This window comes from Leucoraja erinacea, chromosome 21 (assembly GCF_028641065.1).
Source record: "Leucoraja erinacea ecotype New England chromosome 21, Leri_hhj_1, whole genome shotgun sequence".
NCBI lineage: Eukaryota > Metazoa > Chordata > Chondrichthyes > Rajiformes > Rajidae > Leucoraja > Leucoraja erinaceus.
The window spans coordinates 19,778,481-19,841,697 of NC_073397.1; the positions used below are offsets into that span (position 1 = coordinate 19,778,481).

The following is a 63,217-nucleotide window of genomic DNA, read 5'->3' on the forward strand; positions in this document are numbered from 1 at the left end:
AAGTAATATACACTCGGTGAGAGAGTTACACCCGCCGAGAACACACATATACACACAGCTCCCTACCGCCGGTAGCGTGCCGCCAGGACTCTGCCCTTTACTGAGCGGGCAGAGCTTTCATTGAGTTGTGTCCCCCGCCCCAGCCGGCCCATCCCCACTCCCCCCTCCCCTCTCGCCCGGCCACCGATTGGCGGCTGCGACGTCAGGTGCCGGCGGATCCCACCCCCGGCTGCCCGCTGCCCGTCAATGCCAGAGTGAGCGGAGGGAGGGAGGTGTGCGTGAAGGCGGCAGGCGGGACGGGGCAGGACAGTGACAGTGACAGGGACGGGGCATCGGGGCAGGTAGAGGCGGCTCCGGCTCCGGCTCCGGCAGCGCAGCGCGACCCCCGGCTCCGGCAGCCCGTGGATTCCCGGCGCGGCCGCCAACCCCTCGCCCCGCTGCCAAGACGCCTCGAGCGGTGCTCCGAGTGAAGAATGCCGCCTCTAGGGTGGCGAAGCCGGCTGCCACCACCGACCTGGCGCCCTCCGCCTTCCCCATCCAGCGCTCACAGAGCCGCATCAGCCTGTCCGCCTCGTTCGAAGCGCTCGCCATCTACTTCCCCTGTATGAACTCGTTCGACGAGGACGATGCCGGTGAGTGGGTGAGGGGAGGGAGAGGGGAGGGGATGGGAGAGGGGGGAACGTGAACGGGGGGGGGAGTATAGGGGGCGAGTGGAAGGGTGGGAGATGGGGGGGGGGGGGGGGGGGGGGGGGGGGGGCAAGGTTAAGAGGGGGGAGAGAGACTGCGTGGAGGTAGGGGACACAGTGTGTGTGTGAGGGGGTCATTGAGGAGAGGAATCAGACATCTGAGAGCGAGAGATGGAGGGAAAGTAACAGGGTGGAGAGGGAGGGAGTGTTCGATTGGAGAGAGAGAGGGAGAGGAATAGAGGGAAGGAGAGAAAGAATCAGAGAAAGGGAAGGAAAGACAACTGTCAGAGGAGGGAGTGAGGGTTACAGAGGAGAGGGAAAGAGAGAGAGAGAGAGCGTCAGAGGGGATGAGGGAGGGAGGTAGAATGAGTCGGTCGGGAGATGGAGAGAGAGTGTGTGTGGCAGAGGGGAGGGGAGTCTGGGGATAAGGAGGGAAGGAGGTCGTGTGGCTGAGGAGGGAGGAGAGAGGAAGGGAATGTGTGTGTGAGCGAGAGTTTCAGAAGGACGGTGAGAGGAGAGAGTCAAGGGGAGAGGGAGATGGGGTCCATGAGGAGAGAGCGGGAGAGGTTCTGTCCGTGGGTGAAGGAGAGGGGAGGGGTGTGTCTGTGGGGAGAGGGGAGGGGGTCTCTGTGGGGTACGGGAGGGAGGGAGGGAGGGCGTATTGGTGAAGCGCTAGGGCGAGTGATTGGGGGGGGGGAGAGATTGAGTCAAAGTGAACGGTGACCGGTGGCAGCGGAGTCTCCAAGTTAAAAGGACAGAGAGAGGGGGCGAGAGAGAGAGGGGGGCGGGGGGAGGGAGGGGGGGGGGGGGGGGGGGGGGGGGGGGGGGACAGAATGGGGAAGCAGATGGTGACTGTGGAAATGTCAAGGAGCGAGCAGGAGGAAGGATTGCGAGCAACTGAGACCCGGCGAGGGAGGGAGAGAAAAGGAGTGCAATGGAGAACTGCAGGTGCTGGAATCTTGAGCAAAATACAAAGTGCTGGAGTAACTCAGCGGGTCAGGCAGCATCTGTGGAGGAATAGGCAGGCGGGCGTCTGAAGAAGGGTCCGGACCCGAAAGGTCGCTGGACTATTCCCTCCACAGAGGCTGCCTGACCCGCTGTAACTCAGCAATTCAGGTTTGAAGTGAATTGTAGAGTTGGTTTACAGGCCAAATCTGACCGAGTGACGGGTTACTGGGGGTGGGATGGGGTGGGGGTCTGTGTGGTTTTCGGAGACTGCTCTCCCCGTCCCTGCATTTCACTCTCTTTGCCTCCCTCCCTCGGTCTGTCTGTCGGTCGGTCGGTCTGTCTGTCTGTCTGTCTGTCTGTCTGTCTGTCTGTCTGTCTGTCTGTCTGTCTGTCTGTCTGTCTGTCTCTCATTCACTCTCCGTCTCTATGTCTACCTCTCTCTGGCTGACTCTCTCTCTCTCTCTCTCCCCCCCCCCCTCTCTCACACACACTTTCTCTCTCTTTCTCTCTCTCTCACACACACACACCTGTCCTGGAAACTGAAGGTACACAAAAATGCTGGAGAAACTCAGCGGGGGCAGCAGCATCTATGGAGCGAAGGAAATATGCAACGTTTCGGGCCGAAACCCTTCTTCAGACCCTGGAAACTGAACAGGATTGTGAAAGTTATCCCGGGGGGGTCAAGTCCAGTGAAATGTTGCGCGCGTCCCGGGGTCTATGGATGTCTCCCCTCTCCCTCCTCCTCTCCCTCCTTCAGTCCCACGCTGTCCACTGTGTCACCCCTCTCCCTGTCAACGCCCATCTGTCCTCTCCTCCCTCCGTCACCTTCCTCTCGACCACAACCCCTCTCTCCGTCAGCCCCACCCCCCCTCTCTCTCTCACCCGCACTGTCACCACCCCCCCCCCCCCCCCCCCTCTCTATCTATCACCCCTTGTCATCCCGCCCATGTCGATCATTCCCTCTCGGTCTCCTTCTCCTGACCCACTCGAAGCTGAGTCCTGGGGATCGGCGGCGGCGAGTGTCTCCCCCCGCCCGCCCGCTGCCTCTCCACCCCCACCCGCTGCCCTCCACCCCCACCCCTCCCGCTCACCAGCCCATGTACCCACACCTCCGCCCTTGTCGTGGTGCAGGGCGAGTCCGGAGTAAAGTTACTGGGCTTCAGTAAAGCGAGTCCGGGATGGGGGGGGGGGGGGGGGGGGGGGGCGAGCGACTTAGGACATTCAAGGCAGGACTAGGATGTGGAGGGGATCAAAACACAAAGTGCTGGAGTTACTCAGCGGGTCGGGCAGCATCTGTGGAAGTGATGGACATTGGATGATTTAGGTCGGGACCCGTCTTCAGACTGACTGGGGGAGGGGGGGGGGAAAGCTGAAAAAGAGAGGTGGGCAGGACAAAGCGTGGCAAGTGATAGGTGGATACAGGTGAAGGGGGCACATGGGTGGAATAGGTGACAAAAGCTGGAGGTGAGAAGAAGATAAAAGTGTGTCAGACAAGGAGAGAAGATGAGGTGTGAAGTGTAAAGAGGAGGGAGGGATGTGGCTGGAAGGGGAGAGTGAGGATAAAAGGGAAATTGAGTTATTGGGGATGGGAATTGAGTATTCAAAGAGTGGGAAGGAGCAGGGTGATGGTGAGATCGCACGTTCTCCCTGTGACCGCGTGGTTTTTCTCCGGGTGCTCCAGTTTCCTCTCACACTCCAAAGACAAGCATCTTGTTTCCACGTTGTATGTCGGAACTAAAGTTATTTTCTGCACAGTGGTATTTTCCTCATTGCACTACCTGCTGTATTTGTATGTGGCTTGATTCTACCCGTGTGGAATGGTTTGATTTGATTTGACAGGATCGCACACAAACAAAAATGTTTCACTGTACCTTGGTACACGTGACTATAATAAACCAACACCAATTCTGGATTGGAGGATGGCAAATATAATCCTGTTGTTTAAGACCCGAGGGAGAGAGAAAATAGACAGCCATTGATCTGTCATCCTTACTTTAGTTGTTGGTAAATGCTGGCTTTTCAAGACATGCATTGAAAATGTAATACTTAATACCTTGAATAAAAATAGGATTCAGCAGAGTCAGCGTAGATTTATGAAGATTTATTCATGTTTGACTAATCTACTGGAGTTCTTCTAGTGGTGATGAATCTAGAATTCATTGCCAGAGACGGCTGTGGAGGCCAAGTCACTGGATATTTGTAAGGTGGAAATTGACAGGTGCTTGATTGGTAAAAAGGTGTTATGGGGAGAAGGCAGGAGAATGGGGTAAAGAGGGAAAGATAGATCAGCCATGATTGAATGGCGGTGTAGATTCGATGGGCCGAATGACCAAATTCTGCTCCTATGACATGAAATTATAGATTTAGTGGGATAGATACGGACGGACCAAGAGACTGTGAAGACACAAGGAAGTGCCGATGCTGGAATCTTTAGCAAAACACAAAGTTTTGGATGATCTTACCATGCCTGGGGAGGGCATCACAAAGAAGTGCAGATGTGGGTTTACAAAATGACAAAAAGTGCTGGAATGGGTCAATTGCCCCTCAGCAGGTCAAGCGGCATCAGTGGAGAACATGGATAGGCAACGTTTATTTTTGGGACCGTTTTTTTCAGGGATTGTGGTGTATTTGGATTTTCTAAAAGCTTTCTGTAAGGTCCAACGCAGGAGGTTGATCAGCAGAGTTGGAGCACGTGGAGCTGGGTATTATCCACTGATGTGGATTGAGAGTTGGTTACTGTACAGAAAGCAGAGTGGAGGTAACTTGATCCAACTCAGGTCGTGACTAGTGGGGTCCATGGGATCGATGCTTGGACATGGGAACTGGTGAGTGGGTCCAGTAGGAGAGCTGGCACGGCAATGATGGGCTGAACAGCCACCTCCTGTGCGGTGAGTCAGCAGACGCTTTGGTAACACATGCGTGTGTTGTACAAGGTTTGAGAAATTGGTGAGAATTTCATTTCATCCTGTGTGATGCATTCATTGGAGAAACGATTTTAGCTGGAATGCCATCGTGAGGTAGTTATTGTTCCGAATGTAATCTGCAGCAGAATCGTGAATATACCCTCTGAAATAACAAGACAATGAAATGCTGGAGTAACTCAGCGGGCCAGGCAGTATAGAAACATAGAAACATAGAAAATAGGTGCAGGAGTAGGCCATTCGGCCCGTCGAGCCTGCACCGCCATTCAATATGATCATGGCTGATCATCCAACTCAGTATCCTGTACCTGCCTTCTCTCCATACCCCCTGATACCTTTAGCCACAAGGGCCACATCTAACTACCTCTTAAAAATAGCCAATGAACTGGCCTCAACTACCTTCTGTGGCAGAGAATTCCACAGATTCACCACTCTCTGTGTGAAAGAACCTATTCTATCTCTGGATAGAAGGAATGGGTGATGTTTCGGGTTGAGACCCTTCTTCAGAAGAAGGTTTTAGTCCCAAAACATCACCCATTTCTTCTATCCAGAGATGCTGCCTGTCCCGCTGAGTTACTACAGTATTTTCGTGTCTATCTTTGGTGTAAACCAGCATCTGCAATTCCTTCCTACACAGGAAACTTTGATTGATTGAATTGAATAATTGAAAGATACAGCATGGAGACAGAACCTTCAGCCCACCGAGTCCACTTCGACCATCGATCACTAGTTCACCTTTATCCCACTTTCTCCTCCTTTCCCCCCACACACTAGGGGCAACTTACATTAAACAACAAACCCGTACGTCTTTTGTATGTGGGAGGAAACCAGAGAAGCCGGAGGAAACCCATGCTCAAAGGGAGAACGTGCATACTCCACACAGACAGCTTCCGTGGTCAGAATCGAATCTGGGTCTCTGACGTTGTGAGGCAGCAGCTCCACCTGCTGTGCCACTGTGAAACTTTAATGAACGGTTTTACAGTGTTGCTATTCATAAGCAGAATACATAATTCCTGATCTACTCACCAACCACATTGTGACCCTTGCACTTTCTCTGTGGCTAGAACGCAATATTCTGCGCTCTGTTCAGTTTTCCTTCTGCACTTCCTGCTGTAGTGATGTAAGGCATGTTTTGCCTGTGTAGCACACAAAACAAATATTTTTCACTGTATCTCGGTCCATCTATTGGCTGCTTTGTACTCAACAGTCCTTTCATAAGCTAGGGTACACTCCAATTCACCTCTACTCCATTGTGGACATTGGACTTTGTCTCTGGAACTGAGGCTCCACACCACTGAGAACTATATTCTGCACTGGATCTTCCCCTTTGCTCTACCTATCGTACTGCAGTTTGTCTTCATTGTATTTATGAAAAGTATTATGTGATCTGTTTGGACAGCATGCAAAACAAAGCTTTTTACTGTACCTCAGTTCACCTTGACAATAATAAAGCTACACCTATACCGAGCTACACCAATCTTCCACAGGGTGTGTTCATTCATAATTTCATTTTATTTGTGAAATCTCCCAGATTGGAAATATCAAAGCAGGTTAAATGGTTAAATTTATTTTCTCATTATGGTAGTCATAAATTATCTAGTTAATGTCTTCCAATTTCTGATCAATATCCTTTTAGATTTAGGTTATGTCGGTAGTGTAAGAGGTCCATGGCGTTCTGTTGCTTAGGGCTGTGTGGGTCGGTTCAAGAACCTGGTGGTGTGGGACTTCCTGCTTCTGTAGCTCCTCCTCCCACCAAGTCCAGGCCGACCAGCGATCACCCCATATACTAACCTACATGCACTATTTAACGATTTACCAAAGCCAATTAACCTACAAACCTGTATGTCTTTGGTGTGTGGGTGGAACCCAGAGCACCCGTAAAAAAACAACGAGGTCACAGGGATGACATACAAACTCCACACAGATTGCACCCGTGGTCATGATCGAAGTTAGGTCTCTGCCGCCGTGAGACAGCAACTGTACCGTTGTACCACTCACCACCCTCTGTGTGGAAAATATCCTCGAACATCTCCTTTGAGCTTTGCTGAAGAATCCATGGCTAATCCCACGGACACGTTCACCTGTGATATCCCTTCCGTCTGTAATCAGAAACCAGGGAGAAAGTGAATTATCGGAAGAGGCGTTTGATCGGACAGCTGCTAAACTTGGAGCTGTGTGAAGAAGCAATGTGGAGCATGGTAGCTAAGCCTGCAAGTCTCCTGTGGCCAGGCAGGGACTGGCCCAGTAAGGATATATTTGTGGTTCTTGTCAAGGTGACAGATGACAGCTCAGGAAGGCAAACGTTCTCGCCCATTCTGTGCAGACTTGGTGCATCGTACACCTGTGCTTTGGCAGCTCAGTCTGCACGCCGGAGGTTGCAGGAAGACCTGGTAGACGAGTATAAAATTACGAGAGGGATAGAGAGGGTAGAAACGTTTACCCTGGATGCAAAAAAAATGTATTTGAGGGCATAACTTTAAGGTGAGAGAGGCAAAGTTTAAAGGAGATGTGCAGGGCAAGCTTTTTTACACAGAGAGTGTGAGTGCCTGGTACGTGCTGCCAGGATTGGTGGTGGAGGCTGATACGATAGTGGTGTTTAAGAGAGTTGTGAATAGGCATATGGGTACGCAGGAATAGAGGAATATGGATTATGTGCAGGAAGATAAGAGTTGGTCTTGGCATCATGTTCGCTATAGACATCGTGGGCTGAAGGGCCTGTCCCTGCTGGTCTGTTCTATGTTCTATGGCATCTGGGGTTCAGTGGGTTCACACTTGCTACTGGATTGAAGCCCCCTGCAGAGGCATGAGCACATAGTCTAAGGCTGACGGGTCTACCAGAGGCATTGTCTTTCACAGTGGCACAGCGGGTAGAGCTGCTGCCTCCCAGCATCAGGAACCCAGGTTCGATCGACTGCTGTCTGTATGGAGTTTGTATGTTCTCCCAGTGACTGCGTGGGTTTCCTCCAGATGCTCCAATTTCCTCTCACATCCCAAAGACGTGTGGGTTTGTAGATGAATGTATCTCTGTAATTTGCCCCGAGGGCTTTGTTTAGTTTAGTTTAGTGATACAGCATAGAAACAGACCCTTCGGCCACAGAGTCCATGCCAACCATTGATTACTATGTTGTTGCACATTAGTTATCCCACTGCACACTAGGTCCAAATTACAGAGTATGTAGGGAGTGGATGAGAAAATGGGATCTTAGAACTAGTGTGAACTGGTGATTGATGGTCGAGTGGACGCGTGGGTTGCGGGGCCTATTTCCGTGCTGTATCTCTAAAATAAGCTAAATTGCAGAGACCCTGAGGCACTGTGCTGAATTAGGGATCCTTACCAGTCGATAGCCATCTCTCGTCCAACTCAATAAACCTGATGGTCACATTGCTGTTTGTGTACAGATCATCCGTTGTGTTGCTCACTCCTCCCAGGTGGTCTGTCAGGGTCCACACTGACTTAATTCCACTGGAGCTACAGTGGTGCCTGGGATGGCGGTGGTTGAGGCAGAAACGATAGCGGTGTTTCAGAGACTTTTAGATAGGCACATGGATATGCAGGGAATGGAGGGGTATGGATCGCATGCAGGCAGGGAAGATTCATTTAACCATCAGTCAACTATCAGTCTGAAGAAGGGTTTAGGCTCGAAACGTTGCCTATTTCCTTCGCTCCATAGATGCTGCTGCACCCGCTGAGTTTCTCCAGCATTTTTGTCTACCTTAGTTTAACTATATTCGGCACAGTAATTGTAGGAAGATGGGCCTGTTCCTGCACTGTATTGCTCTTTAGAGAGATATAACATGGAAACAGGCACTTCAGCCCGTGCCGTCCAGCGATCATCCCACACAATAGCACTATCCTATAGTACGTCTTTGGAGTGTGTGTTGAAACCAGAACACTCAAAGAAAAATCCATGTAGAATGTACAAACTCCGCATAGACAATCCCCTTAGTAAGGATTGAATCTGGGTCTCTGGCGCTGTAAGACCGCAACTCTACCGCTGCACCACTGTGCCGCCACAATATACTAATGTTCTAAAATGAACATCTACGCTAATCCCATTTCCCTGCATTTGACCCACATCCCTCTAAATCAATTCTATCCATGTATCTGAACAAATGTATTTTAAATGTTGTTATAGTACCTGCCTCAACTAACTCATCTGGCAGGCAGCTCATTCCCTCTGATACTCCAATACTCACCACCCTCTGTGTGGACAAGGTTGCCCCTCGTGCATTAAATCTTTCAGCTCTCACCTCATACTCCAGTTCTCAAAAACTATCGGCATTCATGCTATCTATGGCCCTCATGATGTATGCACCCCTCAGTCTCAAGAGCTCCAGGGAATAAAGTCCTAGGCTTCTCAATCTCCTCCTACACCTCCACTCCTTGAGTCCTGGCAACGTCCTCACAAATCTTTTCTGCACCCTTTCCAGCTTAATTGTGGTGAGGATGTTGCAATTTTTCAAGGAATCTTTGAGGACATATTTGAATCTTCCTTCTGGACATCTGGTAATCTCCTTGTGTGTCTGAGGTTGGGATAGTGAGCCTGGTTTAGGTACCTGGCATTGGCATTGGAGTTGCCAGTGGGAGCTAACTGTGCATCATCTGAACTCGGGTCCTGTAGATGTCGGTCAGCAAGAGGACATTGTTGTTGGTTTGTTTAGGCTTCCAGTGAATTTAGTTTGATTTAGTTTAGAGATACAGCGTGGAAACTGGCTCTTTGGCTCATTGAGTCCATGCCGACCAGCGACCCCCTTTACACTAGCACACACTGCACACGAGGGACAATTTACAATTGATACCGAAGCAAATTTTCGTACAAACTTACATCTTTGGTGTGTGGGAGGAAACCGGAGAACCCAGGGAAAACCTACACAGGCACAGGGAGAACGTGCAAACTCCACACAGACAGCATCCATAGCCAGGATCGAACCTGGGTCTCTGATACTCTAAGATGGCAACCCTACTACTGCACCACTGTGCCACCCCATTTGGAGGGATTTGCAGAGACAGCACTGGTGGTTCCTCTCCAGTGCTCTATAGGTAGTCACTGCTGCCTGCTAGACCATGGGGTTTGGGCCAGATGTGATGTCTTGACCTTCAAACATCTATTTCCTCAATTGACCAAATGCTACACTGGTGTATTGAAGGTGGAGGAGACTTTCATCTTTGCTGACTGCCCTTGGGTGGAGATGAATCTCAACATATCATCTCCAGGTGAGGGTAGTTAGGAGGGGATAGTGTTCCCCATTTTCCATTGGAATATGTGTGTTTCCTACATCAGAGCAGTTACACCCGTTCAGATGCCCACGGCAACCCTTGGGGACATCCTGTAATGGGGGAGACGTTACCAACGCATGTCTCTCTTCCCCCGTTGTGTTACGCTGACCAAGGATGGAGGCAGGACCGGAAGGTCTTTCTTTCGAGTCTCACATCATACCGTTGCCTCACCGAGCGATCGCTACAGTTTCTCTGCCAGTGTGAGGCTGTAAGGGCAAATTATTGAGTGGGACTGGATATTGGCAGCACGGTGTGTTTTAACTGGGTCTGATCCACTGGGGCTTCTGATGTGTTTTAAAGGCAGCCACTTTCCAGCACTGAATGTGAGGACACTCTAGTGCAGCTAAAGCCCACTGACGTCGCAAGTGCTGGAGCTGTGCCAGCTGTACATTCAGGACAGTTTGCTCTCCATCGCTGAAGTGGATTGATTGGGGTTGGGGGAGAAAGCTGCAGTAGTTTAGACTTTAAGGGCCTAACCCACTTGGGCGTCATTTGCACGTCACGCAGGTGGGGCTCGAAGAATTTGTGAATCCCAAAATCCTGGGGCGCTGTGCGCGACCACACGTCACTGCCTGCGCCACCACGTCTCACCACTGCCATGCGCGTGTGTAATGCATGCCATGCGCGCAGCACATGCACGTCACGTCACGACACGTGCATCGTGATGCGTTAATGATGTCGCGCAAATGACGCGCAAATTAAGCCCAAGTGGGACAGGCCCTTTAGACTTTAGAGATACAGCTCGGAAACAGGCCCTTCATCCCACCGAGTCCACAACGACCAACTATCAACCCCTACACCAGCACCATCCTACACACTAGAGACAATTCACAACTTTTTTTTTTTACCAAAGACCTACAAACCTGCATGTGTTTGGAGTGTTGGAAGAAACGGGAGCACCCGGAGAAAATCCATGTGGTCACAGGGAGAACGTATAATCTCTGGAGACAGAGCCTGTAGTCAGGATAGAACCCAGGTCTCTGGTGCTGTATGGCAGCAAGTGTACCGCTGCGCCACTGTGCTGCCCCTTTACTACTTCTTCTTGCATATGGCGTGCAAGTTATAGATCAAGGGTAGACATCCAGGCTAGGACAGCATCAGTTACTGGGTGGATGGATTTGATGCCACCAGGGAAAAGCCTCAGTGAGCAGTCATTCACCATATGTGGGATGGTCTGGTCTGGATGTCTGCATTCGCAGCCTGCGGACATCCAGAGGGATGGGAAGGGAGATTGCAACCTTCACGTGGTCCACCCTGTTTTGACTAATGCCATCAACCCGACGTGCACAAATATATAGATGCCCCTTTACTGATGCTGGGTTTGAAAGGCTGGTTACCGAGTAGCCACATATCCAAGACCTTTAGCCACAACCTAAGGTCAGTGCCCACTGCTTCGCTGTTTAAGGTACTAGAGAATTCTGACAAAAGGTCCGGACTTGAAATGTCGCCTATCCATCTTCTCCAGATACTGCCCGACCCGCTGAATTACTCCAGCATTTTGTGTCTATCTTCGGTATAAACCAGCATCTGCAGTTTCCTCTTACGCATGCGTGTAATCAAGCCATGCACAAGTACAACCTGTAGTGTAAAGAGAAGTGCAAGTACAACATGTAGTGTGAACTCTCCTGACTCTCCAAGAGATGCAGTGACGTGCACTCTCACAGTTCAGTGTGGCAGTGAGGTGTAATCATATGATTCAGTGCTGCTCTCCATAGGATTCTGCCTTTGACTGCATAATTCAGCGCACTGTTATGTTATTTTTAACACAGTATTCAATGTGGAATTCTATATATATATTTCAAACCCACGTATCTCTTTGCTGCCTTCACAGTCATAGCATACACCACCTAGTGTGTATACATGAAATACATCTGGTGCTGATATATAACAACGTAGTCTAAACGACAATGATAATTAATATAAATATGCAGACTTCAATGATAAAGCTTGACAGAGAGCCATAGAGCTACAGAGCTGCACAACACAGAAACAGGCCATTCGGCCCATCTTAACCCTGCCGACCAAATTGGTGTTCTGGGCTTGTACCTCCAGTTTCACCTCCAGTTTAAATTCCATTTGGAATATTTTGCTGGACCAAGAAACCAAGAACCAAGAACATTTGCCTGCATTTGACTCATATCCCTCTAAACCCATTCTATCTCTATATTTGTCCGAATGTCCTTTAAAAGTCGTATTGTGTCCACTTCTATAGCCTCCTCTGGCAGCTCACTCCAGATATAGACTACTCTCTGAGTAAAAATGTTTCCCCTGAGATCTCTCTTAAATCTTACCCCTCTCACCTTAACCCTGCGCCCTCAAGTTTTAGAATCCTCTACCCCGGGGAAAAAGACTGTGAGCGTTCACTTTACCCATGCCCCTCATGATCTTGTACACCTCAATAAGATCACCCCACAGCCTCCTACAGAAAAATGTCCCAGCCTATCCAACCTCTCCCTATAACTGAAGCCCGCAAGCCCAGGTATCATCCTGGTGAATCTCTTCTGCACCCTTTCCAACTCACTCCCACAACACTACTTATTGTCACTATTTATTGCGACTGTGCGTACGTGCAGGTGAATATCAGGACTATTTATTTGTTGATGAAAGGATAATATATAGTAATTGTATTGTATGAAGGGAATACACTGCAGTGCTGTCTAGGACAGGCATATAACAATCTGGGGCTGCCGTGGTGAAACCAGGCTGGCTCAGTGTTACTTAACGTTGCAGGACAGAAGAATACCGTGCCATTATTTATCCCGCCCTCTCAAAGGAAAAGGTTAGACAGATGCTGAAAACCTAGCATAAAAAAAAAGAAAATACTTCAAACACTCAGCAGGCCAGGCAGCATCTGTGTTGTGTTGTGTTGTGTTCACCCCGTGTGTGGTGTTCCGTCTGTTCCATCGTCAGCTGCACGCGACACTAGTTAACACATCAGTTGTGTGGGGAGAGGGGCAGGGACACCATGTACGGGGTGGGCACAACATTATTGTGGGGGCTCCCCCCCATCTACCCTCTCCCCTGGGAGAGGTATAAACACAACCATGGGGAGGGAGTGAGTGGCTCAGGGGGTTTGTCAGGGGGAAGGGGGAGAGAGGTGGGGGGAGTGAGGGGGGGGGGGGGGGGGGGGGAGTGAGGGGAGTGAGGAGAGGGGAGAGAGGTAAGGAATGAGGGGAGAGGAGTGAGGGGGGAGGTGAGAGTTGGGGTGGGCAAGGGGATAGCAGGGCAGAGGGTCAGGAGTGCAGGAGGATGAGGGGTGATCTTATAGAGGTGTATAAAATCATGAAGGAAATAGATCGGATGTTGCAGTGGGTAGAGCCGCTGCCGCACAGCGCCAGTGACCCGGGTTTGATCCTAACCACAGGTGCTGTCTGTACGGAGCTTGCACGTTCTCCTCGTGTCCTGTGTGGGGCCTCTCTGGGTGCTCCGGCCTCCTCCCACACTCCAAAGGCGCGCAGGTTTGTAGGTTAATTGGTTGTAGGTTAATTGGCTTTGGTTAAAATTGTAAATTGTCTCTAGTGTGTGCAAGACAGTGCCAGTGTGCGGGGATCGCTGCTTGGCACAGACCCGGCACAGACCCGGCACAGACTCAGCACAGACCCGGCACAGACCCGGCACAGACTCAGCACAGACCCGGCACAGACCCGGCACAGACTCAGCACAGACCCGGCACAGACTCAGCACAGACTCGGCACAGGCTCGGCACAGACTCGGCACAGACCCAGCACAGACCACGGCACAGACCCGGCACAGACCCGGCACAGACCCGGCACAGACTCGGCACAGATTCGGCACAGACTCGGAGGCCGAAGGGCCCGTTTCCGCGCCGTATCGCTAAACCAAACTAAAGGAACCTAAGGGGCAACATTTTCACTCAATGGGTGATGGGTGAATGGAACGAGCTGCTGGAGGAGGCAGTTGAGGCTGGGACTTTAACATTTAAGAGACATCTGGACAGGTACATGGATAGTAAACTGAAGCACAGATAAAAGCAGCTGTCCCCTACACGGGAATGGTCTCTCTCCAGGAGATGGTGAGGGTGGGGGGGGGGGGGGGGGGGGGGGGTGCGGTGATTCCAAGCGGGGGAGTGGGAGGGGGGTGGGATGGAGAGATGGAGGGGGAGATGGAGAGGGAGAAAGGGAGGAGGGAAGGGGGAGGGAGAGTGGGGGGATGGGACAAGTGGGACCAGGATAATCAAGAACCAGTCGCACCCCCGGCCACTCCCTCTTCTCCCCTCCCCCATCGGGCAAAAGGTACAGAGGTGTGAAAATGCACACCTCCAGATTCAGGGAAAGTTTCTTCCCAGCAGTTATCAGGCAACTGAATCATCTTATCACAACCAGAGAGCAGTCCTGAACTACTATCTACCTCATTGGTGACCCTGGAACTATCCTTGATCGGACTTCACTGGCTTTACCTTGCACTAAACGTCATTCCCTTTATCATGTACCTGTACACAATAAATGGCTCGATAGTTTAGTTTAGTTTAGTTTAGAGATACAGTGTGCAAACAGGCCCTTCAGCCCACCAGGTCCGCGCCGACCAGCGATCCCCGCACACCAACCACTCCACACCCACTAGGAACAAGTTTTTTTTTAACATTTACCAAGCCAATTCTGTGAATAGTATGCTGTGGACAAACGTTCAGCATTAATGCCCTGTCCATTGTGCAACCTAGACTGTGTCTGAATGTGTGTGTCTGAGTGTGCGTGCGTGCGTGTGAGTGAGTGTATGAGTGAGTATGCGAGTGAGTGTATAAGAGTGTGTGTGAGTGTGTATGTGAGTGCGTGTAAGAGTGTGTGTGTGTGTGTGTGTGAGAGTATGTGAGTGTGTGCGAGTGTAAGTGTGTGTGACTGTGTGTATGTGAGTGTATATGTGTGTGTACGAGTGAGTATGTGTGAGTATGTGTGAGTGAGGGTGTAAGTGTGTGTGAGTGCGTGCGTAAGCGAGTGTGTAAATGAGTGCGTACATGAGTGAGTGTAAGAGTGTGTGTGTGAGTGAGTGTGGATTGTCTCCGTGGATTGTCACCATGTCGTGGTGGAGGAGCTTGCGAGGTCCTGAGAGTGATGCCGTCTGGAGCTATGCTATGGTAGGGCCACCGATGGCGGTAAGGTCGAGGGTGAGGACTCTGACAAAGAGCAATCCAACGATGACCTCAATGGTGGAACAGGCGGAGGACGATGGCTGACAGTGGAGCGTCACAACGGCTGGGAAGGCGGATGAAGGCTGCAGCAGAAAAGGGTCTCCGGTCGTCTTGGACTCCATGCCACCGGATCCTGACCCAGATCTGTCAAGGACCGTGTGGTGGCTGTCTGTGCACCAGTCTCCCCACGTTAAACAAAGTCATGCACTAGCGCGCTCCATGAGAGGACAGTCGTACTCGTTTCGAGTAACCGCCAATGATGATGATGAGGCAGCATCTGTGGTGAGGGAAACAGTTAATGTTTGAGGTGGGAGACCCTCCATCATTTCTGTGCATCACTGTGCAGCCCTGTGTTATATATCAGCAGTGTACATCAGCATTCTCAATGTAGTCTGAGATTGCACAAATTATCACTGAGCAGTTTACACCAGTAGTGCTTTACACTGCAGTTTGTTGGGTAGCTGATTAAAATGCCTCTGTTCAAGCCTCCAGTTTGCATGGTATCTGTTTATTACAGAGTAATCCCACAATGAACTGCAAGGACAAAGTTTGCTGATGCGACGGTAAATGTGGTAATTTTTTTAAATTAATATCTGAAATTAAGAAGCAAATACAGAGACTAGAGAAAGCAGAATGTAACTTCTTAGGCAATATCACCTCTTGGGCAGGACAAAGTCTGGCAAGTGCAGAAGGGTTTTGTGAGTCTGAAGGAGGGTCCCGACCCAAAACGTCACCTGCTTCTTTTCTCCATAGATGCTGCCTGAGCCGCTGAGTCACTCCAACACATTGTATCTATCTTGGGCGAGTGAGAGGTGGATACAAGGGGGGGGTAATTGACAGATGGGTGGAGAAGGTGACACACGCTAGAAATAAAAGGGAGACAAAAGGGTGTGTGAGAGATAAAGAGAGGAGAGAAGTGAGATGGAAAGCTAGAGGGAGGAACATGGGTGGATGAGGGCAGGGAGAGTGGAAAGAGGAGAGGGATGGACTGGGCTACATCTACAACTCTACTATTTCTTTGGATCTTGGGCGGACTTGGGCTAATCAAGCGGAATCTGGTTCTTCACTTTTGGAGCAGCATGTTGAGTGGTGGCAACACACAGGGTGCAGAAGGATTTTCCCCCTGCCTCCCTCCCGCCATGACTTTACTCTGAGGATCCCACAGTAGGACTCACCGCAGTAACCGAGAAGGAAGGCAGGAAGTATTGTCAAGGCAGTCACGGTGGTGCAGCGGTAGAGTTGCTGCCTTGCAACAAAATGCAGCACCGGAGACCTGGGCTTGATCCCGAATACAGACGCTGTCTTTACGGAGTTTGTACCTTCTCCCTGTGAGGCTTTTTCTTTGGTTTCCTCCCACATTCCAAAGACGTACAGGTTTGTAGGTTAATTGGCTTGGTTAATGTAAAAATTGTCCAGTATAAAATTGTCCAACTACCCGTATAGTCCCTGGTGGACTCTTCGGAAGGTACAAGGTACAAGGTACAAGGATACCTGCCATCCTGGCTATACACTCTTCTCTCTTCGACCTTCTGGGAGGAAGCACAGGAGCTTGAAAGCTTGGATGTCCAGATTTAAGAACCACTACTTAAGTTTCAGCCTAACCGTCACAGACCCAGGTTTAATCCTGACTATGGGTGCTGTCTGTGTGGAGTTTGTACGTTCACCCTGTGACCATGTGGGGTTTCTCCGGGTGCTCCTGTTTCCACCTACATCCCAGATGTACAGGTTTGTAGGTTAATTGGCTTTGGTAAAATTGTAAATTGTACCTAGTGTGTAGGAGTGTGTAAGTGTACATGGTGGCTGCTGATTGTCATGGACTCAGGGTTTAGTAGGGCCTGTTTCTGCACGGTATTTCTAAAGCCTTTAAGGCTACTTCCCCGCTGCTATTGCAGACTCACCTCTTTCCCATCCTCAACCCAGAGGTACTGTCACGCAACTCTTAACTCTTAACTGTCACTCTAAAAGGCCCTGTCCCACAAAGCGAGTTTACCCAAGAACTCTCCCGAGTTTAAAAAAAAATCAAACTTATGGTAAGTACGTAGAATGTACGTAATGGGTGCGTCAGAGCTCGTGGATGTCTCGTAGCGGCTCATAATGCTAGCGGCAGGTATTCGGGAAACGCGGAAACTCGTAACGTTTTTTAAGCAGTGTGAAAAATTTCCAAGAGTAAAAAAATACTCGTGATGAAGTACCACGAGTTTGATTTTTTTTAAACTCGGGAGAGCTCTTGGGTAAACTCGCATCGTGGGACAGGGGCTCATTTGCTTCTTATTGTATTTTAGTATTTATTTCACTACTTCAGATTCCACTGCAATCTTTGCCCCATTCTGCTGTTCTGCATTATTTATTTATTGTTGTATTTATCATCACTTTATGTACACTGTTTACTCTGTAGCATATGCAAACAGGAATTTCATTGCACCCTGGTGTATATGATCCTAAACTAACACGATCATAAACTAATCTGAATACGAATCTAAAATTCCAAAGAAAAAACTCCACCAAATATATGGAAAGGTTTTCATTTCAGAGGCTCTCTCTTGTAGTCAAAGAGTTGTACAGCATAAAAACAGGCCCTTCAGCTCACTGCATCTGTTTTGACCTCTTGTCCATCTATACTGTCCCACTTGCCAGCATTAACTCCATCTCGCTCTTTCACCTGCTCATTTAGGCAGCTGTCGATATGTCTCTTACACATTGTTACTGTTCCTGCCTCCACCACCTCCTCTGACAGCTCATTCCAAAAACCAACTACTCTTTGTTCGTGAAATTTACCCCTCAGATAGACACAATGTGCTGGAGTAACACATCAAGTCGGGCAGCATCTGTGAGAGAAAAATAATAGTTTTGGGTTGGAACCCTTCTTCAGATGGCTGGAGAAGGGTTCCGACATGTGACACCTATTCTTTATCCCCAGAGATGCTGCCTGACCCACCGAGTTGCTCCAGCATTTTGTGTCCTCTTTGGTGTAAACCAGCATCTGTAGTTCCTTCCTGCACATTTTGTCTACCTTTCGGGTCCATTTAAATCTCTTTCCTCTCACCTTAATAATAATAATTATAAATTTTATTTGTGGGCGCCTTTCAAAAATCTCAAGGACACCTTACAGAGATTAACAAGAATAATAAAATATATAATCGGAATAAAATAAATAATAAAGACATCACCAAAACACAAATTAAAAACAGAATTCAATCCAAAGACAAAAATTCACAATGTAAAACACAACCTTAAACCTGTACCCTCTAATTTTGGACACTCCTGCCACGGGATCTGGGATGTGATGGGAATCGGGTCTATATCTTTACATACAGTATCTACTGATTAGACGGGGACCCATAGCTCAGCATTGCAGAGGAAGTTGATGAAGTACATGAGAAAGGAAGGATAGTGACTAAAAAGACCCAAAGTGCTGGAGTAACTCAGCGAGTCAGGCAACATCCCTGGAGACCATAGATGGGTAATGTCTCGGATCGGAACCCTACTCTGAGATTGATGGAGTAAGGGGGAGGAGGCAGGAAAATTTAGGTGGGAGGGGGAGAAAAGCTTAACAAGTGATGGGTGGATACAAGTGAGGGAAGGGGTTTGATTAGCAGATGGATGGACAAAGGCTAGAAATGCAGAGGAGACAAAAGGGTGTAAGATGAAGAGAGAAGATGAGTGAAATGTGGTCAGAGGGAGGATGAAAGGTGGTTGGATAGGGTAGGATAATGGGATAAATGGACATGCACAGGATAGACTACAGGGAAGAGTGGAGAAACAGTGGGACATATCAAACATTGGAGAATTCAATGCCCATAACATTGTGTTGTAAACTACCCAAGCGGGATATGAGGTGCTGTTCCCCCTGTTTGCGTGTGGCCTCACTCTGGGAATGCAGGAGGCCCAGGACAGAAAGGTCAGTGTGGGAATGGGAAGGGGAGTTAAAATAGTTGGCAACCGGGAGATCTAGCAGGCCTTGGCGGACAGAGCACAAGTATTCAGTGAAGCGGGCGCCTAGTCTGTCCTTGGACTTGTCGAGATAAAGGAGGCCACATCGGGAGCACCAGATGCAGGGGATGAGGTTAGAGGAGGTGCATTATTGACAAGGTGAATCTTGGGGAGAGGCTTGTTTGGAGCTCGTCTGTTGACTCCATATTCTGGGCTGCATCTGAGGTGCCAGTCCATGTGCTGTGCACTACTGATTCTCAGCACTGAGGTTGGGCAAGATGCATAGTGAGCCTCAACTGCACCTGTGCAGAAATGTTCCTATTAGAATCCTTTTATTAATAGAAACACTACAGATGGCGGGGATAAATGGAGTGCGTTTCTGACTGCGATGATTTATCTCAGTAGAAAACCAAGACTTGCGTTTCTGCAGCGTTTTTTTCAATGTCAGCTAATGAGGCGCCTTGAGATGTAACTACTCTTTGTAGCACACGCTCAGCAAGATCCCAGAGAGAGCAATGAGATAACGGTCTGATAATCTCTTTAATGATGGACAAATGTTGGTCAGAAAGTTCCAGTTTATAGGGTGATAATAATGATATAAAGGTCAAGTCAGTTTGAGTTTATTGTCATGTGCATAAGCAAGGTGCGGTTGTCCTTAGAGATACAGTGTGGAAACAGGCCCTTTGGCCCACTGAGTCCACACCGATCAGCAATCACACTGTACACTAGCACTATCCTACACACGAGGGACAATTTACAATTCTTATCGAAGCCAATTAACTTACAAACCTCTAGGTCTGGAGTGTGGGAGGAAACCAGAGCACCCGTATAAAACCCATGCGGTCACAGGGCGAACGTACAAACTCCACACAGAGAGCACCCGTTGTCAGGATCGAACCCGAGGCTGTGAGGCAGCAACTCTGCCGCTGCGCCTCTGTGTCATCCTGTTTCCGTGCTGTATCTCTAAACTAAACTAAAAACTAAAGTAAAAAATGGAACTGTGGCCTGATAGCTGTTCTTGTCGATCAATGTTGTCACCTAGGGGAAGAGAACAAATGTAATGAGGCCTGCTGTGATTGACCTGACTGAGTTGCCCAGGAGCTGGTTGGGTGAGAGGAGACTGGATCACACAATGCTCCGGGCATCAGCTAGCAGGCTGGCATTAGCCTCAGCACCTCCACACTCGGAGGGAAGTGATTAACCAGAGCGTCTGCAGTCGGTCAGAATGTAATGAATTGCATTGGAAGCAGGTTTGAGGGGATGGACAGTGTGATAAATTGGCCTAGTGTTCACTTGTCCAGATGCTCACTGGTCCGAGACCTACAGGAGGTGTCAGATGTCACGGTTGGAGCTGGAGTCAGAACGTTAAAGGATCTCGGCCTCAGGATGGGCCTGATTGGTTAGGAGTGGGTCAGGTTCGATTGGTTGGGAATGGATAGCGGTTGCATTTGATTAGTTGGTTTGATTTGATTTGATTGGTTGTGATTGCATTGGGGGTGGGACACATTTGATTGCCCTTGATTGGTTGGGAACAGTATGGTTTGCATTTGATTGCAACCAATCAATTGCAATTGCATTTGCATTTGATTGGTTGTGGTTGCATTGGGGAGGGGGGGTGGGTCAGGTTTGGTTGGCAATGATTGGTCAAGAACGAGTAGTATTTGGTTGGTCAGATGTGGGTTAGGCTCGATTAGATCATAAGACAGAGGGGCAGCATTAGGCCATTTGGCCCATCATGTTTACTCCGCCATTCAATCATGGCAGATCTATCTTTCCCTCTCAACCCCATTCTCCTGCCTTCTCCCCGCATGGCAACCCTACTAATCAAGAGTCTGTCAATCTCCTTTTTAAAAATACTCAATGACTTGGCCTCCACACTGCTGTGTGTGGCTATGAATTCCACAGACTCACCACCTTCTGGCTAAAGAAATTCCTCCATATCTCCAATTTAAAGGTATGTCCTTCTATTCTGTGGCTGTGCCTTCTGGTCGTAGACTCTCCCACTAGTGGGAACATCCTCTCCACATCCACTCTATCCAGGCTGTTCGCTATTCGGGAGGCAATGAAATCCCTCCTTGACCAATCATTGGCTAAGATTGGTCAGGTGCAGGTCGGGTGTTAGGGTTCCTTCCTCCTACCTTTCTCCTCTCCCCCCTCCCCACTTCTTCCCCTTTCCTACCCACCTTCTTGCTCTCCCCTTCCACCCTCCACCCTTCCTCTCCTTCTCACCCATCCTCCGCCTGCCTCTCCTGCCCTCCTACCTCTGCACCATGCCACCCTTCCAGTCTTCACCCTCCTAGCCATCCTGCCCCCTCCTCCCCTCTGTGCATCCCCTATCACCACCTCCTAAATGTTTCTGCCCGTGTATGCACCTACTCACACTTTAAAGTCTTTTTACAATTTGCCGGCACTCCAATAATCTCCGCTCCCACGTCAGACACCTTTCCAATAACCCCAATCTCTCACCGCTGGCAGTCCGTGCCATACGAGCCATTAAAAAGCTGGACTGTTCTGTTCCTGTAACTTCTGCATCTCCTTTGCCTCCTGTTATGAGCTGAAATTTCATAAATCAGTTGCGCGGTGTAATGCGTCAGCTACAAATGGCGAGGCTGAGCAGTAATAGCTTGTGTCCCTCCAGCCGATGTTAGTACTGGGAATTTTAATATGGTAGATGGAGTCAAAATTTATGGAAACAAAAATCAAATAAATTCCTGGGTGACTCAGGTTGGAATAATATGCCGCGTCTCAGTCTGATATTTTTTAGTTTAGTTTATTGTACTGAGGTACAATGAAAAGCTTTATTGTTGCGTGCTATCCAGTCAGCTGAAAGATGATACGTTACAATCGAGTGTACAGATATAGGATATAGGGAATAAAGTTTAGTGCAAGATAAAGTCCAGTAAAGTCCGATTAAATATAGCCCAATGAGGTAGATGGGAGGTCAGGACCGCTTTCTAGTTGGTGTAAGGATGGTTCAGTTGCCTGATATCAGCTGGGAAGAAGCTGTCCCTGAATCTGGAAGTGTGCGTTTTCACGCATCTGTACCTCTTGCCTGATGAGAGAGGGGAGACGAGGGAGTGATCGGGATAAGACTTGTCCTTGATTATGCTGGTGGCTTGACCGAGGCAGCATGATATGTAGATGGAGTAAATGGAAGGGAGGTTTGAATTGCGCGATGGTCTGGGATATGTCCACAACTCTCTGCAATTTCTTGTTGTCGGAGATGGAGCTGTTCCCAAACCATGCTGGGATGTATCCCCGATAAAATGCTGTCTGTAGAAGTTAGTGAGGGTTGTTGGGTTATGCCGAACTTCCTAAGTATACCTAGACAGGAACTAGGACAGCCGCTATTAATTTACTTGGTAGTTATTTACTCACCTAATAATTCAGCATGGTTGGGTCAGAGTGGGGAACAGGTAGAGGTGCCTGGTGCCCCTGAATGGTCCTGCATTAGATGATGGAATTTCTCATCCTCTCGTAGATGGAGATGGTCGAAAGCTACGAGGTGCGATTCAGCGCAGCACGGAGACGGGACTCGCTGTTGAGATGCCAAGGAGAACCATTCGTCAAGCCAGCCACGAGTCCATCGAGGAAAGCATGAACAGCTATGGATCAGAGGGCAAGTAAGTGTTGGAATGGGCAAGACAGTAAATTGTTGTTGTTGCCCCCCCGAACCAACTCACTCTCAACTGCCAACATAAAATATGCACGAGCACAACATAGGAATAGGCCCTTCAGCCCACAATGGCTATTCCCAGCTGTTATCAGGCAACTGAATCATCCCCTCACCAACTAGAGAGCAGTCCTGACCAATAACAATGGTCTAAACTCCCCATGAAGGGCTCATAAGCCCAGTTAAGGTAGGTCAGGACCTCTCTCCTACTGGAGACCTCTGACCTACCATCTACCTCATTGAAGACCCTCAGACTATCTTTAATTGGACGTTACTGGACTTTAACTTGCACTATATGTCAGTCTCTTTATCCTATACCTGTACACAGTGGACGGCTAGATTGTAATCATGTATAGTCTTTTCACTGGAGGGCACACAACAACAAAGCTTTTCACTGTACCTCAGTATACGTGACGACAATAAACAAAACTAAATGATATTAAACTAAACTGTGCCAAACGATGCAAAGTTAATGTCCTCTGCCTGCACATCAGCCATATCCCTCCGTTCCCTGCATATGCACTATCCTATCTGCCTCTACCACCACCCCTGGCAGCACGTTCCAGGCACCCACCACCCTCTGTATAAAAAAAGTTCCCCATCTCACCTTAAATCTATGCTCTTCAGGCCTTGACATTTCCACTCTGGGGAGAAAGGTTTTGACTGTCCACCATATCTATGTCACTCAGAGCTACACATAATAATTCAAAAGCAGTCTTAACTGTAGGAAGTCAAGAGAATCAAGAGTGTTTTATTGTCATCCTGAAACAAAGCAATGAAATTCTTACTTGAAGCAGCACAACAGATATGTAAACATATTACTCTATAAAACCCATAATAGACAAAAAAAAGTTCAATATCTATATATTAAAAACCTATAATAAATAACATTAAAATGTTCAGCACATATAAAAATACAGACAAATAAATAAGTAATCGTAGTGCAAAGTCAAAAATAATATCCCCAAGTCTATGTAGTTCAGAGCTTATTTGGAGGTTGTAGTGTTTAATAACCTGATAGTTGTAGGGATGCAAAGGGAAGAAAGTGTTCCTGAACCTGGACGTTACTGTTTTCAGGGTCATATATCTTCTTCCCGATGGCAGGGGTGAAATGAGAGCATGGCCAGGGTGGTGTGAGTCTCTGATCATGCTGGCTGCCTTTTATCAGGCAGTGAATCCTGTAGATCCCTTCGATGGTGGGGAGGTCAGTTCCCTGCGATGGACCGGGCAGTGTTCACCACTTTTTTCAATCTTCTTTTTTCCTATAAAGCTGCAACGTGATTTCCTGACTCTTATACTCAGTGCCTCGATTGATGAAGGCCAGCATATACCACGCACCTACTTTACTCCTCTATCTACTTGTACAATGTAATTGCTAATCTGGATGCACCCAGGCAGCCTTGCGATCCGAATGGATGGCGGAGGTAACTATCCCAGTCATACAATCCCAACAGCGGAATGCTTGCAATCGGTTTGACTTCACCCTGACTGGACCTTTCTCCTCTGATTCATAGAGGCATTTATGATTGACATGAACATCCAAATTTGTTCATATTCATAAGTGATAATAATCATCATCATCATAATCATACTTTATTAGCCAGGTATGTTTTGCAACATATGAGGAATTTGATTTGCCATACAGTCATACCAATAAAAAGCACCAAGGCACACAAAATGCATTTTAACATAAACATCCACCACAGTGACTCCCCCACATTCCTCACTGTGATGGAAGGCGAAAAAAAAGTTCAATCTCTTCCCTGCTTTGTTCTCCCGCGGTCGGGGGTCTCGAGCCTTCCATTGTCGGGGTGATCTTGGCTTCCGTAGCCGGCGGTCAGGCCCTGCACGTCGGGGCGATCAAGCTCCCGAATCAGGTAGGATCTCAGCTTCCCATGCCGGGGATCGGACTTCAGGTCGGGGTTGGTCGAACCTTCTGCGACTTTGGAGCTTCCTGACATCATTCTCTACACAAGACTGCGAGCTCCTCGATGTTGGAATCCGCAGGCCATGGTTGGAGCGTCTATCCTAGGCAAGGGATCGCAGGCTCCGGTGGTAAGTCCGTGGCCCCGCGGTGGGGCTCAAAGTCAGCCTCGAGCAAGGCTTCTAGCTCTATGATGTTAGGCCGCAGAGTGACCGGAGATACGATCCGGAAAACAATCGCATCTCCGGCAAGGTACGCGATTGAAAAAAATGTTTCCCCCGACCCCCACCCCCACCCCCCACATAAAACAAACTAGAGAACATTAACACAAATTTTTAAAACACACTAAAAATAACAAAAAAGACGAAAAGACATTGGCGAAGCTGTCATTGCTGACGGCGCCTCCAAGAAATATATATATACGTATATATATATATATATATATATATATATATTATATTTTTTTTTTGTGGGTATGTGTATATATACACATTGAACTTTTTTCTCTCTCGTTTATTATATTGGTTACAATGTACTATGTTTACATATTCTGTTGTGCTGTTCATTGTTCTATCTGAGACATATGACAATAAAACACTTGACTTCTCCCCATAACCCCTGACACCTGTACTAACCAAGAATCTATCTTTCCTTACCTTAAAAATATCCATCGACTTGGCCTCCGCAGTCTTCTGTCCACAGATTCTCCAGCTTCGGACTAAAGAAATGCCTCCTCATCTCTTTCGTAAAGTTGTCAGGAAACACAAGGAGAAGCTGGGGTAGGCCATTTGGCCCATCAAGCCCACTGCGTCATTTGGGCCAGATCATGGTAGACCCTGATTACTCTAAGCTATATTCCCAATCCATACTTAGCAGGTCAGGGAGCGTTTGTGGAGTTCATGTTTCGGGGTGAAGATTCTTCACTCTCTCCACGGGTGCTGCCGGACCTGCCAAGTGTTTCAGCATTTTTTATTTTGATTTCCAACTATCAGCACCTACAGTTTTTGATTTTCATCCAAGAATCTGTCGGGTCTCTGTCCAAGAATCTGTCTGAAAATACGCAACATCTGAGCAAAACAGCTACTCAAGGAGAGAATTCTAAAGATTAATTGAAAGGGAAAGACTTAATACAAACCTGAGGCAATTGTTTTCCACAAAGGGTGGTCTATACATGGAGCAAGCTGTCGGAGAAGGTAGTTGAGGCTGTTACTATCATAACATTAAGAAACATTGGCCAGGTATCTGGATAGGATAGTTTTAGAGAGATATGAGCCAAGCGTGGGCAGGTGGGACTGGTGTAGATGGGGCTTGTTGGTCGGCATTGGCAAGTTGGGCCGATGGGCCTGTTTCCGTGCTGTATGACTATGACTCTCTGTATGACTGTTTACAAGCCTCAGTGTGAAGTAAGTTTCCATTTATTTAGTCCAGGTCTCTGGCCCTCATCCTGAGAATGTATCTCCTGCTGCCAGACTAGGCAGTGTGAAGAACGACTCTCCGCAGCCACCCTGCATTACAATTATATCACCTCACATTCTGTTGCAGCTCTGAACGACGTTGGTTAGGTTGCATTTGGGGTTTTGAGTGCAGTTCTGATCGCACCATTACAGGAAAGGTGTGGAGGCTTGGGAGAGGGTGCAGAGGGGTTTTACCGGCATGTTGCTTGGATTAAAGGGTTTCAGCTACAGTACAGTGTACAGATATAGGATAAAGGGAATAACATTTAGTGTGAGTCAGTACAGTCCGATTAAAGATAGTTCGAGGGTAGATGGAAGGGTCGGGGCTGCTCACAGGGAGACTACAGCTAACTTACATTTACTCTCCGGCTGGAGAGAGGTCGGTTCTCTAAGCTGGTTGAGATGACTTTATTCCACATTATTTGTTCTTTGTGGCAGGGCAGTGGCTGGAACTTGTTGTGGATAAACCTCCATTGTAAACCTCCGTCATTACAATAGCTGGGCTTGGAAACTTGGCAGCCCTGGATTGACGGTAGAGAGCTGGTGGTGGAACAGGCCTGGACACAAGGCCATGAAGGGCACTGTGTAACTTGCTGCGCAGCCGTCCCTAGAGGGGGAGGTGAGGCGCGAGCTTTGTGACCCAGAGGCCAGCGATCACAGCATGAGGCACAGCTGAAAGACTGCTGTGCTGTCAATCTCTCGCCCGAAACAAAAAAGCTGTCAATCACAGCTTGGATGCTTTAACCTCTGACCTCACCTCTAAGATCTCTTTAGATGGACACAAAATTCTGGAGTAACTCAGCGGGTCAGGCAGCATTTCTGGAGAAAAGGAATGGGTGACGTTTTTGGTCGAGACCCTACAGACTGCGAGTCAGGGGACAGGGAGACTATAGAGGTATGAAAAGGTGCAGAGAACAAAAGAATGAAAGATATGAAAAGCCGATCTCTTTTATATGACGATCTTCTTACACTGAAGTCTGAGGTGAAGCTTCTTGCACTGAGCTCCCCCGCCAGAGAGAAAAATCATTGTCCTCTCGACTACTGCCAGCATTACATAAACCCTAATTGGATCATCCCTTAATCTTCTGTTCTTAGACGAATTACAAGCTTGGTCGCTGCAATCTCAAAATTTGACGACTTCACTTTTAGCTTATTTGCACTGAACCCAGAATGCTGCCTGGATTACAGGGTGTTAGCTACAGGAAATGGTTGGACAGACGTGGAGTGTTTTCTCTGTAATGCCGGAGGCTGAGGGGAGACCTAATAGAAGTACATCAAATGATGAGAGACATAGATAGCGTAGACAGTCAGGAACTTTTTCTCAGTGTGGAAATGTCAAAGACTAGAGGGCACAGCCTTGAGGTGAGAGGGGGCAAAGTTTAAAGGGGACGTGTGGGACAAGTTTTTTTTTACACAGAGGGTGGTGAGTACCTGGAATGCGTTGGTGGAGGTGGTGGTAGAGGTAGATACAATAGTGGCGTTTAAGAAGCATTTAGATAGGCACATGGATATCCAGGGAATGGAGGGACCATGGATCACATGCAGGATGAGATGAGTTTAACTTGGCAGATATTATGGGCCGAGGTGCCTGTTCATGTGCTGCACTGTTCCATGTTCCATATTCTATGCAACTATGAAACTAACTAACACAGTAAAAGCAAATGTACCTGTCATAGAAATAACAGCAGACAGAATTTTAATGGGGAAATAAAAATATGGTTGATATTAAACAAATAGCAGGGGGTGGGGGTGCATGAAACCCGCTGCCAGGGGTGATGGTGGAGGCAGATAGTACAGTGATGTTTAAGAGGCATTTAGATAGGCACATGAATGTGCAGGGAATGAAGGAATATGTATTATGCGCGGATAGATAATTGGTCTTGGCATCATGTTCGGCATGGACACTGTAGGATTAAGGGCCTGTTCCTGTGCTGTACTGTTCTATGTTCTATATACCACATCTAAGTAGTTTTCCCCGATCTATCCTATCAACTCTTCTACACAATTTAAAACATCCCAATTGGATGATCCGCTAATCTCCACACGAGGGGTTTACAAATCCATCCTGTGTAATGTGTCCTTGTAATTTAACCCTGTCAGTTTCGGGGTATATGCCCAGTGAATCTGTGCACAACCAACCACAAATACCAAACGTACCACCACTTATGTAAGAGGCAGTGCCCCAAAATCACTCCGGATGTCAAGTAGAATTACCAGACTGTACACCAGAGAAGCAGGCCATTCAGCCCAACCGATCCGTCCACCTTTTGACCTCGTACTTGGCCTGATTGTGTTCATGTGTTGTATTATCTGAAAATGACCAAATGCTGGAGTAAGGTTTTTACTGTTCACTGTATACAAGATAGGGTGGCACAGTGGCGTAGCTGGTAGAGCTGCACACAAGTCCACACCGACCATCCATCACCCGTTCACACTAATTCCACGTTATGCCACTTTCACATCCACTCCCTACACACTAGGGAGCAATTTACAGAGGGCCGATCAACCTACAAACTTGCATGTCTTTGGGATGTGGGAGGAAGCCGGATCACCCAGAGGAAACCCACGTGATCACAGAGAGATTGTGCAAACTCCTCACAGATAGTACCCAATGTCAGGATTGAACCTGCCCCTCTGGCACTGAGGCAGCAGCTCTACCTGCTGTGCCACCGTGCTGCCCATGTTAGGATAAGCCCATGGCTCCCCATTTATCTTTCTGAATCTTTTTGTTTTCCTTTCTCTATTTTCATTACAATCTGCTGATGGAACTCAACTTGGGCTGTAAGGTTCGATACAAGTTTGGCAGAGCCTTTACATTCCAATTCCTTCTCTTGAGATAAAGCCCGGCTGTGTAGTTACTTTGATTTTTTTTTTCTGCAACATTTGATTTATGTACTTGTAGTCCAAGATCCAGTCCAGACTTATTTCCCAAGTAATGTGTGATGTGTTCTTGTTTCATTACCAAAATGTAATGCTGACTTTGAAAATGCTTTGCCGTAATTTGTCCATTCTGCAGGTTTGTAACTGATGTAATACAACTGTTGCAGCTCCTTTCCCCAATAGCTGGCGTCTGCATTTTTGCATTTGTGTTTTTGACCGCAGAACGTAATTTGTTAATTTAAGTGCTGCAGCTTTTGGCTTTATGGGATTCATCGCCCCTTGCTCTGTAACTCTTCATAGTACAGCACAGGAACAGGCCCTTCGGCCCACATTGTCTGTGCCGAACATTAAACCAAGACCAACTATATCCTGCCAGCACATAATCCATTTCCCTCCATTCCCTGTATATCCATGTGCCTATCCAAATGCCGCGATCATATCTGCCTCCAGGCAGCGCGTTCGAGGCACCCACCACCCTCTGTGTAAAAACAATACTTGCCCTGCACACCTCCTTTAAACTTTGCCCCTGTCACCTTGCAGCTATGCCCTCAAGTCTTTGACATTTCCATACTGGGAAAAAGATTCTGACTGTCTACCCTAATCTTATATACTTCTATCAGGTCTCCCATTAACCTCTGACGTTCCAGGGAAAGCAATCCCAGTCTGTCCAACCCCTCCTTGTAGCTAATACTCTTAAATCCAGGCAGCGTCCTGGTAACCTCATCTGCACCCTCTCCAAAGCCTCCACATCCTCCATGCGATGGGGTGACCATAACTGCACATAATACTCCAAATGTGCCCTGACCAAAGTCGAATGGAGCTGCAATATGACTTCCTGACACTTATACTCGATACCTCGACCCGTAAGGACAAGCATACTATATGTCTTTTTTACAACTTGATTTACTTGTGTTGCCACTTTCAGGGAGTTATGGACTTGGACTCCAAGTTTCTACTCGACATCACTGCTGTAAAGGGTCATGCCGTGACTGTATTTTTCTCTCACATTCCGCTCTTTGACACCTGGCCTGAATTCTGTTACCCTGCTAATATCCTGAAACCCAGGCAGCATTCTGGTAAACCTCTTCTGCACCCTCCTGTAGCCACCATATCCTTCCCATAATGGGGCGATTGGATCTGACCTGTAACAAGTACAGGTACCTTATGTAAGGCCATTGAACGCCTGGGTATAAAGCAAAGTGCAGGAAGAACTCAGCAGTACCAGCAGCATCTGTGCAAGGGGACAGACAATATTTGGAGAGGTTGGCTGCCCATTTCCTTCCACAGATGCTGCCTGACCTGCTGAGTTCCTCCAACGGTTTGTGTTTTCATTCGGATTCCAGCATCTGCAGTCTCTTGTGTCTCTGTAGGTCTGGGTATCTTGTAGCTCCTGTATTATTCTGCTCTCCAATTGTGGTGTGGCTTCAAAGAAGACTGCAAGCATGTTGCCAGGACTCGAGGACCTCAGCTGTAGGGAGAGGTTGGGCAGGCTAGGACTCTATTCCTTGGAGCGCAGGAGGATGAGGGGTGATCTTATAGAGGTGTATAAAACCATGTGGCAAATAGATTGGGTGTATGCACATTATTTTAGCCATAGTTGGGGAATCAAGAACCAGAGGACATGGGTCCAAGGTGAGAGGGGAAGTTTAACAGGAACGCGAGGGGCAACCTTTTCACTCAGAGGGTGGCAGGTGTATGGAACGATCTGCAAGAGGAGTTATTGAGGCAGGTTCTATTACAACATTTAAAAGACACTTGGACAGGTACATGGATAGGGAAGGTTAGGGGAGATTTGGGACAAATGCAGGCATTTGGGACTAACTTAGATGAGGGATTTTGGTCAGCATGGGCAAGTTCCGCTGATGTGCCTATTTCCACGCTATACGAATGAATCGTCTGTAGTTTATTTTACTTAGTAGATATTTACATAGTTAGCTGCTTAGTAGTGCATACTGGTAGCATAGGTGGTGAGAGCAGGTATTGATGGGGGTGGTTCTGGGGTACCAGAACTAACTGTTGAGCCTTTCCGAGGTGTCCTGGGGGATTACCCAACGAAACACCAGTGAAGGGAGGTGTCCCCTTGATAACCTCAATGATACACTGGCATCGACACGCCTAGTTTCTGTTGTCCCATGGTTTAACTGTATAAAGGCATCTTAGATTATCCTTTGGGATTGGGTTTCTTGGCGAAATATTTAGCTTGTATGTTTATCAACATGTAGATAGGTTATTACTGAATATGGAGTTAGTTATTGTCCTTTAGCGTAAGTGTGTACAGGTAGATTAGACACTACTTTGTCATTGGGCTAGGTTTTGTTGGTTGGGTGCTTATCCTGGTGTTAAAGGACATATATTTTGTGTTTTAACTGTAATTTATGACTACTGAATGGGTCAGTGTTTTTCAGTGGAATTTATCTGTCCTGGTCATAGAGTCAGAGATGTTCTCCCAATTTCTCATTCATTCACTCCCGACATATTGCGAGGTCAGGATCGATGGCGTTGTGAGGCTGCCGCACTACCTGCTGCACCACTGTGCTGCCCTAACGGTGCCAGCACCAGAGACCCGAGTTCTATCCTGACCTCGGGTGCTGTCTGTGAGTGTGTGTATTTTGTACATTCTCCCTGTGACCACGTGAATTTCCTCCAGGTGCTCCGGTTTCCTCCCACATCCCAAAAATGTGCGGGTTTATGGGTTAATTACTCCCTCTGTAAATTGCCCCAAGTGTGTAGGGAGTGGGTGAGGAAGTGGGATAACAAAGAACTAGTGTGAACGGGTGATCAGCGGTCGGCGTGGACTCGGTGGGCCGAAGGGCCTGTTTCCATTATCTATCTTTAATCAAACTAAACATGAATGCTGGCGGTCTGCTTTTGTGCCTTACTCCTACATAACTCATGCACACGCTCACGTACACAGAGTCTGAAGAAAGGTCCTGACCCTAAACGTCACACTAAACGTCAGAGATGCTGCCTGACTCGCTGAGTTACTCCACCAATTTGTGTCTCTTCCATATAACTCATTTCCCCGCAAACATTCATTGCCTTGATCCCCGTTTCCTGACTGATAATCAATCCACTTAGAAATATTACCATCAGACTGCGAGGCGGTTCATTGTTGTCGAGAGTTGCAGACACATCCTGTACCAAACCTATCGCCATGCCAACACAATGTACAAGAGGCAAACAACAATAATCTGCCATGCGTTTACTGCCTTTGCTGAACAGTCATTAACATTTCTGCAGCCCGTTTTGTGCCACTGTCACCAAGGCAACAGTTCCATCTCTGTGTCCAAATGAAGCCTCTCTCCAGAAGGGTCGAGAGAGCAGGTGGGATGGAGCGAGGTTGATGCCGGGCTGCTGGCTGGATAATTCAGCGCGGGTCTGGGATCAGGCGGAAACAAGCTGCCGATGCAGGAGCACAGGGACAGGCCCATTCAGCCCATCTTGTCTTTGCTGACTAAGATGAAGAAGGGTCTCGACCCGAAACATCGCCAATTCCTTCTCTCCATAGGTGCTGCCTCACCCGCTGAGTTACTCCAGCATTTTGTGTCTACCTGTTCCATCCAAGATTTAGTTTAGAGTTTCGACTAAGAGATACTCTAAGTCTGTACTCGCTAGAATTTAGAAGGTTGAGGGGGGATCTTATAGAAACTTGCAAAATTCTTAAGGGGTTGGACAGGCTAGATGCAGGAAGATTGTTCCCGATGTTGGGGAAGTCCAGAACAAGGGGTCACAGTTTAAGGATAAGGGGGAAATCTTTTAGGACCGAGATGAGGAAAACATTTTTCACATAGGGAGTGGTGAATCTCTGGAATTCTCTGCCACAGAAGGTAGTTGATGCCAGTTCATTGGCTATATTTAAGAGGGAGTTAGATGTGGCCCTTGTGGCTAAAGGGATCAGGGGGTATGGAGAGAAGGCAGGTACAGGATACTGAGTTGGATGATCAGCCATGATCATATTGAATGGCGGTGCAGGCTTGAAGGGCCGAATGGCCTACTCCTGCACCTGTTTTCTATGTTTCTGTGTTTCTATAAAACGTGGAACAGGCCCTTCGGCCCACTGGGTCCATGTTGACCAGTGATCCCCGTACACTGACACTATCCTATTACACTAGGGACATTTACAATTTTACTGAAGCCAATTAACCTACAAACCTGTACGTCTGGAGTGTGGGAGGAAACCGGAGCACCCGGATAAAACCCACGTGGTCACAGGGAGAACGAACAATCTCCCGACAGGCCGCTCCTGTAGTCAGGATTGAACCCAGGTCGCTGCCACTGCGCCACCCCAAGACCACATCACAGGGGACAGAACATCCACTGACTAGTGTGTAGGAATGTGTCAGTGCATGTGGTGATTGATGGAAACAGGCGCAGACTTGGTGAACCAAAGGGCCTGTTTCCATATTGTATGTCTATAGTCTAAATCATTTTATTTGAGTTTAGCTTGATTGTATTTAAGTATATTATAGTTTTCAGTGGATAACAAAGCTTTTCACTCTCCTTCACTCTCCTCAATACACCTGACAATAATAAATCTAAACCCAAGCCTAATCTATCACAAGTTCTTGCCACAGTTTCTTCTCAGCACTGGTACCTTAGCTAAACGTTACTGAATTAACAGGAATCACAGAAGAGCTGTGAGTGTTGCCTCCTGTAAAAAGCCAGTCTTGCTGGAACTCTGGTCTCTAGTCAAATCCACAGGTCCTGCCAAACTGGCGAATTGTCGACAGTTCAATAAATCCTCCCTTAATTATGTTAATTAAGTGTGTTCGTTTTGTTAAGTGGTTGGACAAGATTGATCTGAACTTTGTGCTGACGCGTGGCAGACATCCACTTATGTTCACTGGACAAATGCAATTTGTGGAAAAGTTGACTTTGTTTTGCTGATCAGGCTTTGTTAGAGTCGACTGGCAGAGCATTGAGATCAGATTGAGGTTGATGGCAAATAGAGTCATACAGCACGGAAACAGGCCCTACAGCCCAGCTTGTCCATGCCGAACAAGATGCCCCATCTACGCTAGTCCCACCTGCCCCCGCTTGGCCCGTATCCCTCCAAATGCCAGAGTGAGGCCACGTGCAAACTGGAGGAACAGACAGTCTGAAGAAGGTCTCGACCTGAAACGTCACCCATTCCTCCTCTCCAGAGATGCTGCCTGTCCTGCTGGGTTACTCCAGCATCTGCCGTTCCTGCCTAAGAAATTCATATTGCGCTTGTGTAACTTATAACCCAACGGTGTGACCATTGAATTCTCCAATTATAGGTATCTAACCTACACACCACATTAATGTACATTTGAGATCAGATCCAGATAGCTAACGTTGATGGCAATAGAGTCAGATTCATACAGCAGGGAAACAGGCCCTGCGGCCCGACTCATCCATGCCGACCAGAAATGTCCCATCTAAGCTGGTCCCATTTCCTTATGTCTGTTCTATATCCCCCTAAACCTTTCCAATCCATGTCCCTGACCAAATGCTGTTATTGTATCTGCCTCAACTACCTCCTCGTTCCATATACGAAGTAAAAAAGTTGCCTCTCAGGTTCCTATTAAATCTTTCCCTTCTCACCTGAAACCTATGTCCCCTGGTCGATCTCGATACCCTGTGGGTAAAAGACACTGCATTCACCTTACTTATTCTCACCACTGTATACATATCCATAAGATCAAAATGGTTGATCTTGTGTACCTTGAGGGTGCACTGAAGGATCTGTTTTTGTGTTGTAAAACTCTGAGAAAAGTGAATATAAATCATTAAACAATATAGGTTCAGGCAGTGCTATTTTTGTGCACTAAAAGATGCCGGTACGTGGCATTAATAAACATACGTGTCACGTTGCTGAAACACTAAATAATGACATCTAACTTTCTAGAGGTACAGCCGCGTACAGACACAAAAAGAGCCGTGCGTTTAGGTTGCAGAAGAAATTGGTAATGTTCCAATGGTTGAGGCTTAATATGTATAGGATGGAGAATATTAAAAGAGGAAACAGAGGCACTCAAAATAATGACAGGTCCTGGCAGAGAGAAACTATTCCTGTTGGTGGAAGATTGAGGGGCAGGGGTGCAGGAGACAATGTGTTGGGAATGCAAGGGAACGCTCTGCAAGGCAAGGAGTGGTTGCCATTTGGAATGCATTGCTTGCCAAGGTAGTGACTGGTTTAATCATGGCTTTGAGAAGGAAATTGGATTAGCAGTCGGAAAACGATGCATTTCAAGAACCCTGGTAATGATTGGGGATGAGGTATTTATTTACAGAGACCTGAGAAGGGCCATATATTTTTATCAATTCATTTTTCATGATATGTTTGTCACTGATGAGAGGCAATAGTTACTGTTTAGCTTAGTGTATTGTCACGTGTACCGAGGTACAGTGAGAAGCCTTTTTTCTTGCATGCTAGTGTCTTCATCCACTGGTAAAGGTGGTCCCTCTGTGCTGTTGGGGCAGAATGTTCCAGGACTGAGATCCAGTGACTATGAAGGACCAGCTATATATTTCTAAGTGTGATGTGGAGGGGAACCTGCAGGTGGTGGTGGTCCCATGCATTTCAATACTCCCACCCCTCCACTCCTCCACCCATGTTTCTCACGTTACTCCTCTACATGTACATTTTCCCCATCACTCAAATCACCTTTGGTGGAAGATCTGTGTTTAGTTTAGTTCAGAGATGCAACGTGGAAACAGCCCTTCAGCCCACTGTCCACCCTAACCAACGATCACCGGTACACTAGTTGTATCCTACACATGATGGACAATTTACAGAAGCCAATTAACCTACGGACCTGCACGTCTTTGGAATGTGGAAGGAAACCGGAGAAATAACAAGAGGGTTAATGTTGTTTGAGCAGTAGATTGCCAGTCAATACAAAACAACTGAGTCTGCTGCAAGTGTGGGATATATATTGGTTGATGTATTATTTTGAGAAATGGAATTGCCAATTGTTAGAGGGATATGGGTCAAATACAGGAAAATAGCTCCAACTCAGGTAGTCAACTTGGTAAGTATGGATGAGTTGGGCTGAAGGGTCTGTTTCCGTGCTGTATAACCCAGTGACTCTTTAGCCCCATCGATTTCCCATCACTTTGTACTGACATTTCCATAAGACCAAACGGCATAGGAGCAGAATTAGGACATTTGGCCCGTCAAATTCCGTACAGACAACACCTGTATTAAGGCAGCAACTCTACTGTGCCACCCCAAATGATGCCAGCCATCAAGTGAATATTTTTCCATTCTTTTCCCGGCAGCTTAAACTACAGCGGTGTCTGCCTAGCATCGGATGGACAGTTCCGAGAGTTCCTGGATGGAATGGGACCGGCACAGTTTGTGGGGCGACAGACACTGGCAACACCGTCGATGGGTAAGCCACGGGCATCGTCCCTGCACCTACACTGACCCCCAGCAGATGTTTATGGCTAGGTGCATTTCCCAAGCTAGGGGTGTCCACAACTAGAGGTGTATGTTTAAGGGAGGAGATTTGAAAGGAATCAGAGGTGCAAATCTTTCACAAAGAGCAAAAGAAGACACAAGGTGCTGGAGTAACTCAGGGGGTCAGGCAGCAGCTCTGGAGAACATGGATAAGTAACGTTTCAGGTCAGGACCCCTGTTCACAAAGAGCAGTTGGTTACAACAGTCAGAACCTTTTCCCCAGGGCGGGATTATCAAATACTAGAGGGCATTGCTTTCTGGTGAGAGGGATAAAGTTTAAATGGAATGTGCAGGGCAGGTTTTTTTCCACAGAGGCTGGTGAGTGCCTGAAACACGCTGCTGGTGGTGGTGGCGGAGGCAGATACAATGGTGGCATTTAAAAGGGTTTTGGAGAGGCACATAGGTCATGTGCAAGGGGATAAGGGTTGGTCATGTCATTATATATGGAACAGACATCGTGGGCTGAAGGGCCTGCCCTGTGCTGTATTGATCTGTGTTCTACGTTCTAATGAGCTACCAGAAGAGGTGGTGGAATCGGGGACAGTAACAACATTTAAGAGGCATCTTTGCAATTACTTGCATGAGCATGGCACAGAGGGAGACGGGATTCAGGCAAGTGGGATAGTATGGATAGACATAATGGCCAGTGTATTTCTGATCGCAGAACGTAAGCTGTGAATTAATTGCTGCAGCATTGGTCTTTGTGGGATTTCATTTCCCACTGTCTGACCATTGATGTTGTTGCCTCATACTCTGTGACCATTCATAGCACATAGACCAGTACAGCCCACAATGTCCGTGCCGAACATGAAGCCGAGACCAACTCTTATCTGTGCACATGTAATCCACACCCCCCCCATTTCCTGTGTATCCCTGTGTTGATCCCAAAACCTCTTCATTTTGAGACGATTCTTTAATCCCCACAGAAGGAGACTACTTCTGCAAAGTACTGTTTTTGGCCAGCGTTATGTTGGCAAGGCAGTTGATAAGTTGGGGATTGGAGCCAAAATCTGCTTGAAATGAAGATGCGACAGAATGTGTGAGATGCAGGAAACATTTATTGTCGTGTACATCACGGGGAATGTGCAAATTGCAGAGAACACAATGTCTGCAAGTATTATAGAGAAACATAGTCACCATGGGTATTGGATAGAAAAACAGCCTGCAGGTTAAATTAGAGGCTAGCAGTCACACAGACCAAAAGAGACAAGAGTATTTCATTGTCACATGTCCCGAAACGGAACAATGGCATTCTGACTTACAATAGATAAGTAAATATAGTACTCAGTGTGATAAACACCATAATAAACAGCAGGTAAAAGTTCAATATATAAAAAACAACCAACAATATAGTGCAAAGACACAAACAATGCCCCGAGTCCCTTGTGCAATCAAGGTAGTTTGTAGTTCAGAGTTTAATTGAAGTTGGTAGTGTACAATAGTTGTTTGTAGGGAAGAAGGTACTTGTGAACCTGGACATTACAGTTTTCAGGCTCCTATACTTTCTTCCTGATGCAGGAGTGTAATGAGAGCGTGGCCAGGGTAGTGTGGGTCTCTGATGATGCTGGCTGCCTTATTGAGACGGTGACTCTTGTAGATCCCTTCGATGGTGGGGAGATCAGCATCCGTGATGGTCATTCCTCTGTGTGCATATGTTACACAGACCATCAGTACACATACGTTTTACACAGACTGTCAGTGCATGTGCACGTTACACAGACTGTCAATACTGACTGTCAATCTTTCCACTCTATGGTTAGCACACAACAAAATATTTTCACTGTACCTCTGTACACGTGGCAATAAACTAAACTCAAACTCCCGGGTTTGATCCTGACCTCAGGTGCCGTCTGTGTGGAGTTTGCACGTTCTCCACACGTGATTTTCCTCCAGGTGCTCCGGTTTCCTCCCACACACCAAAGACGTGCAGGTTTGTAGGTTAATTGGCTTCTGTAAATTGCCCCTAGTGTGTAGGGGATGAATGAGAAACTGGGATACTGTAGTACTGGTGTGAACGGGTGATTGACAGTCGGCACGGACTCAGTGGGATAAAAAGGCTGTATTTCTAAATTAAATCGTGACCATTACTGCGAATGTCGATGCTGGAATGTAGACCTTACATTGTTTTAGATTTCTGTCAGGTCTGTTGTTCTAAAGTATTAAAGCCAAGAGTCCTGCCACCACCTCATTGCTAGATCACCACTTGATTTCTACTTGTTCATTTACCTGATTATCTGTGATTTGTCCTGTGTCTGTCACCCAGCTACAGTTCCATGTTCTACCACACAGTGTCAGTGTAAGACCAGGTCTTGACAAAGCCATTTATCAATGTCGTTGAATCAAAAGGAAATTTCACAGCAGCAAGCAGCTCCGGTTTGTAGTGTTAGAACAGAGAATGATACAGGAACAGGCCCTTCGACCCATCACATCTGTACCGACCGTGGTGCCAATCGAACTACTCATGGTCATCTGCCTGCATATGGTCTGCGTCCTTTCACTCCCTACCTGTTTATGCATCGGCCTAAAATCCTCTTCAACATCACCAACATGCCTGCTTCCACCACCTATTCCGGCAATGTGTTGCAGGCACCTGTTATGTAAAAAGAAACTAATCTTACGGGCGGCACAGTGGCGCAGCTGGTAGAGTTGCTGTCTCACAGTGCCAGAGACCCGAGTTCGATCTCAACCTTGGCTGCTGTCTGTGTGTGTGGAGTTTGCATGTTTTCGCTGTGCCTTTATGGGTTTCCTTCAGGTGCTCCCACATCCTAATGACATGCGGATTTGTTGGTTAATTGCCCGTAGTGGGTAGGGAGTGGATGAGAAAGTGGGATAACATAGAACAAGTGACAAAGGGTGATCGATGGTCGGCGTGGTGTCGGTGGGCCGAAGGGCCTGTTTCCATGCTGTATCGTTCAATCAAACCACATTCTCACTCTTTGGCAACCTACCGCACATGAACCCATCTAAAGAAGGGCCCTGACCCGAAACGCCACCTATCCGTGTACTCCAGAGATGCTGCCTGACCTCGTGAGTGACTCCAGCTCTTAGTGTCTTTTTTTTAAACTTGTACGTGGGTGTTATCCAGTTCCCAAATGTTACTTACTTTTGGATGTGTGGGCCACTGTGGTAATCTCTCTGCTTGCCCTCTCTGACAGGTGACGTGGAGATGGGGATTTTGGAGCGGGATGGGCAGCTGGAGGTGGAGGTGATTCAGGCCCGCGGACTCACGCCAAAACCAGGCACCAAGGCTCTGCCAGGTACGGCTCTGCTCCTCACGGTTGCCATGGTTCCCAGCCAAACGGTTCACCCCTCAGCTCTCCCACTCACCCTTGGACAGTCCTCTCTGCCCACTCGCAATCTGTCTGGTTTGGTTTAGTTTAGTTTAGTTTAGTTTAGTTTTGGGGCGGCACAGTGGCTCAGCGGTGGATTTACTGCCTTACAGCGACAGAGACCCGGGTGTGACCCTGACTACGGGTGCTGCCTGTACAGAATTTCTGCATTCTCCCTGTGACTGCGTGGGTTTTCTTCGGGTGCTCTGGTTTTCCCACAAATCCCAAAGACGTGTGGGTTTGTAGTTTAATTGGCTTCAGTTAAATTGTGAATTGTACCCACTGTGTTGGATAGTGCTAGTGTACGAGGTGAGCACTGGTTGGCAGTACAGTTACAGCAGACAGCCCCCCAAGGTCTGGTCACCAGAGGTCAGACTGGGACAATGGGGAGGGGGGACTTCCTTCTCGATGGGGTGGTGGGTGCCCATTGGAAGGTCTCTGCCAGGTCATGTTGAGCTTCTGTGAATCTCCACATCTCAGCCAGTCCCACCAATCGCCCCTGGAGCCTCATCCCTCTCCTCGATGGTCTCTGCTCCCTTCCCTCTCTGGGTGCCGATGGTCTGGGCTGGTTGTCCCACCTGCTCCTCTCCTCCTTCTTCCAGCTGCTTATATTAAACTTTACCTTCTGGAGAACGGGACTTGCATCGCAAAGAAGAAAACCAAGAGTGCACACAAGTCTCTGGACCCCTTGTACCATCAGGTCCTGGTCTTCAACGAGAGCCCACAGGGCAAGATCTTGCAGGTCAGTGCAGAGGGTCTTCACAGGCTGTTGGAGAAGCGGGGATGGAGAGGGAGCGGCCTCCACACACACGGGCACTGCTCCCCAGGTCAGGCTTAGCAGGGGGCACAGTTAATGTGCCTCCAGTCTCAACCCTATATATTAAACTTTAGTCTCCCCGTAACCTTTGACACCCGTACTAGTCAAGTAGTTGTCAGTCTTGGCTTTAAAAATACCCAAAGACATGGCCTCCATCGCCCTCGTGTGGCAATGAATTCCACAGATTCACCACCCCCTTCCCCCCCCCCCCTCTGGCTAAGGAAATTCCTCCTCTTCTGCTTTCTAAAGGTACGCCCTTTTATTCTGAGGCCGTGCCATTCAGTCCTAGACTCTCCCACTAGTGGAAACATCCTCTCCACATCCACTCTATCCAGGCCTTTTCCTATTCGGTAAGTTTCATTGAGGTCCTCCCTCAGCCGTCTCAACTCCAGCGAGTACAGGCCCATTGCCGTCAAATGCTCATCATAAGTTAACCCAATCATCCCTGGGATCATTCTCTGTAAACCTCCTCAGGACCCTCTCCAGCTCCAGCACATCCTTCCTCAAATATGGGGCCCAAAACTGCTCACAATACTGCCAATGCGCCTGAACAGTGACCTATAAAGCCTCAGCATTATATCCATGTTTTTATATTCTAGTCCTCTAAAAATAAATGCTAACATTGCATCTGCCTTCCTTACTACCGATTCAACCTGCCAGTTAACCTTTTGGGAATCCTGCACCAGCGCTCCCAATTCCCTTTGCACCTCCGATTTGTGAATACTCTCACCTTTAGGAAAATAGTCTGTGCCTTTATTCTTACTACCAAAGTTCTTTGCTTCTACTCAGTTTGCCAGTTTGCAAAAAAGCATAACTCCAGATTCGTCCCAGCTGTTATCAAGCAACTGAACCATCCTATCACCAACTAGAGGACAGTCCTGACCTACCAACTACCTCATTGGAACACTTTGGACTATCTTTAATCAAACTTTGCTGGACTTTACCTTGCACTAAACATCATTCCCCTTATCCTGTATCTGTACACTGTGGCCGACTTGTTTGTAATGTAGATTCTCGTAGGTCGTAGCCTCTGCTGACCGGTGAATTTCATTGCCTCATTGGGAAAAAAACCACAGCCGTGTATCTCTGGCTTCTTAAAGTTGTCTCCACTCCTTCTCCCCCCTTCTCCGCCCCCCCCCCCCCTCCCCCCACACTTTTAAAGGACTCACTGTGCTTTAGCCGCCTTAATTACAGCACCAACCTTCCTGTTCATCGTGGTGTGTGTCTGTATCACCTTGGCTTAGCACTGTGGGAATTTCACTCAGACAGCGCTCCCCCACTTGCCCTGTCCCCCACTTGCCTGCATAACGGGCTGGGGAAGGAAGCTGTGTGTGTGTGTGTGTGTGTGTGTGTGTGTGTGTGTGTGTGTGTGTGTGTGTGTGTGTGTGTGTGTGTGTGTGTGTGTGTGTGTGTGTGTGTGTGTGTGTGTGTGTGTGTGTGTGTGTGTGTGTGTGTGTGTGTGTGTGTGTGTGTGTGTGTGTGTGTGTGTGTGTGTGTGTGTGTGTGTGTGTGTGTGTGTGTGTGTGTGTGTGTGTGTGTGTGTGTGTGTGTTCCACTATGACAGTCGCCGTTCCTTCAGGTGACGGCCGGCAATTTGACTAAAAAATTGCCTAAGTGGGACAGGCCCATTACTGTCAAACTCGCTACCCTCCCTGGTACCACAATGCTGTGAGTTATGTGTCTGAGCTTGTCTCGGATGTCTCTTGGAAGGAAATCTTAGTGACCTTGTATTTGGCCTCATGATTTACTGGTCACTTTGAGTTAGCCAAAGCATTCTTCAAAAACATCTACTTGTTTTCCTAAGCAGGGTTTGAAATGTGGTGCTGCTAACTCCATTTTAGCTGACATAGTCTGTTTAACCCTTACATTGCAGGTGCCATGTTGGAAACTAAACTAAACTTCTCTCTTTCTTGCCCGGAAGGTGATTGTCTGGGGTAACTTTGGCAGGATGGATCGCAAGTGTTTCATGGGGGTGGCTCAGGTGCTGCTGGAAGAGTTGGACCTGTCGAGCTCGGCCGTTGGATGGTACAAGCTGTTCCCGACCTGCTCCATGGTGGAGCCGCCCTTGGCCCCGTTGCTCCGTAACGCCTCCCAGCTCTCGCTGGAGAGCACCGTCGGACCCTGCTGCGACCGCTCCTAACCACGGTGGGTTCCTTGCCAGCCTTTCGTTTCCTGCCATGCCAGAAGGCAGTCAGGGCTCCTCATGGGCAGAGGGCTCGTTGCTGCCGCAGAGTGCATGCTTGACTTGGTCCACTTCCCCGGAGCCCCTTTTGGTCAAAGGGTGACCCTGAGGCCGGCAATGGCGGCACGGTGGGGGATGAGGTGAATGATGATCGGCGCCTGGCACCGTGCCCGCAAGGACCAGCTGTAGTTGCATTCCTCTGCTCCACGTTCACCTCCAATCACGGTCCGTTTGTTTTTTGCCCAACTTGTGGCATCTCATCATCTCCTCCGCACACCAAGTGTGGACTCCATCAACCTTCCACCCTCAGATGACATCTGTAGAGCAGGTACCATCGTTCCATCAACAAGTGTACCTTCAGCCACCCACTGTCATTGGAAGAGTCCACTTCATTGGAAAGCGATTTGAGTAAAGTGTTTTGATCGCCTGTGTCGGAGACCGGGTGGCGTCCAGAGTCTAGAGTTGAATGTCAACCCTGTTCACCAGAACATGCCTGAAATCTTGCCGTGTCAGTATTTACTTGGGTAAACAATAATTAGCATCTTCGCTCCTGGAATGATATTCCAGAGAGCTGGAAAAAACACAAAGGTATCCATAGGTGTTTTGTCATCGATGTTCCATCGGTCAACATTTTTAGTTATCTCAGCACCTAATTCCACAGAGGACACTTGACACTTTGATATCATTAGAGTTTACATAAATAAGTAAATAAGATGTAGTTTTCAGTGTTAGTTTAACCTATTTCATAACTTAATGCACTGGTATAAAAAAAAAACAGAATGGCATTTTTTTGGCAATAATATGTCTTGAGAAACAGGAAGAGTGCCGCATTGTCAGAGAGAGTGGTCTCAGGGATGGTGACTGGTATCACATCCGGGAGTTTATTGAAGACAGAGAGTGGAAAGAAACAAGTGGAGGGACTTTGTACAATATTGAAGTAGCACAAAGATGTGTACTAAAAAAATCTACAAAAAAAAAAAAAATTGAAATTCTCCTTAATTACAGCAATTTGAAAGTTTTCAGCATTCTCTGTATATTGAGAGAGGGTGCAGTAGTTTATAGTTTGTAGCATGCAAGGGCAGTGACAGTAGATTAAGGCTATTGGGTACAGCATAGACCGAGTGTTTAGAACTGTGCCAATCTTATCCTTGTCTGCTGAGAATGCAGATGAGGTACAATGTTGGCGGTTCAGGATGGGAGGAAAAGCTTGAATCTAATTGATGAGGAAGTCTCATTAAAATCTCAATTTGTGTTCCGTTAAATTTTGCTTTGAAATCTTCAGAAGGGACTTTGAAACCAAGGCCCTATCCAACCTCAATCTTCAAAGTTTCCATTTAAATCGGGCTATTCTTAAGAGTTTGCATTGCATTTATTTGCTACATATCTGATTCTAAAATTAGTTAAATAAACACATGCTTTGGATCAATTTATGTATCTGGCTTCAAATAAGCCTTCAAATAAAATAACTATCCACAATTCCATATAAAATCTAAATTTATTTGGAGTAGTTATGACAGATGAATTTATCAACTACACTAAATCCTTTAAACAACAAATATCATAGGCTATTTCTTCCAAGCCAATATTTCTATATCTAGAACAGTTCTTTCACAGGCTTAGTTGAGTAGTTGCAATGCCTGTTATTAATTAATATTACCATATTGCTCTTAAAGAAATTTCAGATTATTCTAGTATTTGCGCTCGAAATTATTTCCCAGTAACTTAGAGAGGGAAGTGTTATTGTTTGAGGAAGTACTGGAAAGTAAGACTAAGAGTTTTGGGATCAATTCACTAAGTTTTTATATGTTACTGTCACAATAGATATAAATAAATTAGATTAACTTGGCAAAGAGTTAGCCGTATGCATGTTTGGGTGCGTGTTAGCCTTGTAGTGACTTTAAACAAAGCACATTTCTTAAATTTCAGACACTTGTAGGTGTTTTAATGGCATAGCGGGTGGTAGATACCAAATATGCCTCACATGTAGCAATAGAGGAGGAACAGGTCACATTCAGTGTGGTAGGAAATTTATTCTCAATAAATGTTGAAAATGTGAGAAATGTTATTTAAAACGTAGGCATACTCTGCAGTTAATAAAACCTGGGTCCAGAATTACTACAAAACCACAAGCAGTTTTGTTTATAAAAACGGAGACAATGTTATAAAAGGGGGTGATATAAAATTCATTAAGAGCAATATTGTTTTCTTAGTTTTGTTCCTGATTTGTAAAGACTGCTGGTGGTTTTATATAGAAAATATCATAATAATTTTGAACCCTCAATTTTTAGTTTTGAACGTTTGGAACTATTAGTCGTAGCGTGCAGAGAGTTTTCTGGATGGAGTTTGAGTTGTTTGACTGGGATCAGTGGTGAAATATACAGTTGACCTGGGCCACATTCCGTCACTAAAACCATTTCCAACATAACGTGCATTGGGGTGTCTTCAGCATCCAGCATTCCATTCTATTCAACCTGGAAGCAAAGTCTGCTTGGGCAGATGGACGGCAGTCACCATTTAGTGCCACTGAGTCACCCTAGTGTGACGCGACATCTAGTTGCAGTTGAAGGGCGGAGGCCCAGGCGGGAAACATCACGAGTATAATATCCTGCTAGATTGCTTCACATCTGGACTGCTATTCTTCCATTTAAATTTCACTTCATTTGGTGTCTAAATACACTCCCATTGTTCGCCAGCACCATATCTCTCCCCACATGTCCCTGTGAACGTTGTCCCATTCTGGTCTACTCCATCTCTCTAATTTCGCATCCCAAGTCAGTTGCCCTTTTTTCCAGAGTGCTCGGGTTCCTTCAGTAACTCTCCTTCGGTCTTTGTTTCCTCCCGTACCCCCAGGCTCTACACCGGGATAAGCCTTTCACTCTGTGTCGCTGCTTTCTCCCTCTTTGCTTCTTTAAGAGGATGGATAGAGGCCATTTGGCCATTCAGTCTATTCTATCCCTGCACAAGATCAATCTTTACCCCCCTACCCTCCCTCCCCGTCCTCTCCCCATTGATCTGTAGTTAGTTCCATCATGAGAATGGTAGACCACTTCCTTTACCTTTCAACAAGATCATGTCATGAGATCATAAGATCATGAGATTCATCCCAGAATTGCCCCAGTGAATCTCCCCTGCACTGTTTCCACTGAAAACATTTATGTTCATAATTACAGAGACCAAATTAAACACATTACTCCAGAAGTGATCCCATTTGCCCCAGTAAAGTTGCAACTAAAACTCCCTGGTTATACACTGCACACTCCTTGCAATAAAAGCCAACATTGCATCTGCCGTTGTAGCTGTACCTATAAGCAGTCTGTGCTTCATGCACTGACACCCTATGTACCACAACATGGTGTGGTCCCACTCCATTTAAATTATTTTTCCTTGTTCATTCTTCCATCTGGAGTTTATATTTTTGCACTTTGCATTTTTTCACTTTGTACACTCGCTAAATCTGCCATCATGGGAACATCTTGTCCACACAACTTGCTAAACACACCTAAGGCCACAAAATGCTGGAGTAACTCAGCGGCTCTTGCAGCATCTCTGGAGAACATGGAAAGGTGATGTTTCAGGTCAAGACACTTCCTCAGACCATTCTGAGGAAGGGTCTCAACCTGAAACGTCACCTATCCATGTTCTCATGCTGCCTGACCTGTTGAGTTACTCTAGCACTTTGTAACCTTTTGTGTATTAACCAGCATCTGCAGTTCCATGTTTCTACACTGCTAAACCATCTATATTTGAACCTTCTTCAAATCTGCTTTCACTTGGTCCCTTCATCTATGTCATTGTAACAGAATATGTGGGCTGACGGGCCTGTTTCCATGCTGTGTGTCTAAGCTAAACTAAACAACATCAGATGTGTCCTGTCTACACCGGTTTGATGCCCTCTGGGTATAGCTCACCTTTCTAGGACTTCCTCTGCAATGAAAGGCGTTCCCATTATTCGACATCCCCCAGCCGTCCTGCCTCAGGCAATTTTACCCCCACCTGGAGCTACGATATCAAAACATCTTGCTTTACAAATTCCCCAAAGGATCTTTCAGCTCCAGTCAAGCAGGCTTCCAGCTGCTCTCTGTTAAAGCTGAGAAATCATTCCGATTTGTTGGGGTTTTGGAGTCTTGTCCATCTTGGATTCCCCCCAAGAAATGATGATGGAAAGCCCAGGAGCATGGAGAGAGACGGGGGCATGTCTGGCAGGAAGCTCCTCCATCTCTGCAGCGCATTAATGGATATAGCAACTGGGGTAGAAAGGCGATAAGGTGGAATTTCTTTAGTCAGAGCGTGGTGAATCTGTGGAGTTCATTGCCACAGATGGCTGTGGTGGCCAAGTGAATGGATATTTTTAAAGTGGAGATTGACAGATTCTTGATTAGTAAGGGCTTCAGGGGTTAGGGGGAGAAGTTAGGAGAATGGGGTTGAGAAGGAAAGATAGATCAGCCATGATTGAATGGCGGAGTAGACTTGTTGGGCCAAATGGCCTAGTTCTGCTCCTAGAACTTATGAACGTTATCCAGGTTCCCAACCCGAAACATCACCAGTCCATGTTTTCCAGAGATGCTGCCTGACCCGCTGAGTGACACCAGCACTTTGTATCCTTTAGTGTAAACGAGCATCTACTCTGATTATTGATGTTCATCAAGATCCCCATCATAAAAGCTTCCTCTGTTAATACAGATATGTATATGTGCCTGTTTGAAGGACTGATCGGCCATGGTCAAATGGACTTGCAGGGGCTTGTAGTTTCTCAGTGTGGTTTCCAAAGCTGTGCCAATCATTTCCAGAGCAGATGGGATGCACGAGAAAGGGAGGATGCATGGAAAATGACGGCGGGATGCAAGAGCAATGCAACGGGATGCAGGAGCAGTGTATTGATATGTGTTGGCTCACTGAGCGCAGGAGGAACGGCAGTTTCAGAGCAGGACGCTTGGAAAACGTTGGCGGGATGCGTCAAAACCGGAACAGCGCATGGGAAAAAATGTGATACAAGGAAAATGTTGGCGGGATGCATGAGGATCGGAATGGTGCATGGGGGGGATAGTTGCAGGCTGCATTGGCCAGTTCTGAGCCGCATTACTGCACGCTTGCAACAATAAACAGGAGACCCAAGGTTGCCGTTGCAGACAAGGCTGGAATTCAGCCAGCAATGGGTCTTCAGAGGAAGCCGCCTTTGTCGGCTTTACTTGAGCATGGTTCAGAGTGAGGGCCAGGTAATCGAAAACATCATCAGACCTTGGTCCCCATGAGTTCACCATGCTCTTCCACTTGACAAAGAGGAGCTGCAAAGGGCTGAGCTACCAGCTCAACCAGCTTGCAAAGGGCTAAGGTACCAGCTCGCCCAGCAGCGACTAATTTAGCAAATGCTAGATTTACTAGGGTTTTTTCAGGGTACCTTGCATGTGACACCTTCTCACACTTGACAGCAAGGACTGCTAGTTTGACCAGTTTATTGATGACCCCGTGATCTCTGGTCAAACCCTGATGGCACTGTCCATCAATGACTCAGTTATAACTATTGCAAGTGTTTTGCACGAAAGGAACCACACTGAGAAATGATCGCTGCACACCATGGTCACTCATCAGAGTGTCATTGGCTTTCACTGACATACTCTACCCAACCCTGAGCTTAGTATAATGCAAGAGAGCGAAAGTTTAAAAAAAAATGTAGTCACCATAAATCTAAAATAAAATCAGGGCAGCACAGTGTCAGAGATCCCGGTTCGATCCTGACCTCAGGTGTGTGTGTGTGTGTGTGTGTGTGTGTGTGCCCTGACCTGTGTGTGTGTGTGTGTGTGTGTGTGTGTGTGTGTGTGTGTGTGTGTGTGTGTGTGTGTGTGTGTGTGTGTGTGTGTGTGTGTGTGTGTGTGTGTGTGTGTGTGTGTGTGTGGTGTGTGTGTGTGTGTGTGTGTGTGTGTGTGTGTGTGTGTGTGTGTGTTCCTCCCACATCCCAAATGCGTGCAGGTTTATAGCTTAATTGGCCCTCTGTAAATTGCCCCGTGTGTACGGAATGGATGAGAAAGTGAGATAACATAGAACTAGTGTGAACGGGTGGTCGATGGTCAGCGTGGAGTTGATGGGCCGAAAGGCCTGTTCTCATGCTGTATCTCCGAACCAAACTAACCTCAAAGCAATTGCTGGAAATATTCAGTAGATCAGGCTGCATATGTGGAGAGTGAAACAGAATTACATTTAGATGAAGGGTCTTTGCCCTGTTAAGTTAACCGTTTCTCTTTCCACGGATGTGAATTTACCCTGCAAAAGAAATATCATTTCCTATGTTCATTATTCCAGTGGTAAAACGGCTGGAGTTTTGAGCTGGTACTCAAAATGCCTGCATCAATGATCTGGAGGCATTAGTTCGAAACCAAATAACTTAAAATCAAATAACTAAATCAATGTGGAATGAGTTCATGTTCATAAATCGTAGGAGCAGAATTAGGCCATTGGGCCCATTGAGTCTTCTCCGCCATTCAATTATGGCTGATCTATCTTTCCCTCTGAACCCCATTCTCCTGCCTTCTCCCCGTAACCTTTGACGCACTCACTAATCAAGAATCTGTCAATCTCTGTTTTAAAAATACCCAATGATTTGGCCTCCACCACAGTCTGTGGCAATGAATTCTGCAGATTCACCACCCTCTGGCTAAAGAAATTCCTTTTTAAGGGCACGTCCTTTTATTCTGAGAGATGAAATGAGAAATGAACGGCCAACATCAGCAGTGGTGACCACAAAGAGACCAAACCTTCACTAACGCCCTTCAGTCGAACTCTTCAATCTGACCTTTGTATGACCTCACGGGCACAACAGTGAGACCTGCCCAGCCCCTTCAAATAGCCTCGCAAACAGCGGTGTAAACAACGTCATTCTTGTACGGATTGTGCTGGCTGTTTTCTTACTGGTGTGGATCGTCAGTTTATCTTCTCTGCTGTGGAAATAAGGAACTGCAGATGTCGGCTTACCAACCAATTCTTAATCCTAAACAATCCCAGCATCCTAAAACAACCCTAAGCATCCTAAACAATTCACACGTCGTCAATCCTCTATCTAGACACTCTGGAACTCTCTAATCCTTATGTCTTATAATCATTATCATAATCATTATGTTTCATCTCTGGCCTCTGTCCAACCATCTGTCTATCACTCCCTCCCCCTCTCGTCTGTGTTCACCTATGACCTCCCATGCTTTGTCCATTTTGGCCACTCCTCCTGTAACCTGCCATGCTTTGTGTTGTTTCCCACCCCTGTAATCAGTCTGGAGAAGGGTCGCAACCCAAAATGTCACCTTTCAATGATCTCCAATGAGGCTACCTGACCTGTTGAGCTATTCCAGCATTTTGTGACTTCTCCGCTGCTTTGAAGGGCGATTGAGGATGTCCATTAAATGTATCCTTGCTGATGCCACCTGCATCGCGTAGACCAGTTACTAGAGGGAGGGAGAATATCATTGTACTGGTGTAGCAACCTCATTACAAGCCTGACATGGATTATGTAGCAGTTTGGTGCGATAGGCTTGGAGAAGATGCTTCCACGTATGAGCAGACCAGAACAAAGTATCATAAATATCTATCAAAAAGTACAACCAACCCCTCAAGGAATTCACAGACGTGGGATGTGGAGAGAGTGGTTGAGGTGGAAGCAACATTTACAAGGAAGTTGAGTAAGGGAAATGGAACCAAAGGATGTGGGGATGGGTGGGAGGATGCTGGTGGGAGCAGTGGTGTGGACACCATGACCACGATGGAGACACAAGGACCTGCAGATGTAGGAATCTTGAGCAAAACACAAAGTACTGGAGAATCTCAGCGGGTCAGGCAGCATTTGTGGAGGGAATGGAGAATTCATTCTGAAGAGGGGACACAGCCGAAACATCGCCTGTCCATTCCCTCCACAGTTGCTGACTGACCTGCTGCATTCCCCCAGCACTTTGTGTTTCATTTCTTACATAGTTATTGCACAAATTATTAACCAAATGCATTTCACCTCCCATTGATCCGTGGAAGGAATCATTGGGAACCCTTCAGAAGCAACTCCCAATGAAGGGCATCTAATGTGGCCATCCGTGGAGGGCACAGTGCCTCCCGTTGGCGGTGAACATCAAACAGTCAGGAAGCTATGGCTTTAATCTCCCGGAGGAACGTCTCCTTCCTCCAGATAAAATGAACCAGGATCGAGATGTCGCAAATTGCAAGTTGCTATTGCACAGGGAGCTCAGCACTGACTCAAGGGCTGGTTGTCCAAATTTGCTTGATGGTTCTAGACACTAAGATAATCTAGCATGGGGAAGGGAAGATAGTGCAGGGAAAGGGTGCTGAGGTAAAAAGATCACCTATGTTCTTACTGAAAGGTGGGGCAGGCACGAGGGGCCCAAAGGATCCTCTCTGCTCCTGTTTCTTAACTTCCTTCAATGGAGCTGGTCCTGTCAATGTGTGGTAACCAGTTACTCTCAACCAATCTTAACCAAGGTTAATGAAGGCACGGTGAGACAAGTTAGTTGTCTCTGCCCCAGTGTTGGCAATGACCTCAAGGAGACTGGGTGATGCGCATGTAGATAATGCAGATGTTCGGGGCCAGATTGGGGCATGTTGTGGGAATCTTTGCAATAAGGATGGCTGCACAGCTCTTGGAGGCCCACACAAACATCAGTGGTTCAGCTTGGAGTGAAACGCTTCCAATTTGCAATAAAGCATTCTTCTCAGTAATGTCTTTTGATTGAAGAAGCAGAACAGACCGCTTTAGCATCCTCCATTAGATCATCTCCCCCAACACAGAAAAGAATGTGTCGTGTTTTGACAGAATATTTTAATAAAGAACAATGCTATGTCTTCATAATGTTTAATCCACCCGCCCTTCTCCACACACTCTGTGTTTATCGTTGACAAGTTGAGTTCTGTGATTTCTTGCCATGTCTGTTTGTCTGTTTGCATCAGTCTCCACATTGCCCAGTCCCCCCCTTCACCCACGTAACACGCATTGAGAGATTTGGCTAAACACTGAGATTGATGCACAACTCTGTGTGGGTAGGTCCGATTACTCCTGTGGGCGTGTGTGTGTCAGAGGTTCAGCGAACAACAGTCACTCAACTTCACTCCTGGATCCCACGTGAGTTTAAGTGACGGACAGTATTAGCTCCGTTTAATGTCATTGTTTAAACCGAATAAGAAGCTTTCCTGACAAATAACTTTGGTGTGAAGGTTTTATTTAGTTCAGGAATTTGTTGCCTCAAGGCATTTTACAGCTATTTGTAAAAATGGAAAACAAAGTGTTTAACCGAACTGAATATTTTACAAAATAAACTGAATGATTAAACTTTGCCGAAGTTCTTGCATTATTTGCGATTGCACAAAACTTGGTTAATCAGCGTGAGAAGTTCTTCATATTATTTCAGGCACTCACACCAATGATTTAGTGAGGGAGCCTGACACTGTGGGAGGGGCAGTACTGAGGGAGTGCCGCACTGTGTGTGTGTGGGGGGGGGAGGGGGAGGGAGAGGGGCAGTGCTGAGGGAATGTTGCACTGTTTTTTAATTATTATTTTTTATTATACATATGCTTTCATTCAGAAAATAAAAATAAACATACAGAGTATTAACACGACCAAACACTACCTATATTGACAGTTTACAAACAAACGGTCATCAGATTCATATATCGGCAACTTTATCAACAATACACTCGACTTCCTGCGGCGACCAGCGTTCACGGAGGGCCTCCAAAGTCCTGGTGGACACCGTGTGTTCCCGCTCCAGGGACACGGGGCACGGATGTAGGCCCGGATAAGCGGCAGGCGGCCGACCGTGGTGATGTTGTCGACTACCCGCTGCCTGGACCCACGAATGGCCATCTTGGCCAACACAGGAGCAGACCGACAGAGAGACCCCCCCTCCCTCCCGACCCTCCCCCCTCTGTACCGGGTGCCCTCATATCAGGTGCGTGGAGGCTAAAATGTAGCCAATACTTGAGGAGCAGTCCCTTCAAATAGTCGACCAGGGGCTGCAGCCTCTCACGCTGCATGTAGACGTGGAACATCCTCGCCGCAGAAGTGACAGGTTGCTGGCGAGCGTGAACCGGCTCAAGTACCTGTTACAGGCCACAGCCACGTGCACTACTCTCCACCCTGGGTCCCTGATGTAAAGGGGGAGGACTCCCTTATGGAGAGACCTCCACTGGGGACCGCTCCCGCCGTCAGATGGTAACACGGATCGCCAGGGCGTGCCAAGGCGGAGGACGAGGATGTGTAGAGTGTGCAGGAGCAGCCTGTACAGTACGCGCCTATCAACGTCACGGAACGGCACGCTGGGCATCTCGGAAATGTTGCGTGGGGCCGGCTCTCGGGAAGGGACCTGGGCGAAGGTCCTATGAGCAATTCCAACAGAGCGGAGGTAAGCTCGGCTGGAATCGCTCCAAGCACATGCCTCTACAGGCCACCCTCACAGCCACAACACCCCCCTCCAGGTGTTGTGAGGGAGTGCTGCACTGTGGGGGAGACATTTCTGAGGGAGATCTGTGAGCATTTAAGACAAAGTGGAGACACAAGGAACTGCAGAAATCTTGAGCAAAATACAAAGTGCTGGATGAACTCAGTGGGTCAGGCCGCATCTCTGGAGGGAACGGATAGATGACGGCTCAGGTTGGGACCCTTGAAGAAAGTAATTTCCAGGGCATTGTGCAAAGAATGGGTGATTAGAATTGATGACATCACTTTCTCAGAAGCCAGTGTTCAACTCAAATGACCCTCCGGTGAACGCTATGGGGTCATACCACCCAGAAACAGGCCCTTCGACCCAACTTATCCGTGCCGACCAAGATGCCTCTACCGTGCTAGTGCGATTTGCCTGGGTTTGGCCCATATCCTCCTAAACCTATCCTATCAGTGTACCTGTCCAAATGTCTTTTAAATGCTCTTGTTGTACATGCCTCAACTACCTCCTCTGTAACTCATTTTCCATATATCCACTGTTTTCTGTATGAAAAAGTTGCCCCTCAGGTTCCTCTTTCCCCACTCACCTTAAACCTATGTTCTCTGGTTCTTGATTCGCCTACTGTCTAAAAGACTTTTATGCATCCACCATATCTATTCCCCTATTTTATACACCTCTATTGGTTCACCCCTCATACACTTCATGGGCCGAATGGCCTAGGTCTGCTCTTATGACATGAACATTAACCTGGGCTTTTCATTGATATGATAAATCCCCCGCCCCCTGGTGAATCTGCCTGACCCTTCTCTGGGAACTTCACATCCTTCCTATTGGACAGGACTGGCCACACTCATTAGGGATAGACGCCTCTCCCTCGCCCACTGCTCCCTCTGAGACCCCCCCCCATGATTGAACCCCTGTCTTTCGAGATGGAGATCAGGGCCTGATTAAGCCAGCCTTTGCTGGAGAGCTGTGGTGGGCCTGCGAGAGAGAAGAGGAGCAGAGAAACAGTGGTGATGTGATGACTCATCAAGCCTCTTTGCTTGCACACACAAAAATGATCATTACTGGGGATTTAATTTGCACAAATGTATTTCAGGGCCTCGACGCTGGCCAATTCCTGATGTAGATGTTTAATACAGTGGGAGAAGTGGGGAGAGAATGCTGAGCAGGCAAAGTGTGAACAAACCATGTTCACGAGCCAGGAGCCGTAACACTTTGTCATCGCACCTTGTGGATAGAATCAATCAGGCTGGTCTTTCTGGGTCAAAGATGGTTAAGAGACATAGAATCATACAGTGTGGAAACAAGGCCTTCAGCCCAACTTACCCACGCTGGCCAATATACCCCGTCTACACTTGTCTCACCTTGCATTTGACCTTTGAAACCTATCCTATCCAGGTACCTGTCTAAATAACGAGGGAAATGGAAAGGCCAGAGGGACATCCATGTACCTGTCTTTCAAACACTAATATTGTACCTGCCTTAACTGCCTCCTCTGGCAGCTCATTCCATGCACCCACCACCCTCTGTGTGCAAACGTTGCTCCTCAGGTTCGTAATAAATCTTGTCCCTCTCACATAAAACATATGTCATCTGGTTCTTGATTCCCTTACTCTGGGTAAAAGCATTCACCCTAACTAGGCCCCTCATGATTTTATACACTTCTATAAGATCAGCCCTCAAACTCCAGCACTCCAGGGAATAAAGTCCTAGCCTGCCCAACCTCTCTCAGTAGCTCAGCCCCTCGAGTCCTGGCAACATCCTTGGAAACTCAGTGCTCCAACCTGCTTTAATTTCTATGCCCTGCCTCCAAACAAAAGTGGAGGTCTGCTGAAATAATGAAAACAGGGCTGTACGTGTGTCCCAGGTGAGGTGTCATGAGGAATATGTGTTTATCATCAAACTCACACCTCCACTTTTGATTTTGTGATCCCAGCCACTTATTCCCAGATTTTAATTTTAATTCAAAATCATACGTTGACAATGAAGGGATTTGAACTCACAACCTTCAGATTTGTTGGCTTGTTCGCAAAGGCATAGACTCACAGAGATACAAGGAAGTGCTGATTCACAAAAAAATATTCCAAGTGCTGGAGTAACTCAGCACAGTGATCCGGTCTGACCAGCATTTATCTTAGAATCATAGAGCTATGTCCTAGTGTGTAGGATAGTGTTAGTGTGAATGGGTGATTGCTGGTTGGCCGAATGACCTTTATCCACGCTGCAATTCTAAACTAAACTAAATTACAGCACAGAAATAGGGCCTTCGGCCCATCACGTACATGCTAACCTTTTTGCCCATCTTAACTAGTCCCATTTGCCTGCATTCGGGTTGAATCCTTCCAAACCTTGCCTGATTAAGTGCCTCTTAAGCACAGTAATTATATCTGACTCCAGCATATCCTCTGGCAGCCAGTTACCGCACTCTCTCACAGCTCCGGGTGACGAGCCAGTTCCATCCATTGTTACTCCCACCTACAGTCTGAGCCCAATAGCTCCTCACAGTTTACACTTACAAAGCCTTGAAGTTATCTTCTGTTAAAAATATAAATCTGCATTAAAACTGCTGGCAGAGGAAGATTATGCAATTGTACACTCATTGCAATAAGGTGTAATGGAACAGTGCAGCACAGGAGCAGGCCATTCGGCCCACAATGTCCGGCCTGAACACAATGCCAAGTTAAACTAATCTCTGCCTGTTTGTGATCCATTTCCATGTGCCTGTCCAAAATCATTAGTCAGCACAGGGATCATACTCCGACCTTCCCTCTTCTCCCTCCCCAGGAGACTGATGAAAGTCGGCATGTCTCCAGTAACTCTTGCAAACTTCTACAGATGCACCATAGAAAGCGTACTGCTGAGTTACACCACAGCTTGATTTGGGAACAGCTCTGCCCAAGACTGCAAGAAATTTCAGAGGGTTGTAGATGTAGCTCAGTCCATCACACAGACCAGACTCCTCACCATTGGATCTGTCGACACTTCACGTTGCCTTGGAAAAGCAGCCAACATAATCAAAGACTTGTCCTGCCCAGTCAACCCTTCTTGTCCCGATTCCCGCCTGGCTGAAGGAACAGAAGCTTGAAAGCGCGCATCACCAGAATCAGGAGCAGCTTCTTCCCCTCTGTTATCAGGCTTCTGAACGGCCCTTCCACAAACTAGAGTACTGTCCAATTCACCTCTACACGATTGTGGACATTGGACTTTGTCTCTGGAACTGGTGCGCTACAATGCTGAGAATTATATTCTGCACCCTGTCACTTCTCGCTTGCTCTACCTATTGTACTTGAGTTTGACTTGATTGTATTTGTGTATGGTATTATCTGATCCGTTGGCACAGCGTGGGCTCATGTTGTCGACCTCCCTGTGGTGAGCCCTGTCATCTGACCTCAGTCCTGCCGACGACAACAAACGGAGACAGCAGCAGTGCCGCAGCTTGGCGCCAACCCGGAGCATGTGCCCGTTTTAGGGCGGGCACCTACGGATGTCGAACTGGATGGCATCACCCTGCTGCAGACTTCTGCTGCCTCAAACGCAAGAAGAAGAAGAAGAAGAAGAAGAAGGGATAGCGTGCAAGACAATGATATTCACTGTACCTCAGTACACATGACAATAATAAACCTAAACATAAACCCCCTGGGGAATGGACATCCTAGGCAAAACCTATCCTTAATTGCCCCCAAAGTGAATTAGAGGGCAGCTGCAGATGAGCATATTGTGTGAGTCTGGAGTTACAAGCAGGCCAGCTAGTAGTCACGCAGAGGGGATTTTAAAACAATTAGTATTTTTATGGTCCCCATTACTGTAATTAGCTTTCCCATTCAGATTTATTTGATTCACTTAATTTAAATTTCTACCATCCACAGTCAGATGATCTGTCCTTACTTCTCAGCCCAGTAATTTGAATCTAAACAATTGCTTCAACCCACATTGCACTGGTCCATGGTGCTGTACAGCACAGAAACAACCCCTTCGGCCCATCATGTCCATGCTCACTAATGTGCGGTGTTTGCATGTTCTCCGGGTGACTGCATGAGTTTCCTCTGGGTGCTCCCGTTTGCTCCCACATCCCAAATATATATGGGGTTGTAGATTAATTGGTTTCCATAATTTGCCCCTAGTGTGTAGGATGCAAAATTGGGATAACATAAAACTACAAGTGATCGATGGTCGGCATGGACTCTGTGGGCTGAAGGGCCTGTGTCCATCCTGTTCCTTTCAACCAAACAATCAAAACCATGGGAGTATGGGAACAGACCTGGGTAGGAGACTCACTAGAGACGTCCCCCCCCCAAACAGTGTCAGGGCGGTGGAGCGAATGTCTTCTCTATGTGGCTCAATCATCAAACATTATCGAGGATTGAACCACATCGATGGGATAAAGAGAAGATTCAAAGTAGACCATTGCCACTCGACTGATGTGGATTAATTGCACATTTACATTGAATAAAGTCACACAGCAGCGAGAGTAACGTTTTTAATACAAAAACTAATTTGTTTGAATAAATACAGCAAAAATTTCCTTACAATATTCTGTTGGTTCAGTCCCACTGTACAAAAGATGGTTCAACATCACAACACCAATTATTTTCCAAATCCTCGATTAATAATTTAGAAGATTATAAGAAAATATCCCAAATGCTAATTTTAATCTGCAATAGAATTTTAGTGCAATCCAGGCAACCTCGAGATAATCCTAAACACCAATCAGTCAACAAAGAGGTTGAGAGAGCGAACGGGATATTCTGCTGATGTCCATGGTTCACTCACGTTCTGGAAGTATTTCCAAAATGCTGAACATGTCTTCCCTCTTTTGCCTCTGACTCAGGCTGCCCAGTTCTTCCCCCGTTCTCAAGTTTTGCTTTATCTCTCGTTTCTGATTCCTTCGACCAAAGTTTGTGTGGACCTGATGGACCAAACATTGGATGTCGAGGCTGGTTGGTGGGCAAGAGATGGTAAGGGATTGTCATGCAGACTCTTATTATTTTGACCATGAAACGGATCGATTCAAGGGGTAGTGGGTTCCCTCAACCCAACCCTCGCTAAGGCATGGCCCAATGCTGAGGGTGCTTTGGCATACAGTGGGCATACCTTCAATCAACTGCCAAGCCCCTTCCTGCTGCTGACAAAGTGCCTTGGACCTGCCAACAACAACCCCTGGAGATCTCCACTGCACACTTCTCAGGGTCGTCAGAAGTTCATGTCATAGGAGCAGAATTTTGCCAATCGACCCATCGAGTGTACTCCGCCATTCAATCATGGTTGTTCTATCTATCCCTCTCAACCCCATCCTCCTGTCTTCTCCCCGTAACCCCTGGCACCTCTACTAATCAAGAATCTGTCAATCTCCACTTTAAAAATATCCATTGACTTGGCCTCCAACGCCATCTGTGGCAATGAATTCCACAGATTCACCACCCTCTGACTAAACACATTCCTCCTCATCTTTCTAATGGTACGTCCTTTTATACTGAGGCTGTGCCCTCTGGTCCTAAGCTCTCCCTCTCTGTATCTACTCTATCCAGACCTTTTCACGGTCTGAGTCACAGTTGTTCACTATAACTCCTTCTTTCCTGTTAGGTAGTTAATTTCCTGTCCATGTTGCCACCACTTATTTAATTCCAGGGCCCCCAACCCATTCAGTCTAAAGAAGGGGCCCGACCTGAAATGTCACCTATCCATGTACCCCAGAGATGCTGCCTGACCTGTCAAGTTAATCCAATACTTTGTGTCTTTCTTTGGTAAACCAGCATCTGAAGTTACTTGTTATTACCTACAATCTGTATTTGAATCTGTGCCATTTGGAAGTCTATATCCCCCTATCAATCCCCCTATCCTGTATCTGTACACTGTACACGGCTTGATTATAATCACGTATAGTCTTTCCGCTGTCTGGATAGCATGCAATAAAAAAGCTTTTCACTGTACCCCGGTATATGTGACAATAAACTAAACAATTCCTTCATTAAAAAAATGATTAGATTCATTAAATGTAATTTAACTTTAACGAGTTCATGCCGGCCTTTGCATATTAATCCAGTTTTGTCCAATTGACTATGAATTCCAGACTGATTGTTCAGTCATTATTGTGTTTAACTCCGCACTCTCAGTTGAACCAGGGTGTAATGTGTGCTATTTTCCATTCTTTGGGCAATGCCTTGAATGTACAGATGTTTGGGAGATTAAGGCCAGAGCCTCGACAATTGTTTTCTTTCAATGTCCTGTGATACGTCCCGTCTGGACCAGCAGATTTATCCAATTTATGGAGCGGATTTTCTCCCTCCTATTTATCAGCCCTTCACCCATCCACAATCTCTTCCTTTGCCCTGACTCCAGCCTAGCTCCCCAGAAACCCCTTGATCCCAAACAAATTTATCTCCAAACCCCTGGACCTAGGAATCAGCACCCGTTGTGTGGAGTTTACATGCATGGATTTTCTCCTGGCGCTCCGGTTTCCTCCCACATCCCAAAGAGGTGCAGGTTTGTAGGTTTATTGGCCCTCTATTAATTGCTCCTCATGTGTAGGGAGTGGATGAAAATGTGGAATAACATAGAACTTGTGTGAGCGGGTGAGTGATGGTCAGCGAGGCCCTGTTTCCAATGTATCTATGAATTAAAACTAAAATACACCCTGCTGTGTAGTCTTCGTCAGTGCGTTCGCACAGCCCCCCCCCCCCCCCCCCCACCCCCGGTCTCAACATGTAAATGTTCTCTTAGCCTCTGATCATCCCACCGCCATCTCACAACCCTCTCAGGGCCAAATCCCTGGAGAAGATAGTTGGAATTCCTTTTGACCTTCACTGCCAGATTTGTTCTCACACTCTCTCACTTTCTGTATCTCTTTCCTTTTTCACTTCCCCTCTGAACGTTTTGTTCCCAGCCTAATTCTCACTTCTTTTCACACGTTGGTCCCTGTCCTGGGCTCTGTTTCTCTGCTCCAGTTTACTCTCGATCCTTTGGGCCATCTGAGCCACTCTGCCCTTCCCCCTCATGGAATCAACCACCCAATGCTTTCACCATAAACGAGCTCCGCTGTCCAATTCCAGCTTTAGAGTCATGGAGTCATTGGCTGCAAACGTTTGATTCCATCTCATTCCAACTGACCCTTCTCTAATCGAGTACTCATACCTTGAAATGGTCTATATCATTTGTCACAGTTATTCTCAACCTTATGATTAATGTTCCCTCAATCACAACCCCCCCCCCCCCCCCCCCCCCCCCCCCCCACTGCTATATTTGCACTGTTCAGTTTCAGTTTAGAGATACAGAATGGAAACAGGCCCTTTGGCCCACCAAGCCCATGCTGACCATCGATCACCTATTCACACTAGTTCTATGTTACCCCACTTTTTCATCCACTATCTACACACTGGGGACAATTTACAGGGGACCAATTGACCTAGAAACCCGCAAGTCTTTTGGGAGTGGGAGGAACCCAGAGCATCCAGAGGAAACCCACGCGGGCACAGAGGGAGTGTGCCAACTCCACACAGACAGCATCTGAGGTCAGGATAGAACCCAGGTCATTGATGCTGTGAGGCAGCAGCTCTACCACCAATAGTGTTCTTGGCATCCACACATCACTTATTAAACAGTCAGGATAGAGTTTGCCAGAACTGTTGTAAGGGCCAACTACAGCCTCTCTCCTTAATTGATCATTTATATCACTCAACCCACACATTGGCAACCACTTTCAATCAATGTCACAGTCCAATTTTCCAGCACTTTTAACCAATTCTACACAAAGGGGCTAGGCGAGACACTAGAATATCGCCAGCTCCCTTCCCAAGTAAGAAATGGACTGATCGAGAACGTTTGCCTGAACTTGCTTAAGAAAGCTCTCTCCCCCTTTACCTCTCTCTTACGTTATTGTGAAGCCAGTTCATATCCACGTTGGAAAACTCCTTCATCGCGGCTTTTAACATTTCTGCAAATTCTTCTCCACACATGAGTTTCCTTCTTAATCACAAGTAAACTATGAAAGTCCCAATAACATACCTACACCTCTATTATTTATGAATTATAAACAGACAGGCATTGTTCTTGCTCATTCCTGCCCATCCTCTCTCCCTCGAGCAATGCAATTTTCTCCTTAATGACCGCTGGTACTGGTGTTGGTTCATCACTATTGTGTGTACAGAGAGATACAGTGAAAATCTTCGTTTGATGTGTTGTTCGACCAAATTATCCCATTCATAAATGCACCAGGTGGAGCGAAATTGAAAATAAAGTGGTTACAGAGTAAGTGCAGATAAAAAAGTGCAAGGTCACAATGAGGTAGATTGGAAGATCGGGAAGTTCATCCCTAGCTTATGAGGGGTCAGTTCTTCACCACTGTTAGAAGGATAACAGTGGGGAAGAGATTGTTCCTGAATCAGGTAGTGTGTGCTTCTAAACCTTTGTATCTTCTGTCACACAGGAGAGGGGAGAAGACGGAATGATCAGGGTGGGACAAGTTTTTGATTATGTTGGCTGTTTTCCCAAGGTGGCGTGAAGCGTGGATAGAGTCGATGGTGGGAGGGTGGGGGGGGGGGGGGGGGGGGGGGGGGGGGGCTGGCTTGTGTGATGGACTACCCTTCCCTCCCTTTTTACTAATGTTTGCCATCAACTAATTGATCCAACACCCATCTATTATCACCCTGTACATTACCTCCACTAACTCCCATGATTATTTGAGGGGGCTGTACTACAATCTCATCAAAGTGATCACCCCCTTTCTTAATTTTCAATCCCACCCATAGAGACTCACTGGACGATCTCCCTTGAAGTTGTTCTCGAAGATCCCTGAGTTCATCTGCCTTACTCTGGCAATGATATCAATGTAGTTTAAATCATCAGACTCCCTCCCCCCCCCCCTCCCCAATCCCCTCCCTGCCATGCTCCTGCCTGACCTCTCTACTGAACTGAACACCTGTACTTGCCCAATATTTCACCTGCCTCACAAGGAAACCCACGCAGTCACATGGAGAAGGTGCAAATCCATACAGACAGCACCCAAGGTACAGCCCTACCCACCGAGCCACCCTTACTGTCCTTTTATGCCTCATTTACTCCCTCCACACTGCAGAGAGGCGGTGCAGAAGAGGTTTACTCGAATGCAGTCTGGATTAAAGTGTATTCATTGTCAAGACAGGTTGAACAAACTTGGATCGTTTCTCTTGATTGCAACAGGCTGAGGGGAGGAGACCTGGTACAAGTGTATACATCCATGAGAGGCATAGGCAGGGTAGACAGTCAGAACCACTTCTTTAACCCAGGGTGGAATGTCAAATAACTTAATAGCTTTAAGGTGAGAAGGACAAAGTTTAAAGGAAATTGTGGAACACATAGGGTAGTGGGTGCCTCGGAATCGCTGCCAATGGTGGTGGTGGAGGCAGATATGATGATGGTGTTTAAGAGGCTTATAGGATGGCACATGGATATGCAGGGAATGGGGCGATATGGATCACGTGCAGGCAGATAATTGGTTTTGGCATCAAGTTCAGCATGGGCATTGTGGGCTGAAGGGCCTGCTTCTGTGAGGCATTGGTCTGTGTTCTATGCATCAGCTTCTCGGCAAGATCCATCCTAATGTGTTGCAGTGACCTGCAGACTGACAAGCTGGCTGTGGATATTCCACAGCAAACAGCACGTTCCCTCTGGGCTTCATTGACAGCGCATGAAATGAGTGACAACACAGAGGGCTGATGTGTCTCCAAGTGTTCACCCACGATGGACCTTCCTCCCACACCAGGCACACCTTGCACGAAAGGTTGTTTATATTAAAAAAAGGTGCCTGGGTGTACAGTCAGATCGAGTGAGTATGACTAGGCAGTGTTTTGTTTCAATAAAATACCACCAATCTTCCGCAGGCACTTACAGCCCCAACCTGCACATTACAGAGAAAACAGACACGACTTTCTGTAGCAGCCATCACAGCCTCAGACAACTCCGAGGCTATTCAGAACGTAAGAATTAAATGCTCATTCTGGGGGAAATCATTGTCATGGAGTCATAGAGCCAGCCCTACAGCACGGAAACAGACCACCAGGGTGAGAGGGGCAAAGTTTAAAGATGTGCGGGGCAAGCTTTTTACACAGAGGGTGGAGGGGCCTGGGACATGCTGCCGAGGTTGGGGATTGAGGCAGATACAACAGTGGCGTTTGAGAGGCTTTTGGATAGGTACGTGGAGATGCAGGGAATGGAGGGATATGGATCAT

General features: G+C 47.2%; 1 protein-coding gene across 1 annotated transcript; it reads left to right on the forward strand.

Annotated features, from left to right (window-relative positions):
• Positions 1-328: 328 nt before the first annotated feature.
• On the forward strand, positions 329-46,161 carry rims4 (regulating synaptic membrane exocytosis 4). Its single transcript, XM_055652338.1, has 6 exons — positions 329-632; positions 22,388-22,529; positions 36,086-36,198; positions 39,422-39,523; positions 40,198-40,337; positions 42,334-46,161. Exons 1-6 carry the CDS (start codon positions 605-607, stop codon positions 42,550-42,552), a joined length of 744 nt encoding a protein of 247 aa, XP_055508313.1. The 5' UTR covers positions 329-604; the 3' UTR covers positions 42,553-46,161.
• The last annotated feature ends 17,056 nt before the right edge of the window (positions 46,162-63,217 follow it).

Bases quoted from the DNA above. Each gene is read 5' to 3' on its own strand.
- rims4 (XM_055652338.1), top strand. From the start codon at position 605: ATGAACTCGTTCGACGAGGACGATGCCG. The intron at 22,530-36,085 runs GTAAGTGTTGGA...TTTTCCCGGCAG, and splicing joins AGCTATGGATCAGAGGGCAA to CTTAAACTACAGCGGTGTCT. The intron at 40,338-42,333 runs GTCAGTGCAGAG...CTTGCCCGGAAG, and splicing joins CACAGGGCAAGATCTTGCAG to GTGATTGTCTGGGGTAACTT.